This window comes from Petaurus breviceps, unplaced genomic scaffold, assembly GCF_028583685.1.
Source record: "Petaurus breviceps papuanus isolate PSGF00001 unplaced genomic scaffold, PetGlider_PUasm1.0 90696, whole genome shotgun sequence".
NCBI classification, from domain to species: Eukaryota; Metazoa; Chordata; class Mammalia; order Diprotodontia; family Petauridae; genus Petaurus; species Petaurus breviceps.
The window spans coordinates 7,138,357-7,210,445 of NW_027187314.1; positions in this window are offsets into that span (position 1 = coordinate 7,138,357).

Below are 72,089 nucleotides of genomic sequence, written 5' to 3' on the forward strand. Positions count from 1 at the left end.
GTAGGATTTATTCCAGGAATGCAAGGCTTAATACCAGGAAAACCATTAGTATAATTGATCATATCAACAATAAAACTAGCAGAAAACACATGATTATCTCCATAGATGCAGAAAGGCTTTTGAGAAAATACAAGATACATTCCTATTAAAAACACTAGAAAGTATAGGAAAAAAGGGAGTCTTCCTTAAAATAATTAGTAGTATCTATTTAAAGCCATCAGCAAGTATTATATGTAATGGGCATAAACTAGAAGGATTTACAATAAGATCAGGGGTGAAACAAGGGTGTCCACTATCACCCCTCTAATTCAATCTGGTTCTAGAAATATTAGCAGTAACAATTAGAGAAGAAAAAGAAATCAAAGGAAGCAAATGAGGCAAAGAAGATATGAAGCTATCACTCTTTCAGATGATTTTATGATATACTTAGAGAATCCTAGAGAATCAAGTAAACAACTACTTGAGACAATAAAAATATTTGACAAATTTGCAGGATATAAAATAAATCCACTTCAATTCTTCACATTCCTGTATATCTCTAATGAAATTCAACAGCAAGAGATAGAAAGAGAAATGCCATTTAAAGTTGTCATAGACATCATAAAATATTTGGGAATCTACCTGCCAAAACAAATCCAGGACCTATACGAACACAATTACAAAACACTTTTCACACAAATAAAGTCAGATCTAAGTGGAAAAATATCAATTGTTCATGGTTGGGTTGAACTAATATAATAAAAATAATAATTTTACCTAAATTAAATTTAAATATTTATAAATTTAGTGCCATACCATTCAATTTACCAAAAATCTACTTTATAGAACTAGAAAAAATAGTAGCAAAATTCATTTGGATGAATAAATGGTCCAGAATATCAAGGGAATTGATGAAAAGAAATACTAGGGAAGATGGACTAGCTATACCAGATTTTGATCTGTATTATAAAGCCTCAGTCATGAAAATTATTTGGTACTGGCTGAGGAATAGACAAGTGGCTCAAAGGAATAGATTGAGTACACAAGACTCAACAGTCAATGAATATAGTAATCTACTGTTTGATAAACCCAAAGAACCCAGTTTTTGGAATAAGAACTCACTATTTGAGAAAAACTGCTGGGAAAACTGGAATATAATATGATAGAAATTGGACATAGATCACTATCTAACACCATATAACAAAATCAAGTCAAAATGGGTGCATGATCTAGGTATAAAGGCTGATACCGTAAGCAATCTGGGAAAGTAAGGAATACTTTACCTGTCAGATTTATGGAGAGGGGAAGATATTATGACCAAACAACTATTAGAAAGCATTATAGAATGAATAATGGATAATTTTGATTAAATAAAATTCTAAAGCTTCTGTACAAACAAAGCCAATATAACCAAGATTAAGAGGGAGGTGTAAAATTGTAAAATAATTTTTACAAGCAATGTCCCTGATAAAGGCCTCATTTCTAAAATATACAGAGAATTTAGTCAAATCTACAAGAATACAAGTCATTCCCCAATTGATAAATAGTCAAAGGACATGAACAGGCAGTTTTCAGAGGAAGAAATTAAAGATATCTGTAAGCATATGAAAAATGCTTTAGATCACTATTGATTAGAAAAATGCAAATCAAAACAACTCTGAGGTACCACATCTCACCAGTCAGATTGGTTAAGATGACAAAACAGGAAAATGACAAATGCTGGAGAGGATGTGGAATAATTGGAACACTAATGCATTGCTGGTGGAGTTATGAACTGATTCAACCATTCTGGAGAGCCATCTGGACCTATGCCAAAGGGTTATAAATAATTTCATTCATTTTACCCAGCAATACCACATTTAGGGTTGTATCCCAAAGAGATCATAAAAGTGGGAGGAAGATCCATATGTACAAAAATATTTATAGCAGCTCTTTTTGTGGTGGCAAAGAATTGGAAATTAAGGGGGTGCCCATCAACTGAGGAATGGTTAAACATGTTGTGGTATATGAATGTAATGGAATACTATTGTGCTATGAGAAACGAGGAGCAAATGGATTGCATTTTTATCTGGAGAGCCTTATACAAACTAATGCTGAGTGAGAAGAGCAGAACCAGGAGAAATTTGTACACAATCACAGACACAATGTATGTGTGATGACCAGCTTTGATAGACTGGACTCTTCTCAACAATGTAGGGTTATAAGTCAATTCCAAAAGACTAATTATGGAGAGAGATTTCTACATTGAGAGAAAGAACTAGAAAGAACGGAATTTTAATGCAGTTTGAAGCAAACTACCTGCTCTCTTTCTTTTTCTTGTTTGGTTTTGTTTCCTCTTTCCAATTGTTCATTCTATCTGTTATAATCCTTCTTTAAAACCTGACTAGTGTCTAACGTGAAAGTATTTGCAGAACCTGTACTTGATTGTATGCCACTATGTGGGGTGGGGGTGGGGGTCTGTGGGGAGGACAGGAAGGGAGAGAAAATTTGAAACTCAAGGAATTATAGAACTGAGTCTTGTAAATTAAAAGTAAACAAAAAAAATTAATAAAGACAAAACATTTAAAAAAAAGAAAATGAAGTCAAGATAAACAGTTGTTGCGAATTAGCATACACAATTATTCAAGATTGCGTATGAAAATTATATAAGAATTAGCCAATCCAAGAGAATAAGCTATACAGTAGAGAATATGCTCAGATTGGTTTCAGGAAACATGGGTTAAAATCTATCTGTGGAAAAAAATGAACATTAATTTCTTCATTTGTAAATACAGAAAATAGTGCCTCACTGATGACTACACAAAGTTATCATGAGAAAAGTCTTCTGTAAATATTACTCAGCTATACTGAGTTATTGTTAGTATTCTAAGAAAACTGTTATATCAAAAGGTAGAGGGAATCTCAGAGGCCATAAGATATGGCAATACTGATATTACAGATGAAGAAACTAAGGCAAAGGGAAATGAAATAGAAGCAGGATTTGAACTCGCACACTTTAATTTTAGATCCAGACTCTTTTGTACTATATCACGTTATAAGCTGGGGAAAACTGGTAAAGCTTCATGGAACAGGGGGCATTTGTTCTGGTTCTATAGGTAGGGAAAAATTTCAATAGGGAAAAAAAGATGGGGTAGAGGAAGTAGGGTAGGCAGAGGTAAGTTGGAGACAGCTGTAACTGGTTTGCAATTGTTAAATTTTCACTTTGGGCATTAATACCTAGAAATAGGCAATCACTTCAAATAAGACCTTTATTAGTATTTTGTTGAATGTCTCTACTCAAAAGCGTTAGTGATGAAGATTAGACTTAGAAGTATATGTGTTTACATTTTCTTCTGGAGAGCCTCCTTGTAAATTTGAACCACCATACCCCTATATAACTCTATAAACATTGTTTGACCTAAGCGAAAGTGCAGGAGAAGGATATAGAAATGAAGTCATCAACAGACTGCAGGTTTAGTAACTTCAGGCTAATGGTAAAAATAGTAAAAACTTTTTATATAGCACTTTTAGATTTGCTCCCTTTTCCCTCCAATTCTCTTGTATTTATTTAGTTGTGTACATATTGAACCTTTCTACCAGTTCCACAATAGAACATAAAGTTTTGTAGAAGAAAAACTTTATTTTATGTATCCTCAGTGCTTAACACAATTTAACTTGCACATTTCATTAAACTGGACCTGTGATTTTTAAAATATAACTGGGGACTCCTCATAGAAAACTTCCTCTACCAATGTAAATGAATAATTTCTTTGCAAATTAAAGTCTTAGAAAGTCATCTCCAGCTTTGAAAAGTTATTTGTATGTTGAGCCACATGAACATTAGAGTAAGTGTCAGAGGGAGAAGGTAAACTCATGATTACCTATGTTTGTTTCACTGAAGTACCCTACACCACCGTGTGTTAGCCCCCTTTACATGTGTATAAGTCTTATCTTTCCCACTTTATTAAGCCTGGATACATTATACCTTAGCACAATGATTCCAGAAGAGTAGGCACTCCAAACTATTTAGATTTCATTAACTGGGAATCACGGGACCTGGGCTATTAACTCTCCCACTAATTAGCTGTGAACTTGGAATGCACATAATATTTATGAGCCTTAATTTCTTCATCTGTAACTCAAGGACTTTACTAGAGTAGCTCCATGTTACATATCTGCTCTAAGGAGCAGCATTGTAGGGTGCTAACAATAACATCCTTGAAGTCAAACTCATCGTCCATGCTATAGGAGTAGGGAATGAACAATAATAGCTAAGTAAGGAAATACCATCCAGAGTCATGCATGATGGGAATGTTATATGCCCTGAGACCACTATGATAGCAAAGAAGGCCCAGCAAGAATCCTGAAATGATGGCACATTGGTCTCTGGATGAATACTCTACAAAGTATAATTCAGGTATTCCTAAAAGTCACAAAAATGTGGTAACATACGATAACCCAAATCAGAAACACCATGACATGCATGGAGGACTGCAGAGAGCAGGGCTTTCTTCCTGTTCCAATATCACAAGAAGCAAAGACAAACACAATCAAAAATATCAATATCCTAACGACGAGAAAAGCTGCAAGGTAGCAAGGCACACCTTGGGGTTATATGAAATGAGCTGAAGATATGAATGCTTTCATTATGAGTCAGTATTCTATCATAACAAAGTAGAAACAGATATTACTAGTTATAGACAATGACTTCATACTGCATTTATTCAACATGACCCCAAGCTCAAAGTCTCACAGCAACATAGAACAGCCAATTATTGATTCAGTGATTATTAAACAAGTTGTTCAAAAGTGCAATAATATGTATACTGACGTTATTGAATATCACTAGTCATTGTTCATTTCCGTACTCATCGCTTATTCACTATATAAACAAACCCAAATACTCTAAAAATAAAATTGGTGTCCCCATAGAACATTGCTTGTTTACTTAAGAAATTTTACCAGGCATTTGGTTAAGGTAGAGACATGAAAGGTTATAGAGAAATTCAATTCTGTAATGTAAACCCTAGTAAATATCTAAAAAGGTTTCAAGAGAAATCAATGATAAAAGATTCCGAAAGAGAAATAGAAGTGCTTTTGTATGATCCAGAGTTGCATAAAAAGACTGGAGGAGTTAGAGAAGGTGCTTCCCATGGGAAACCAGAGTCAAGCTTATTCTGGAAGAAGGGAGTCTATAACTACAGAATCAGAGAGCAGAGTGAAAATGGGGGAAACATCTGCTGGTGATATCCCCAAAAAAACTCCAAAATGAACACTTCCAAGCATTTGATATCCAAAATTAATATTTTAAAAGTCAAAGAAAAACATTTGAACAGTCAGAAAGAAATAAAAGCACGAAGGAACTATGGTCATGATAGTATGAGACTTAACAGCAATTATAAATGGGGGGAATTGTTACAAAACAATATTCCTAAAGGCAAAAGACAAAGTCTTACATTCAAGAATATCCAACCCTTAAAAACTGAACATTATCCCAAAGTAAGGATTGAATTTTAATAAAAATAAACAATAAAAAGCCACTAGGACTTTTAAGCATTAATGATGAGTAGAAATTTTGAAATTCAAAAACGGGAATCAAGAGAAACTTTGAGAGATATATACAGTTGTGTAACACAAAGGTGCTAAATGATGAAGTTCTATTATTGCAATAGTGGAGAAAAGTCCAAATATCTCTAGAGAATTCTAATGTCTTCTGGGGTCAGAGAGAGCATTAAAGAAGACAGAGAAAATAAGTATGATTTTATTTCTTTTCTTAGTTTTAAGAGAAAAAATAAAATAAACTTTAAAATCTTGGGAAAATGCATAAGGGGAAGGAATTTACTATTTCATATAAACAGCTTAGGTTAAACATGAATATGAGGGGGAAAATGCTATGTAGAAATTAATTTAAGTTTGAGCCTAGTCTCCTTGGGGACACAGGTGGAATAAAGTAGAGGGTTCCCTTCATGTATTGGTAGAAAATGTTTGTACTTCTGCTCTTGCCGTATAAATCTGTGAAAGATATCGTTCTTTGTAAAAGCTAATTGATGTTGATTTGTTAAATGGAAATGGAACACTAATCATGAATAGTTAACAGTGGGAATGACATAGAATGGAAGTTCAAGCCAAGAGCATTAGAGAAAGACATTTCCAACTCCTCAGGGTACCCCCAATATCATGAAGAGGAAAATGTATCTGGCCTCATTCTGAGAAAAGGGAGGCTAAAGTACTTCTGCACATAAACAAAATAGAGAAATTGGAGGAAATACCTTTTACAACTATGGGCAGAGAAAAAGTTCTTAAGAGACAAATGGAAGACATAACTATATAAAGGCACTTTAAATTGACAATTGTGATTACATAAAATTAAAAAGATTTTCACAAAAGAAGCAATGAAGTTAGAATTAAGAAAAAAAGTTAACTGGGAAAATTTTTCAATAATTTTCTTCCATAAAGTTATATGGGAAAATTTTGTATGTGCATATATTTTATAAAATACAATTTTTCACTAACAATAGATTCACAAGATTGGCAAAAATTACTAAAAAGGAAAATAACAATTATTGAAGGAACTATAAGAAACCGAGAACATTAATACACATGTGGTGAAGTTGTCCAACCATTCTCTAAAACAACTTGGAAGTATAACAGAAAAGGAATATTATTGTGCAATCAGAAATGACAAAAGGGATAGATTCAGTGAAACCATAGAAAGATATATATGAACTGATACAGAGTGAAAGGAGCAACCAGGACTATTTAAATAATGGAGGTAATATTGTGAGACAAGACAAATTTAAAAGACTTAAGAATTCTGGTCAGTATAATGAACAATCATAAATCCTGAACACTGATAAATCATATCTCTCATCTTTCCATGTAATTTCATGGCCTATATGTGTAGAATGGAATATACATGTTCAGATACAACCAATTTTTTTTAAATTTTGTGCTTTATGATACTTATTTGTTATATGTATTCTTTTATTTTGAGAAGAAGAGAATGAGGGAGGGGGAAGAAGGAGGAGGAGGATAATATGATGATGATGATGAAGGAGAATAAGGAGGACAAGGAGGAGGAGCATGATGAGGAGGAGGATAAGGTGGATGACAACAAGGAAGAGAAGAACAAGGAAGGAAGGAAGGAAGGAAGGAAGGAAGGAAGGAAGGAAGGAAGGAAGGGAGGAAGGAAGGAAGGGAGGGAGGGAGGAAGGAAGGGAGGGAGGAAGGAAGGGAGGGAGGAAGGAAGGAAGGAAGGAAGGAAGGAAGGAAGGGAGGGAGGGAAGGAAGGAGGAAGGAAGGAAGGAAGGAAGGAAGGAAGGAAGGAAGGAAGGAAGGAAGGAAGGAAGGAAGGAAGGAAAGGTGTCAATTAGATAATTTTTTAAATTGCTTTTCTTTGCATCTCCTGAAGAGCCTGGTACATAGTAAGTGCTTAATAAATACTTGGAGACTGAATAGTACAAAATACATGAAAGCTGAAAGAAGTTCATGAAAATAGATAGATAAGCACTGTGATGTTGGTACTACCATGTTAAATTTAATATACATTTTAAAGGCTGTGTGAAATAAATGCAAAGCTACACATACAGCCTGATTTTTTTCTGGCAATTGTAAAGGAAAAAAAAAATATATATATATATATATATATATATATATATGTTTGTTGATGATCTTCACTTTAGATGATGACGAAAATGGGATCAATAATAATTAGCTGCATATGAGCCTACAGCATATTAACTCACATGTCATTTTTAAAAATTCAATTGGAAAAAGTAATTATTTTATTTACTACTATAATGGTCTACATACCATTAAATATAAAATAATAATAGCAGGATAGTAGCTTGTCCCTGGGTTATTTCCATTTAAACTCCATCAAAAAAGATGAGAATATTAAGATTGTTAATGTTGTTAATATTAAAGTAATCAGCTGAAATTTATGTAGCACTTAATATGCATTAATTAGATACACATACGCACAAGCCTATTAAGTAAGTATTATCATTATGCCATGTTGATCATTCTGTCTAATGTGTTGTCTCCTAGGACCTATAGCCAGGAGCCCTAGATTGATGTTCTACCTCCAAAATTACTTGCTTTGTAATTTTAGGCAAGTTAATTAAACTCTCTGAGCCTCAGTTTCTTCATTTGCAAAACCAGACATTGATCTTTGCACAGTTATCTCCCATGAAAATTAAAGTGTTTATAAACTTTCTTTTGATAAATTGCAATTTTGTTCTATTGTTGATGTGAATACTACATAGCTTATCCAGTGTAAAGAGCATTGGTACTAGAATCAAAGGACCTCAATTCAAAGGATGTCTCTGACACAGGTTTATTTCCTGTATGACCCTAAAAGTGAATCATTTAATGCCCATGACTTTGTATATCGTCATCTTTAAAATGGGGTAAGGGAGGGGTTGAACTAGAGAGCTCTAAGGTCCCTTCTGACTCTAAATACACTATCCTGTGCCTATGCTGAGGCATTAAAAATGGTTGGTCAAAGCTCTTTACCTTTAGGAAGGTCTATGGTACAGTCTGTGAAAAAGCACTTAAACTATCTTTATATGAATAATTCAAAGTGTTTATGGGATAGTGCAAAGGCAGAGGCCTGAGTTCAAGTTCTGGCATTGTTCTTTACTAGCCCCATGACCTTAATCTTTCTTGTCCTCACCTTGCTCGTCTGTCAAATGAGAATAATAACTTATTCTCTTCCTCTCTAAATAGTATCTAAAATCACTTGCAATTTTAAATCCCCTTAGGCAAAATATGAAAGATTTCACAAAAAAAAAATGACACAGTAACTTGCCTATGAACTGCTAAGACGTGGCTAAATCCACAGAGATTGTTTTCTCCACATTCATACACACACACACACACACACACACACACACACACACACACACCCATCTTTGAATTGTTATCAAGTGAACAAACTCACTTTCCAAACTTTGGAGATCGCTGAAATCCCTTTCATGGTGGTTGGGTGTCCCAGTGTTATTTCCAGATCCTGCTGGATCCTGGATATGTAAGTACAAAAGAAATAACAATAGCTCACAATTATAAAATACCTTCACATTTACAAGTCACATTATATTCATTAGCTCATTTGATTCTTGCAACAAGCCTGTGATGGAAGCACTATTTTTGTGCTCATTTTACAGTGGAAACTAAGATGCAGTGAGGTTAAAGAACTTCCCCAGGGTCATATACCTCATGAGTGTTTTTGGCAAGACTGAATTCATCTTCCTAACTTTAAATCTAGCATTCTAGTACATTAAACCAGATTTCCCCTCAGGAGTATCTTCATACTTCCATGATTAATTTCTCCCCCACCACACAATGTGATTATTTATTGGTCCTACTATAAATTGACTGTATTAGTTTACCTCTATTACATTATTGGCTTTGGACAGCAGGATTGTAATGTAAGACTAAATGTGGAGTTATTTAATATAAGGCCTGACAGATGGTTATTTCCTGGATGCATATCATTTCTCCCATGCTTCCATTTTTGTGAAGATTGATCCTCACTTCCAGTTAGCAACAAATTAATACAGTGCCTCTGCCCTCAACGATATCTCCTACTCTTTTAGACTCCATGAGTTCTTAGTGTGATTCTTTAATTCAATCAGTTTACATTAAATAAGACTGCCAAGTTCACCAGTAATGCTATTTCAAGGAAGCCGTTCTGTCAGTCACTACAATCTTTGGGGAATGGTAAATAAGCCAAAAAAAAAAAATCCACCCAAAAAAATCTCAGGAAAATGCCTAGTCAAAGCAATTGTATCTCTACTCTTCTATTTGTTAAGCAATTAGTTTCCAGCATCATCAGCCTGTTAGAGGACACGTAGCTCAAAATATTGATCACTCAAGTTCAGATGTGAAAGCTAAGTAAGATAATCTCTCAGACAGTTCCCCACACAAGAAAGGGATTTCTCAAATACCAAGGAGCTAATGAGAATATTGAGAAAGATCATTGCCATAAGAAGAGAGCTATTTCAGAAAACCAAGAGTGGAGTTTCCATTCTGCCTCTGCGTTTAAATGTAATCTCAGGAAAAAAGGTGGGGGGGGGGATGAGAGTGAAACAAGTATTCTCTGATAAAAGATAAAAACTGTTGCCTTAGAGACAGATTCCTAATTGAAAAAAATAACTACAGCATTTCTGTGCATAGGAATTCAGTTTGGGAATATAGCTATTTATATTAAAGTAGGTTTTGTTGTTTTAATTATGCTTTTATTCAGCAAAAGCTTTGCAAGTAATAGGGGAAAATGGTATCCCCTTTTCTGTTACATAACTATGGCATCTGATATAACAGCATTTTTCAAAGGAAAATTGGCACAGGACCTGAAAAACATGTAGGCTGCAGCTTAAAGATAGACTGAGGTCAAATAAGCCTTTTTAGGTCCGAGACCCTGTTTTCAATTTCCACCATAGAGAATCTTTGACGACGGGGACTCCTGCATTTTTGTCTTTATATCACTAGTAACTCACACAGTTCCTGGAACATAAAAGTCCTTCAAAAATGTTGAAAGATTGATTGACTGATTGATTCATTGGTGTATGTACTCCCTCCACTGGTACAGATTGAGAAGTCTCCATGTCTTAATCGACCATCTTCATGAGTTAGCATGGCTGAAAAATTTCCCTTCTCATGGTCAGATTTATAGTTATTGATTTTTAAATTTTATTCATAGGGGGCAGAGCCAAGATGGTGGAGTAGAAGTACAACCTCTCTGCAGCTCCGGCTTCCACCTTCCCCAATCCATTTAAAAAGGGGACTCTAAACAAACTTTGGAGCTGCAGAACCCATGAAATGACATGGAGAAGCTAACCTCCCACTGAGTACAGCCCAGCAGTCCGGCAGGAATCCAGCGCAGCACTCTGGGAGCCTAGCCCAGCCCCACTCCAAGGTTTTAGCCCTAGGGTGGGCCTGACTAGCCGCCAGCCTGAGGGACTCCAGATCAGCAGCAGCTGCTGACATTTCCAGATTTATCAACACATAGATGCAAAGTACAAAGTGAGAGGTCAGTGCAGTCTGGACTTTGGGACCCAGTAAGTGGAAGTGCATGGCTTTTGCCCCCCTGGACAAGAAGCCTTTGAGACACCTGCACAGCCAGCCAGCATCATGTGGCAGCTTCAGCTCCTGGCCTGCAGAGGGTAGGGAGACTAAGCACCATTGTGAGGCGTAATTGCTCTTGTTTTAACCTGCTTGGATCTGGATTGCAGTCTAGGGTGGAAGTCCTGGGGTGTGTGTCCAGCTTGCCAGAGCATGTGGAGACCTCAGAGAGGACACCCATTTAATACCTCCGGCAGCTGAGAAAACTCCAGCATATGGGACGAAAGCTCCCCTGTCTGGTGGCAGAGTACTACTGTGGCAAAAAGCCCAGGAGTCAAGTGACTGAGGGGCAACATGACCAGGCAAAGGAAACAAAGCAGACAGAAGATTCCAACATAACACTCTTATTTTGGGGACAAAAAGGAGCAAATCATGAAACAGGAGGAAGACAGTGAAGGTAGAACTCCTGCACCAAAAGCTTCAAAGGAAAATACAAGCTGGTTACAGGCCATAGAGGACCTTAAGAAGCAGATAAGAGAACTGGAGGAAAAATTGGGAAGAGAAATGAGAATGATGCAGGAAAATTATGAAATGAGAGTGAACAGCCTGACTGAGGAAAATAATACCTTAAAAAACAGACTGACTCAAATGGCAAAAGAGGCTCAAAACGGCAATGAGGAGAAGAATGCCTTAAAAAGCCAAATTTGCCAAATGGAAAAAGAATCTCAAAAGCTCAATGAGGAGAATCATTGATTCAGAATTAGATTGGAGCAAATGGAAGCTAATGACTTTATGAAGAATCAAGATGCTGTTAAACAGATCCAAACAAATGAAAGAATAGAAGGCAATGTGAAATATCTCATGGGAAAAACCACTGACCTGGAAAATAGATCCCGGAGAGATAATTTAAAAATTATTGGACTACCTGAAAGCCATGATCAAAGTAAGAACCTAGAAATCATCTTCCAGGAAGTTCTCAAAGAAAACTGCGCTGATGTTTTAGAAGCAGAGGGCAAAAAAGAGGTTGAAAGAATCCGCCGATTACCTCCTGAAAAAGATCCCCAAAAGAAAACTCCTAGGAATATTACAGGCAGGTTCTGGAATTCCCAGATTAAGGAGAGAATATTACAAGCAGCCAGGAAGAAGCAATTTGAATATTGTGGAAACAAAATCAGGTTAACCCAGGATCTGGCAGCTTCTACACTGAGTAATCAAAGGGCTTGGAATATGATATTCCAGGGGTCAAAGGAGCTGGGATTAAAGCCAAGAGTCACCTACCCAGCAAAACTGAGTATCATGTTTCAGGGGTAAATATGGTCATTGAGTGGAATAGAGGACTTTCAAGCATTCTTGTTGAAAAAACCAGAATTGAATAGAAAATTTGATATTCAGATACAAGAAGCAAGAGAAGCATGAGAAGGTAAACAGGGAAAAGAAATCATAATGAACTTATCAAAGTTGAACTATTAACATTCCTACATGGAAAACAATAATTGTAACTTATGGAACTTTACTCAGTCTTTGAAGAGAATACACACATATATATATATATATATATATATATATATATATATATATGTCTATATATGAGGGTATATGGGCATATGAATACATATGTGAATGTGTATATATGTTTACAGGTATATATAGATAGAGGGCACAGGACCAATTTAACAGGAAGGGATGATACTTAAAAGGTGAAATTAAGAGGTGAGAGAGGAATATAATGAGAGGAGATGGGGATAGACAGATTGGGTAAACTATCTCATACAGAAGAGGCAAGGGAAAATGGTTACAGTGGAGGGGAAGAATAGGAAGGCAAAAGGGAATGGGTCAACCTTATTCCCATTGAATTTGGCTTGAGGAGGGAATGAAATGCACACTAAATAGGGTATCTCACCCTCAAGGAGAGTAGGGGGGAAGAGGATGAGAGGGGGGATGATGGAAGGGAGGGCAGGCTGGGGGGGGGAGGGAAGTTGGAAGCACCCACTTCTGAAAAGGGACAGAATCAAAGTAGAGAACAGAACAAGTGGGAAGTGAGATAGGAGGGAGGGAAATATAGTCAGTCTTTTTACAATATATCTACTCTGTTATTGTTTTGCATTAGCCACATATGGCAACCTATACTGAACTGCTTATCTTCCCAGTAAGGGTGGGTGACAAGGAAGGAAGGAAATGAATCTAGAATTCAAAATTGTAAAATCAAATATTCAAATATATGTATATATACATACATACTTATATATGTATACATACATACATACATATGTATGTATATATACATACATACATATATATGTGTATATATATACTATTATTAATCTATTTGACATGTAATTGGGAAATAAGATATACAGGCACTGAGGCATAGAGATGTACTGGAAAAGTCGAAAGGGGTGTGGGAGAAAATATGAGAGAGAGCAGATTGGGAGGAGGGGATATTCTGTGAGACTGCTATTTGGCGGCAGAGGGTAGGGGCAAAATGCGGAGAAAATTTGTAACTCAAAATCTGGTGAAAACGAATGATGTAAATCAGAAGTTAATAAAGAATTAAAAATTTATTCATAAAAATAATAATATGTCAACAAACACAAACATTTTAATATACAATTAAGAAATTAAAGATTGCATATGAGCACATAAACTTCTGTAACATATACATCCCAGCTCCCAACCAAGCTAGAGGATTGGGGAGGGTCGGTCTTGTGCTGTGCCATTGGAATATGATAGTGAAGAGAATGCAGAAGCAATGGTAACGGGATGAGGAGAGAAGCTGGTCAAGAGTTTTGGAGAGAAGAGACTTCATTTCCACTGTAATAGATGATGACACATGGTTCCTAACTTTCTCGGGGGCCAGCTAGACACCTATGAAGAGAGAGATCGACTTTGAAAGGCCAACACCTAGCGGGAATCTCGGTTCTCAATGCGCACGTAACATCCAGCTTGCTTTCCTAAGAGTTTCAGGTAATTTTCCCTCGGATGAGACTAAAATCTCTTTTGGATGAACTTAGGTATCTCACTACCAGTGGAAAAAGCTCATTGACCAAGGGTATTCCCTGCTATCAAATGAATTTACCATTTCCTTAGACAGCATATTTGCTCATGATTAATTATTTGTGATATAGATTTTTGTGTATTAGCATTTGGTGGCAAGTGGTTTATAAACTTAGGGCTCCTTCCTCCTTTAAGAGATACCAACTGGGGCGGCTAGGTGGCGCAGTGAGTAGAGCACCTGCCCTGGAGTCAGGAGGACCTGGGTTCGGATCCTGCCTCAGACACTTGACACAAAAAATAAACTAGCTGTGTGACCTTGGGCAAGTCACTTAACCCCAATTGCCCTCCCCCCTCCAGAAAAAAAGAGCAAAAATAAAAATAAAATAAAAAATATTTAAAAAAAAGAGATACCAACCATTGAAGTTAATGTATCATTTGGCCTTTCAACCTAAAATCATGTCACTAGTACAATATCATTTATTTTATACATATATACATATGCATATGCATATACATATACACACACATATGTACATATACATCTGTATATAGATATACACACATATACATATATGTATGTGTGTATGTATATATGCGTAAGTATATGTGGATGTGTGTTTCTGGTATACCTCTGAAAAGAGAACAGAATTGTAATTTGAGTCCAATGAGGGGAACTACATAAAAAAAATCACTCTATCACTGTTCATTCAGTCACTCACCCATTCTCCAATAAAGATTTCCCTCCACTTTATAACAAATAAGCATAATCAAACAAATCAATGAGAGAGGTACTGTTAAAAAAAAAAGTCTCTCTTGGTATCCTTATTGATAAAATGAAGAAAATATGATAAGAAATGATAACATGAGAGGAAGTTAGGTTGAACAGTAGATAGAGCACTGGCCCCAGAGTCAGGAGGACCTGACTTAAAATCTGGTCTCAGACACTTACTGGCCATGTTACTGTGGACAAATCATTTAACCCCGATTGCCGAGAGAGAGACAAAGAGAGAGAGACAGAGAAAGAGACAGAGAAAGAGAGAGACAGAGAGAGAGAGACAGAGAGAGACAGAGACAGAGGCACAGAGAGACAGAAGAGAGAGACAGAGAGAGATACTAAAAACTGGGTGAACAGGCAGGGAGGGCTTTAAATGAGATATGGCTCTTGAGCTGAATTCTGAAGGAAACAAAAGATTCAAGAGATATAAGATTTCAAAATTATGGATTCTTTTCCACATTTGGGTTCAAATCAGAACTTAATATGTTTGTTCATTTTGTGGGAAAATTGTCCCTATCATCTCTTAGAGCCCATAGATATCAGTGTAGTTAATGTGCTGTGACTCACCTACACTGCACGAACGAGTGTCTCTTTTTTTACATACATCCCCTAGATGATATATCACTCCTTGTGTACATCCCTCATAATATGATTACCATAACTCTTAAACGGCTTCCAAAATGCTGTTTTCCTCAAGATGCCACAAAAAATAGCATCATTGAAATAACATTGATATTAAAATTTGAGATTTTCCATCTATGAAAAAATACACATTCACTAAATTCCTACTATGTTTATTCCAGGTACTGTTTTAAGTGTACTGTTTCTACTTTGACATGTAGGACACAAGGCTGTGATTTTAGAGTAAAAATGTGGTAGTTTCACTGACATTAATGGAAAAATTAATTTGTTACATTAATCATTCCAGATTCTCCCTCCACCCCGCCATTTTTATGTGTTAACTGTCTTCCTGTTTCATACAGGTATGACATGATTGGACCTACTCTTTAGGAAAATTGTCTTAGTGGCTGAATGGAGGATGGATTGGAGTGGGGAGAGACTTAAGGTAGGCAAACTCAGCAGTGAGCTATTGCTATAGCCTAGGAGTGAGGTGATGAGGCCCTAGGCTAGAGTAGTGGCAGCACCACAGGAGAGAAGGGTTCATATCTGAGAGATGTTGCAAAGGTAAAATGGACAGGCCTTTGTGACAGATTGGACATGGGGAATGAGAGAGATAATGAACAATCAAGGATAATTCCTAGGTTATGAGCCTAAGGGACAGACAGGCTAGTGTTGACCTCTACAATAATAGGGAAGGTAAGGGGCAGGGGAGTGAGGGGATGCAGTTCAGGGAGAAAGAGAATGAGTTATCTTTTGGACATGTTTACTTTAATATGTCTACTGGACATCTAGTTTGAGATGTCTGAAAGGCAGTTCAAGGTTGGAGTACAAGTAGTTTTTAAGTCACTTTCTGTAAATATGTTGTTGAGGGGATTTTTTTTTCTTTAGGCCTGCACTTCACCCAACCTGGCTTTGTACAAAGTAGAAGATTGGAGATCAACAGAGAGGTTGAGGCAGGATAATTAGACTTGAAATTTTGTTCCTTTGTTCTCTGAAAACAATCTGAGTTTATTTAAAACATTACACAGCTTTTCAGATGAAATATTGAATGGTTCTTGGCTCCTCCTATCCAATTCTAGATCAGCTCATAGTGACAAAGAATCCTGGAATCTTGGAACTGAAGTAGGAAAAGATCTTAGAGATAATTGTAATGGTAATGTAATTTGAATTTGAAGACCCTCTTTTGTATTGACAAGTAAGCAGGTACTTAGCACTTAGCAACTAATCAGACCTCTGTGAAAGAAACAGAGAGTACGAATCTCAGTTCCTGACATGACAGTAAGGGGTTGGCTAAAACAGAAAGCAGCTAATGCTATGTATACGTAAGGGAAAGCTCCAAAGAGGAAGGGTAAGAATTTCTTGGGACCAGCATCTGGAGGCAGAGCAGCTGCTGAAGAGAAATGAGAATTGGGAACTGAGTCAGAATTTCCTGAGAACTTGTGGTGGTGGAGCTTCTTCTGAAGAGGAGCCCAGGAGTCCAGGAGCCCAGCAGTCCCGCCTCACATAAACCCCAGGCTGGATAAGGTGATTCTGACTTTTTGAACGAAATGCAGAAGACTGAGGAAGCATGACCAAGATGCTAAGACTTTTGTCTTTTTGTGCCTTGGTTGAGGCTTGAATTCTTGAGAACAGAAAGTGTTAAGGATGTGAGACGGACTGGACCCTGTGAACTTCCATGTGGAGCAGGACTTACATGAAGAGTTGGACAAGGAACTGGGAGCTGTCTGCCATTGAATGCAGGTGTCTGTTTGGTGGATTCAAGTAGGTGTTGCCTGCCTCCAGTCAAGATGAAGAGACCTCTCTGTGGGTACTGAGTAGTGATGAAATTGTAGTTTACTGGTGACCCAGGCATGGAGGGTCTGTGTATTTTCTAATGATTTATTTAGTGATTAATGATACTTAGTAACTGATTGCTGAATAAGTGACTGATTGAGTTAACTTAATGTGCCCCATGAGTGGAAGACTTTTACTATTGCACTTTGAGGTGATTGTTATTTGTTCAAAACTTTGTGGCCACTATAGTGGAAAATATGTGGACATTTAATGATAAGCTGCTGTGAATACTATATTGTGATTTTCTGTGATAAGTTGTAATATTATGAATGCTGCACCTTGATTTTCTGTAAGTGTTTTGCTTTGAGTTTTTATGGAATAAATAGGGTATTCACTATGCTGTGTAATCCAAAACTTAAAAGGTATTCACAGTAGCATTCTTCTGGAAAGGGGATTGTGTATGGCATTAAAATAATTGAATCCAAAGTTCTCATTTTATAGATCAGAAAACTGAGGCCCAGGAAAGCTATATGGTTTCTTTTTGGGATTTTTTTCAAGAGGTTATCAGTGGATTTTTTCAAACTATATTCTGCCATCTGGTTCTAAAACATCAGAGCAATTTTCCTTGAGAATTTCTTTTTCTTTTTTAAATTTCCTCTTTTTTATTTTTTAGTTTAAATCATTCATTTCCATAAGATTTTGAGTTACATATTTTCTCCCCATTTTTCCCTTCCCACCACCCCAAAACAGTGATCCTACTGAATAACTCTGCCCCAATTTGCTCTCTCCCATAACTTCACCCATCCCACCATTGACTTTCGAGTAGGGCACAGTGGATCTCTATGCCCCAGTGCCTGTATATCTCATTTACCAGTAACATGTAAAATAATAATAATAACTTATATATATATATATGTATGTATATACAAACATTTGATTTTAAAACTTTGAATTCCAGATTCTTTGCCTTCCTCCCTTGTCACCCACCCTCACTAGAAAGAGAAGCAACTCAATAAAGGTTGTACACGTGTAGTTATGCAAAACATTTCCATAGTGGATATATTGTGAAAGACTGACTATATTTGCTTCCCTCCTATCCCAACTTCCACTTATTCTGTTCTCTACTTTGATTCTGTCCCTTTTCAGAAGTGAGTGCTTCCAACTTCCCTCCCCCCACCCCAGGCTGCCCTCCTTTCCATTATCCTACATCCCTTCCCCCTCCACTCTACTCTCCTGCAGGGTGAGATACCCTATTTAGTGTGTATGTCATTTCCCCCCTAAGCCAAATTCAATGAGAATAAGATTGACTCATTCCCTTTTGATTTCCTGTTCTTCCCCTCCATTGTAACAGTTTTCCCTTACCTCTTCTATATGAGATAATTTACCCCATTCTGTCTCTCCCCATCCCCTCTCATCTCTTAATTTTACCTTTTAAATATCATCCCTTCCTATTGAATTAGTCCTGTGCCCTCTGTCTATGTATAATTGTAGACCTATATACACACACTCGCATATGTATTCATACGCCCATATACCCGCCTATATAGACATACGGTATGTATGTATGTATACATATGTGTATACATATATATAAATCCACACACATATATACACATATACATATATATGCACGTTTCTATTCCCTTCAACTATTTTCATACTGAGAAAAGTTTCATAAGTTACAATTACCATTTTTCCATGTAGGAATATAAGTAGTCCAACTTTGATAAATTCCTTATGATTTCTTTTCCCTGTTTACCTTCTCATGCTTCTCTTGTTTCTTGTATCTGAATGTCAAATTTTCTATTCAACTCTGTTTTTTTATCAAGAATGCTTGAAAGTCCTCTATTCCACTGAAGAACCATGATTTCCCCTGAAACACGATACTCAGTTTTGCTGGGTAGGTGATTCTTGGTTTTAATCAGCTCCTTTGACCTCTAGAATGTCATATTCCAAGTCCTTCGATCCCTCAGTGTGGAAGCTGCAAGTCCAGTGTTATCCACATTGTGTTTCCACAATATTCAAATTATTTCTTCCTGGCTTCTTGTAATATTTTCTCCTTGATTTGGGAACTCTGGAACTTGGCTATAATATTCCTAGAAGTTTTCTTTTTGGGATCTTTTTCAAGAGGTTATCAGGGGATTCTTTCAACCTCTATTTTGCCCTCTGGTTCTAAAACATCAGGGCAATTTTCCTTGAGAATTTTTTGAAGGATGATTTCTAGGTTCTTTTTTTGATCATGGCTTTTAGGTAGTCCAATAATTTTTAAATTATCTCTCCTGGATCTATTTTCCTGTCCAGTGTTTTTTCTTCCAATGAGATATTTCATGTTGCCTTCTATTTTTTTTTTTTAAATTTGTTTGGATCTGTTTAATAGTACTTGATTTCTCTTAAAGTCACTAGCTTCCTTTTGCTCCAATTTAATTCTGGAGGAATAATTCTCTTCAGTGAGCTTTTGGGATTCATTTTCCATCTGGCAAATTCAGCTTTTTAAGGCACTCTTCTCCTCATTGCCTTTTTTAGCCTCTTTTGCCATCTGAGTTAGTCTATTTTTAAGGTGGTATTTTCTTCAGTCAGGTTGTTGACTCTCATTTCATAATTTTCTTGCATTGTTCTCATTTCTCTTTCCAATTTTTCCTCAGCTTCTCTTATGTGGTTTTCAAAATTCTTTTTAAGCTCCTCTATGGCCCATAACCAGTTCATATTTTTCTTGGAAGGTCTTGGTGCAGGAGTTAAGACTCCTCTGTCTTCTTCCTTTTCCATACTTTGATCCTTTTTGTCCCCAAAATAGGAGTGTAAAATTGGATTGCTCTGTTTGCTTTGCTTCCTTTGCGTCCTCATGTTGCCACTCAATTTCTTGACTTTTAAGCTATTTGCCACAGTAGAACTCTGCTACTAGAGAGGGGAGCTTTGTCCCAATTAATGATGTTTTCTCAACTGCTGGAGAAAGAAAGAAAGAAAGGAAGAAAGAAAGAAAGAAAGAAAGAAAGAAAGAAAGAAAGAAAGAAAGAAAGAAAGAAAGAAAGAAAGAAAGAAAGAAAGAAAGAAAGAAAAAAGGAAGGAAGGAAGGAAGGAAAAAGAAAAGAAAAAATCCTCATGGTAAGTTTAAATTTATCTCTCATGAAACATCTACTTCTGTCATATAAGCCCTAGTGGAACAAATTTAATTCCTTTTCTAATACTTCAAATATCACATGAGACAAAAATCTTCTCTCCATGTTAAACACTGTTATTTTCTTTATGTGAAAGAATCATATGGCATTAACGTAGATCTTTCGGCAGCCTAGTTGCTCTCCTGTAGATGTTCTTCAACTTCTCAATATCCTTCCTAAACTGGAAAAAAAAATCCTGATGCAGACTTATAAGGCCAGAGACCAGGGAAACTATTATTTCCCTGGTCATTTTCTGGCAAATAGATCTTGTATTTGATGACTATGTGGCTTCTGGGCTGCTTCAGTTTCATCATTGTGGTGATTATATTAAATCATGCAAAAATTTTTTTTAGAAATATGATAATCCAACTCAAGGACTATTCCTTGACTCCCTTGCATTTTGTTCTGTTCCAATATCTTATTCAACTAGGTCAAGTAAGGCTATAATCGTACCCTTAATCTTCTTTTCTAATTAGGGATTGATTATTATATTTAATAAATTTGTGATCTGACAGACCACATAGTTTATTTGGAAATATCTTCCATGTGATTTCCTGTCAGTCATTTCCTTTCTGGTAAAATATAAGTAATTTCATTTTTTAAATGTTATTTAGTCCTGCAGTACAACCACCACATGTACCCTAACATCACAGCTCCAGATGTTAAGAAAGAAGGGATAAAAATGTCATTAAAAATAACAAAGATGAGAAAAACAATTAGATTGGAATAAGTGTGTATGAGGGAGATTTGTACTGGGGAGGGACAGAATACAATTGTGAGAGTTTTAAGAAATTGATATCTAAAGTATACATACATAGTATATAAAAATACTAAAGTCATGGGAAAAACTCAGACAATTAACCCCCCCCCAAAAAAAAAAAAAGCAAAGGAAGAAAAATCAGCAAATGCCATTCTAAATGCCTACTCACATAACTTTACAAAATCTTTATGCATGTCATCTATTTGTGAATTTAAGCTGCAGTTAATGAGAGTATCATAAGGAAACAATTAGTCATTCATATGTGACATTAAACAATGCCTACATCTCAACCATTTTGTAACTGACCAAAAGGTGGAAAGAATTTGAGATCCTGTTATGCTTATTGTTTGCTGATTGATTAAGTAACAGTATTTGATTGGGTAGAGCAAAAATGCTGCCTTAAAAGTTCTTTTCTAACAAGGTTCATCAACTTTCCTTGAAAGACATCACAAGAATCAGTGGTGTTCATCTGCCTTTTGATGGGAGAAGAGGCATAATAAGAAGAGGCATAAAATGGAGACATGGTCAGCAAAGGTTTTTATCATTGAGACAGAGTAGATATAGTGCCAAATGCAAGCTGAAGGGGATTTCTCTATGGATAATGAAGTTCTATGGATGCTCTTTTCTGTGGAAGATAGTGCCTGGTTCCATTAATCTCTGAAATATTGGAGAAAATATATGATCAAATCCACATTGTATATAGCCGTGCACATAGAAAAAACAAAACAAATGCAGAACATAAAACAGCACAAATTATGACATTATCCAGTTAGATGGATTTGTCTACCAGTAAATATGTATATATATATATGTGTGTGTGTGTGTGTGTGTGTGTGTGTGTGAGACAGACATATAGATGGCTAACTAAATGAGTGCAATTTTTAAAAGGAATAGGAACATGGGAAAATTACCTTTGAGAAAATGGAGATCTTTTGTAATGATCCCAAGCTTCCCATGGAAGGAAATTTTCAATGCCAACAGCTGATGAATGACAGTGAGAATAAAGCAATCTCCAAACAAATGGAGAGGAGTGTAGCAGCAAGCACCCCAAGCGTCCTCAGGGTTTGCAGCTACCACAGGTTCTTGGATCTGCTTTGTTAAAGGAAAGCAACTCAAAATGGGTTAACAAGCTTACTTTAATCAGTCAGACATATATCGTTTACCTTGTTCAGGAGAAAAGGTCAGCACCCTGAACCTCAAAGTATACAGGCATAATTATCAAGACAGAAACATCAAGTAGACAGATTTCTAAACTGTCCAACCATTACATCCATACCCAGTCAACATCTGGGTTTCCACATTCTGGGTTTTTCAAAGCCGGGGGACTCTCAACAACGGCTTCCCAGAATTCAGATCAAATCACAGAACACTTCTCAAAGTGAGTCCCAAAACAAAGCTACACATCAGTGCTTATATAGCCTTCTCCTGGCTCAGAGAATGTAACAACCTTTTTGACCCACTGGCCAATCAAAAAGTATCTTCTGAAAAACAAGCCTCCCTCCCCAGGCTTCTGGTGCACTTTAGCCTAGGGGCAGGGAAGATCTTTAAAATTTACATTCGCATTACAAGGAGGTACATCACAAAGAGATACAGGCTGCAACATATAACCAAAGAGGAAACAATAACAACAAAACAGCTGGCATTGATAGAGCATTTTAAAGTTTGCAAAGCGCTTCACATTAATAGTATCATTTAACCTTCATAACAACCTTGAGAAATAGGTACTATTATCTCTATTTTACAGATGAGGAAACTGAAGATGAGATTTTAAGTGAATGACAAGGGTTCACATAGCTAGTAAATGTCTAAATCAACATTTGAACTTGACTTTCTGATGAAAAAGTAGAGGAGTTATTCACATGGAAGAGAATTAGAAGATAGGTGTTTTACTGGAACCCTCACAATGCCAGGAGGAAACAAGGAGTTTGGGGCATACCTCCCTATGATGAACTCAGGATTCTTCATGGAAGAAAGTCACACAAGATGGGTAAACATGGAAGAGTTACAATATGTATCTTGAACTCTCAAATTATTATAATTATTTCAGCATTCAAGTATTCCGTTCTCACCATAAATAGCACTCTCACCATAAATGGCATTCGCCATTTAAATCTTCCTGAGTTTGAATTCAGTCTCATACACTTACTAGTTATGTGACCTTGGGCAAGTCACTTAACCCTGTTTGCCTCAGTTTCCTCATCAATAAAAGGAGTTGGAGAAGGAAATGACAGACCACTCAAGCATCTTTGCCACGAAAATGCCAAAAAGGGTCACAGTTGGACACAACTGAAAAACTGAACAACAATAAGTATTCATGATAAATAAATTGGCTTATATTTTCTTTTTTAATAGTGTTTTATTCTTTTTTCCCAATTACATGTCAGGACAATTTTTAGCATTTATTTTATGAGATTTTGAGTTCCAAATTTTTTCTTCCTCCATCCTCTTCCCTCTTAAAAAAATGTTAGGCAGTTTGCTATAGCTTGTACATGCACTATCAAGTACCTTCCCTAGTGCCTAGCACAGAGTAAGTATTTAGCAAATGCTTATTCCCATTCCTTTATTTCCCTCAGTTGACATAAACTTAAAGAATTCAGGCTTACCTTCATACTGTAATGAGGCATCAAAACAGGACTTTTATGGAAACTTTTAATTAAAATGCAAAGGGATAGTATTACTGGTGCTGAATTTCAGGTTAAATGTTCTCACTACTTCCAGATTCATGGAATCAATAAATGAGTAGGGTTTGAGAAGGAGCTGTCTATATGGTATATGGAAAAGATTCCAGGAGTTAAAGAAAAACATCTCAGGTTTGAATCCCAGATCTGTCATAAACTAACTGTGTGACCTTAGCCTAGTTTGTTTTCCTCTGGGTATTAATTTGCTCCTTTTTTTAAAATAGAGAAGTGGTACAAGATAACCTATATGATTCCTCTCAGCTCTAATACTCTTTGACCCTATTTTTAACTGGTTTTTTTCATCTGCTTATATGTAGGTTTGGGGAATATACCTGAGACCTGAAATGCAAGTTTCAATATTCAAGTATTCAATATTCAAATTCAAGTTTCAAATGCAAGTAAAATCAATAAGTATTAACTTGCATGTAGTTCATTCTAGGTAAAATTTTTGTCAGACCTCCTTCAAAATCAAGTTGCTAGTAAAGAACCCATATATGTTGGTAATACATGGTGCAAAAAAATTGTCATTGCTAATATTTTTGCTGAAAATCCCTAAGAACATCAAAACAATTCATTTTTTTCCTCTTACCTTTCAAACATTTTAAACTCCTATAAGAGTTGATATGGTAGAACCTAGGGGAAAAATGTGTAGAGTTGTCTAAAAATAGCCTTAGTTTCTGTGAACAAAAAAGAAAAAAAGAGAGAGAAAGAGGCAGAACTAGACCGAAGTCCAGTCGTATTAAGAAATAGGCATATTTTCTTTGAAAGAGATGAAAAAGGGCAGTAAGAACTGCACTGAAAATGGTATCAGTGGAGATTAAATGAGAAAAAAAGTTTGTGCTAGAAAATTATGGAAAGCTGCAAACTTAAACATCACATTCAATCATGATTTTTTTTTTAATTTTTTCTTTAACAGGACCACCCCACCAGCTCCACCGTACATATCCTCATTAAACATAGATGTTTCGAAGAATTTTATGTATCAGTTTCTCTCAGAACAACATAGGAATCACTGTTTATTAGCTAATCCTATATACTTAGATGTTAAAAAGGACTCAATATATATTTAATTCAGACCCTATGTGGAACACGAATATTCTTCTAAATATGAGCCCGTATATGGTAGTGGAAAGATCACTGAATTTAGAGGCAGATGCCCTGGGTTTGAAACTTGACTACAATTTATTTACAGTGTAACCTTGGGCACATCACCGAACTTCTCGAGATCTCTCTGGGTATCAGTTAGTTCATTTATAAAATAAAGGGGTTGGATTGGATGATCTCTGAGGTCCTCATAGTTCTGAGCCCTATGACCCCAAACAAGCAATCATTTGAACTATGCTGAAAGAGTTACCTATAGCAATGTGAAATTCATTACCTACCAGGACAACCTAATCTATTTTGGAATAACTCTAATTCTTAGAAAGTTAAAAAAAAAAACTTAAAAGTAATGTTTTATTGAGCTGTTGTCTATAAATTCTAAGCAGTTATCCTGGTTTTGTTCTCTGGAGTCAAGAAGAGTAAAACTAATTCCCTTTCAACATATTTATCATTCAAAGATTTGAATCAGACAATTATCCTTTAGTTCCTCCATTCAATTAAACAAGCATTTATTAAGTGCTCTTCTATGCAGCAGGTACTGGGGATTAATAATAAAAATGAAAAGAGCCACTGTCCTCAAATAGCTTACATTCTCCTGACTAATTATAAGAAACTTCTACAGATAATAGTTAGCATTTGTAACTTTGGGAAGTAGATGTTATTATTTGTTAGCATTTTACAGATGGGGAAACTGAAGCACACTGCAGTTAAGTGACTTGCCCAGGGTCAGACAGCTAATAAGTACCTGAAGTCAAATTTGAACTCAGGTTTTCCTGACTCCATGTTCATTGCTCTGTTCACTGCACCACCAAGGTGCCTCATTAACGAATAAGTCACATTCAATTTCTTTCACCATTATGCTACCCTACCTGTAGGGACCTCAACTTGTCCATCTCCTTCCTATAATTTGCCATCCAGAACTGAAAGTGTAATGATTCATTTACATTTAAGAAAGAGAAACATAGTACACCTTGTTGCTCTAATGGTATTAAAACAAGAGTTTAAGTAAACATGTGTACCAGTCTGTGACATTGACATCTGGGTACCTTTTGTCACGATTCTGAATATGTCACAACATCAGAAGCTAGTCAGCTCTACCAGGACCAGCAACTGACCTGATTGGTTCCTGTACATTGGGACTTGTTCCGATTTATTCTTAGCAATAAACCACAGAATCTAGTGACTTTTATAAATATATGAATAGAGGGTAAGCAGATGTTTGACATCTTTGAATAAAAGAGTCATGACTAAGCTATATATGCAGGCATACTGGGCTGGGTAAATTTCCTTTATGGTAAAATTCCTTTAGTGTTCCATGGATTTATCAGTCTTGTAGCTATTTCTGTCTGCCCATTTCCTTTCTGCCCTTGTGGAAAAAATACCTAACTAGACTGCCTCAGAACTCAGGCCTCCAGATGTGATCTAGCCAGGGTAAAGTGCAGCAGGCCTATCACCTCCCTAGATATTTATTAAGAGTATCTAAGACTGTATTAGCTTTTTTAACTGACATATCATACTGTTAGATATTAGACAGAGCAGCATAAAGGTGCCTGATGTGTGTTTTCTACTGTTCTCAGAGTCACTTGGCAATAACAAATACCATGGTGTTGATGTAGAATTGTAAGAACCCAGCATATTTTACTATTCTTGTCTGAAAATAAGAGCAGGAAGAACCCGGATACATAGAGCTGACTAGCAATGAAGCAGACTCTTACTGTCCTCTCAACTTTTTTCATCAATGAATCTTAATGAGCTTGCTTTAGAGGGACATGAAAACAAAAACTGAAAGGTGGATTATCAGTTTTGCTCTTTCTCAATTTTTAACCACAGAAACTTTTCCAGAAGCAAGTTCTCATATTGTAGAACCTCCTAAATGAGATCCATGATCACTTGAAAAAATTGGTCTAACTATCCTCACAAGAAAACTAAGCGGACAAAGAATGACTACTCCAGAGAAAAATTTGATTTGATGGACTATTTCAGAGGTCATTCCATCAATGTGTCTGTGTGTGTACACACAGACACACACACACATTATATCTACATATACATATATGTAGATATAGATATAATGGATATATATAACTGTCATACTGCATAATATACATGCATTCCCACATGCATGGTGTTGCAATTTTACATGTGTGCACATACAAATATATATATAACACGTGTTGTGCACATGCATACATAACAATATGACAATGTATTATGTAGCAGTTGAAAGAGTTAACATGACTTTATACACTATAGCAATGGAAGTTTGGTAGACAACACTGGCAAACTTCCAGTGTCAGGTGAAAGAGAGGGAGGCCATCAACAATGTAAAGGAAGACATGAAAGAGTGGCACAGGTAGTCAGCCATGGGTGGACTGTCATCTTGTAACAGCAAGCACCCTAGCACACCCAGGATGGTCTGCTAGCACAGATTCTTGGATCTGTTTTTCTAGGAAAGACTGATCAAAAAGGGGTTAACAATTCTACTTTTAATTATATTCACTACTTCAGGGGAAAGGTCAACACCCTGAATAGCAGGGAAAGTACAGAGAAAATACAAACAGAGTAATTAGTATAAAGACCAACAGACAGGGCTATGAGTGCATGAATCAAAGTAATATTACTAGACACTTTACTTACACCACTGGATCAAGAAAGCCTTTCCATCTGAGCAGTCAAGAGGCTCTAAACATACAGTTACTTATAGTCTTGGCCAGGAAATCAAAACTTCCTTCTCATGAGCTAACCTTCAAAAGAAAATATTAACTCAGATTATATAAATACTTCTCAGAGTCAGAAGGCATCAGAACCCTTGTGACTCAGTGCCTAATCAGGTTAGTACCAAGAGTTGTGAAAGTCTTCCTACAAGCAAGCCTCCCCCTAAGCAAGCTTTTCTTTAAGCAAGTTCCTCCCCCAATGAACTCTATGTGTGATTCAGAATGTATCACAGCTGTGTACATAGGTCTATTAATGGACGGGGAAGATGTTAATACTCCATTAAAATTGCTAATCTACATCTTTTTTTTTTTTGGTGCAAAATTGAAATTTCATTGGTATAGAGAATTCTCAGTAAAAAAAAAAAACTCTATTAGCAATGCAGATCAGCAACTATTTTACAACTTGTAGTTTTAGAATTTCTTGTGACATTGAGAAGTTGACCAACTTGCCCAGGATCGCACAGCTACTATACATACAGGTTGTGATATAAACTCAAGTTTTTCTTGCTTCTATGTTGGTGCTCTAGCCATTATACATGCAGTCTCTCATAAGTGACATTATTGGATTGCCCAAATTAATAATATCTCACAACCATTGCATTTTTGGAGTGTACACCATTTGAATTTTCAAAATGTCTTAAAATATTATTGTACTTACATATGCAACTTCCACTTTTAAGCATTTTAAAAATTGTAACATATCAATGTAAATGTGTGTATACATATATACCATGTACTTGTATGTCATATGTATGCTTGTATGTATTTATATATGTGTGTTTAAAAGAAAAACACAATATATTGTCTAGAACCAGTGAGCAATGATTTTTTCTCCCCAGTGAAGAGTATAGAGTGTATGTTGCTAGCACTCATCTTTTACATACCTCTCCAAAGATTTCTTCCACCCTTATTCATCCCTTGTCAATTCCAAAACCTTTTTTTTAGTTTATTGCAGTACAAAAATATCAAACTTCTTTTGTTTCCATGTTCTAGAATAGAATGGTACAGTGGCCCATGGAAGGGGTTGCTGATTTATTTTTTTTTCTGTTTGTAAAACTTAGTAGTACTGGCTTATTGTTGAGGTAGAGAGTTTTCCTTTTCCTTTTATTTTCTTCTTTTCTTTCCTCTTGTTTTTTTAATTGCTTTTTTTTATCTGTGATAACAATGTAGAGAAGTCTTAATTTCTCCATAAGGGCATCACTGATGATTTTCGAAAAAAAAAATATCATCTAATCATGGAGAGGAATTTATGCTTGTAATAAAAAAAGGCTTGTGCAAGTAGTCCTTAAACACCAGAACTGAGTCACTGAACTCGAGTTTTTCTAGGAACCTAATAAGACAGACTGAAAAAACACTCTGCTGAGGGAAAATTGTGAGAAAAGAAAAGAGATATGCTCAGTGAGAGCAGACAAGGGCAGTGAGGAAGCAAAAGAACAGAGAAAGATAGAGAAGCAATATAGATAGGAGCAAAGTGATAGTGAGCTTGGGAGATGAGGGCAAAAAAGTTTCTATTTTATTTGAGAGGCAATGAGAAGAGGTTAAGTGATTTGCCAAAGGTCACACACTGAGTCAGTGGCAGTACTTCTTTCAACTTTCTTATTTTGGGTTTCTTCTCTAATTCCTTGTATCTACACAGAAATAGACATTCTATGTGATTTTCTCTATTGTGAATCTTTTATACTTTAAGTCAGGAAGCCGTGTTTAGAGTGTTGTGTAGGTGTTTTTTTTAATGCTGGATTTTTTTTTTCTTTTTCGGAAAACTGCTGGTATAGAAGGCTTCCTTGACTCAGAAGCGAGACAAATAAAAGACAAATGTGCAATTCTACTGAGGCTGTTGAAATAAAAGTTTGCTTTGAAGTAGGATACTAGAATACATATGAGATAGTGCTGTTCTTGTCATAAGAGCTGGCACCTGAGCTTTCTGTACTCCAGCAGAAAGAATGACAAGCTAACAGAGACAAAGTCAGAATAAGGAAGAGGAAGATTAAAGAAGAAGAAAAAAAATTCACTGACTCCACCTGTGACCGGCAAAGGACAAATAATAATGGTGCAAAGTAAATTCCCACTCTGGGAAGCATTGACATAAATATCAATTAGTATGGCTGAATTTTGGGACATAATTTTGGTAAAAAATATGTATCTGTATGTAGTTATCAGTTCACTTGGGAAACAAATTAAGCAGTGCAATCACATACATTTTAATATATAAGGACCAGGTAAAATCTTTTTTGTCATTTTACTATTGTGTGTGAATGACTTAATAGTAAGATGGTTTAAAATGCTTATTTTAAAAATTCTCTGAGGATAGGAAAAAGTGGGGGGAGATCTGGAAAAAGATATGCCTAACAACTACAACAATGGAAATGGAAATAACAACAAAGGAAATTGAAAACGAAAAAGAAAAAGAATAAGCCCAGAAAGAAGTGTGAAATGGTGCCTTCTTCTGTCCATTGAGAGGTGGGTAACTATAGTACTGTCAGACTGATATGTTGGTTAATTTTGCTCAGTTTATTTTTTTTTTTAAATGATGCAAGGACTGACTTCCTTATTAGAGAAGGGAGAAGGGATGTTTTCAGAAAAGGATGTGATGGCAAAAAAAGATAAAAAAAGCAAAATTACTTTTTTTTTAAAGCAATCGGAGTTAAGCAACTTGCTCAAGGTTACACGGCCAGTTATTTCTGGGTGTGGTGCTGAGCGTCTGAGCCCGGGATTCGATCTCCAGGTCGTCCCAACACTGGAGCCGGTACTCTTACTCGCTGAGCCACCTGGCCTCCCCTAGCAAAATTACTTTTAAAGAATTCTAGATTTTTCTCACACTTGATTAGATTCTAGGTTTGTATCTAATTGACATGGGTTTCAAGACTTAAATCAGGAAACTTTCAAAGATAAATGAATGAGAAATAAAATTTTGAGAAGAGAAAAAAAGTGCAACAAAGCTAAAATGAAGAAAGTTTACAACAAAGAATTTATGATTATTCCTATTTAATCAATGTTCCTACATCTTTCTTCTTGGTATCTATTAGAAGTCAAATTCTTTTAAGTGAAATTCCACAATTAGTAAAATAGCATTTAGGAGAAAATCTACTACCAGATTCTTTAGATACTGTGGGGGACTGGCCATAGGTCACTGATCGCCAGACAAGCTCATTACAGTTGTCCTTCAAACTAGGAAGCTTAGAGACAGAGCAAAGATAAGAACCATGATTTCTTTTGACCCTCACATACAACAAATCCAAAGTTAAGACAAATGTTTAAAGAGTTTAAAAAGGTGAGAACCTGTGATCAGTAAAGAACAAATTCTTTAGTTATAAAGTAAATCCTGAATTTGGAAAACAATATTTACAACCCTGGAGAATTTCAACTTAAGCCCCTAACCCACAAGACCAGAGTTCCATGCATTCTATGGTAAATTATGACAGGTTGTAGATTTCCTCCTATTTCAGGGTTTGCAGGAATATCACAGATACTAGTCTAGGCACAGGCAACATCAAAATATACACATTATAAAGGGAGTGGAGAAAAGAACCAGAAATCAACTTTTCAAACCTGCCTTTCCCCTTTTTCCCACTGTAAGTATGAGCACCAGCAAGGCATGTCATTCTGTACCCCAATTTCCTACCTCCAAAATGAAGAGTTTCACCTACATGATTCTTATTGTGTTGGAGAGTGATCAAAGAAGCCCCTGATCAGTTTGGTGAGTGTCTCCCTAATCAGCTTGATGACATTACAACTCAGGCTATTCTCAGGTATCATCACAGCATCACAGAGTCACAGATTTAGAACTGGAAAGATTCTTAGAGTTCATGGAGTCTAACTTAATTTTACAAATGAAGAGACTGAGGCCTAGAAATGTTCAGGGACTTGCTCAGTCACACAGCCAGTAAGTAGTCAAGAAAGGAATTGAACCCTCTGTCTTAACTCCAATCCAGTGTCTAACTACTGCGTCATAATGCCTTGATTATTAGGCCCATGGAAAGAATTTCTTACAGAGTTGAACTTGCATGGTCACATTTTACTGAATGGACTTCAGAGATTTGCGGAAGCCTCTGATGATTGTTTGATGGAGGTTCAATAGGACAGTCTTTTTGAAAGAACTTCCCCTTCCATTGTCTGGAAGAACATATCCCTTTTAAACCTTTCTCTCCCTCTCCCACCCCTTCTCACTTTTGATTTCCAGATTATAGAGCATCAAAGAATTGAAAGGGATTTTTTCATTCTCCCTCTCCTTCCCTCATGTAGGAACCAGAAAGTGATGACTTGCAAGGTAATCACATAGCAAGCCACTTATATTTACCCACCCAAGCCAGAATGGGGATTTCCTTTGAATACATTGAATCTGAACCTCTGAATCCTGGTGGCCACCTTCTGCCTTTCTATTATTCCCTTTTCTGAGCACAGGTGAGAAACTATTGATTTTGAAAATGCATATTCTGCTGCTGGATGTTATCTTATGTTTAATGGTAACTTGAAAAGTTCCCAAGATCATGAGTTTCTTAATCTGGGAGAAATTCTAGCTTGCAAATGGAGATTGTCTTAATTTTGAATTTGTCAGTTGAGAAAAGATACTGTAAGCTAAAAATTAAATCTATATCAAGTGGAGCCAAGAGACCTGGACCTTAACACCATTTCATGACATTGTTATGAGCTGCTCAGGCAGGGAAGGTCTCAGATGTAGAGGAAATATTTGCTGAGCAGTTCTACAGAGTTCTACCTTCTGGGGAAATTTAATGAGTCTAATGGGTTATTTGAGTCTTTCCTATTTCTGCATTTGTTCACAGACTTAAAAAGTTACTCCAAACTTAATATCTATATTTAGAACCTTTGCTTTAGGGTACCTTGTTATTCAAATTTGGGGCAACTTATACTCACACCAGGCTTAATCATTCTTTCAGAGATTACCCTGCAGTGCTTCTCTGGGATGGAAGCATAATGAAATAGAAAAACTGACCACCTAGGGGTTTAAACCCCAAGAATTGAATCAAAGTTGTTGTGAAGCCAGTCCTTGGATAGACCTAGGCCACAATTGGTTTTATTATCTATTTCAGATCTCAAATTCTACCATTCTGTAATTCTAAGTTATCCTAAAGATTTATGACCAAATAATTGTACCATCTAGACACCTTAGGGATGAATGCTACTTTTAGGGCATATTTAGGCATTAGCGGGTCACATACTGGTTCTACTTTTGCCTCAGGTACTAATTTACTCCTTGTATTGAGCACATCAATTATCCTTTCTGTATCTACATTGTTTTTACACACACACACACACACACACACACACACACACGTCTGCAAAACAACCAAGCAAAGCAGTGCTCTCACTAGTTCACCAAGATGGACAACATAAAAAAAAAAATATGAGAAAGCTTGAAAGTTACATTGAAAATGAAATGATTGTTTTTTTTTTCTGTCAGGTAAGCACAAAACAATGACTTCAGAGCTTGGGAGGTCACGGAAATATTCTGGAGAACTGGACTTGAGGAAAAAAAAGAAAAACTCAAAATTTGCGGTATTTCTATTCTTGTACCCTAAGAGATGAGCAAGTATGTGATAGCAATGATTGATAAAGTATCCATTTTTTCCATCCTCACCAAATAGCCTTTTTTTACAGAAAGATACTAAAGTCTCTAAAAGTCCCTAAACGTTAAAAAAGAGGCCAAAAAAGGGTAAGGAAAAGATTAATAAAGGTTATTTACTGACTTAGTGAAGCTGATTAATCTGAAAAAGATTATTTAGATTATTATTTAACAAATCATAGAATAAATCATAGATCTAGAAATGACTTCAGAGTGAAACTTGAGGCAGTTAGATCACTAAGTGGACAGGATGCTGTACCTGGAGTTAGCAAGGCCAGGGTTCAAATATTGTATCATATGCTTCCTAGCTGTGAGATCCTGGGCAACTCACTTAACATCTTTCAGCCTCAGTTCTCTCAAGTGTAAAATAAGAATAGCAATAGTACCTAGACCCCAGGGTTATAGTGAGGATAAAATAGATTATTCTAAAGTACTTTATAAAACTTTAAACTCTTTATGAATGTTAGTTATTATCTGCACCAGACACCTAATTTTAATTATTTTACATACATACAGCATTTTAGGAAAGCAATGAGACTTGTCCAAGGATATAAGATAACTTACTACTATTAGTACTTATAGCTATTAATAGCAAATTTGCAACCTAGGCTTCCTAATTCCAGAGTCAAGACTCTTTCAACTGAAACCCACTGCTTTCTAGATTTCCCTACTGATAGTAAGGTGCTTTAACTGCTACTATTAAAAATGATGTGGGGTGGCTAGGTGGCACAGTGAATAGAGCACTGGCCCTGGAGTCAGGAGGACCTGACTTCAAATGCGGCCACAAACAGTTAACACAAAAAACTAGCCATGTGATCTTGGGCAAGTCGCTTAACCCCATTTGCCCTACCTTCCTCCCTCAAAAGAAAAAAAAAGATGATGTAATGACAGCAAGCCACAAAATACTACATGGTCTCCTCTGTCATGTGGTATAAAGAACCACACAGCACATGAAACTCTTAAAGGTTAATGATGGGTAATTATAGGGTAATGACCCTGTTGGGTTAAACCATGTATCCATGTTATCAGATTTTTTCATATTTCTTTATCAATAGATACACACATATTTTATATTTATATACATACACACACACACACACACACACACACACACACACATATATATATAATATATATACACACAGAGAAAAGGAGGGGGAGTGAGAGAACCATATATAAAGTCTTGAAAATTATAATTTAGAGTAAAGGTAACAATCTGCATTTGTAGAGGAAGTTCATCACTAGGTGCTTTCTACAGAAATGAAATCACACGTCTGGTTTAATATGCACACATAATATATAAACATGTGTAATATGAAGAATATAAATGTATGCTAATGTAATGTATATTATATAATGATGTACTTAATAATGTGTTGTATAATATACATTTGATGTATTAATATATACAGATAATGACAAACTGGTCATTGTTTGGGCCCTGATATCTCAGAGTGAATATGAATAGCAACTGTTTCTGTATTGGCCAGAAAATCTGAGGGAATTCCACTCCAAGATTGGGTTTTTTTTGACTAATTAAAAGAGGCCATTCTTTGCTTCATTTCTTACCTAGCCTCAAACTGAGAGCTGGGAAAGACCTTAGGTAAAAAAGACCAAGGTATTCCACTGCATTCATGGACATGTGCACTCATCTGACCTGTATCTTGCCACTGGGCCCAGATGGCTCCAGAAGTGAAAGTAAGTCTAATGACTTTGCATAGCTCTCCCACACTGAAATCTAATTCACTTGCAAATAATTATGATTATTACCTTCCTGATGTCATGGTCCTCTTCAAGAAAGAAAAACAAACAACCTGTGAGTAACATGAGTTGCCCCACTGGGGGTATCTTATCCCAGTTCCATGTGGGCATCTCAGTTCCAATTGGGCAACACAGTTCCTTCCTTCCTTCCCCTTCTCTCCCCTCCCATTCCTTTCCTCTGTCCACATAGAGTATCATACCCTTACCTTGCAAGTGCTCTGCCCAAAGAAATGTCCAAAGATATACTATGGTTTAAAGGACCATGCCTTAAACCTAAATCACTCTGACTTTCATTAACTGGTCAACAGTAAGTCCCAGCATAAGCCTAGGGAGTCATTGTTTGGCCCTTGATTGCTTAGAGTGAATGTAAATAACATTTATTTCTGTTTTGGCTAGAAACCCTGAGGGTCTTCACCTCCCAGGTTGATTTTTTTTTTGACTAGGTAAGAGGTTGTTCTTGCTTCATTTATTACCTATCCTTAATCATGGAATGGGTGTTGCCTCAGTCAAAATGAAAACTGAAAAACTTCAGCTTAAAAAAAACCAAGTGCGTCCTGGGCCATCTGTAGTCATCCGAATCTGTATCTTGCTACTGGAGCCAGATGACTCCAGAGGAGAAAGTGAGATGGGGGACTTTGCACAGCCCTTCCATAATCAAATCCAATTCACTCTCAAGTCATGGAATCACCATCCTGATGTCTTGGCCCTCTTCAAGAACAAAGGACATATAACAACAACCAGGAAAAAAAAGATACAAATAATATATTAATATATAATACAATATGATATATGCTATATGTATGTGTATGCTTATCAAAATAAACCAATGATTTCATTGGTAGAGAAAGCACCTAGTAATGAATTCCCAAAAAATTCAAAATGGCACTCTTGCTGTAAAATATAATTTTGGAGAGTTGTCTAGGGTGACACTGAGAGTCCAAGAGATCCATCCAAGGATGCAAGTCAGAAATATATATATATATATATATATATATATATATATATATATATATATGTGTGTGTGTGTGTGTGTGTGTGTGTGTTTATGTATTACATGCATGCATATGTGTATGCACATACATTTGTATACATATTATTCTATATGTGTACTATATAAGTGTAAGATATATGGGGTATTCCAAGAGGACTAGCACCTCTTGTGGGAGGGCTGCCCTTTGCAGGGCTGCTCATCCACGTTTGGTGTCTACCTGGTACTCAATTCTCACCTGTATCTCCAAGAAACTCTAGTATGTGCACAAGCTGGAGACAGCATCTCAAGAGACAGTGTAAACCAGTTTAAGGGAAATTGACAGACCTCAAACCTGTCAGTGAATCAAAATCATATCTACCCCAAGCATGTGAGGTCTTCCTGAGGTGAAATGGGCAGATAAGAACAATTTGTTCTAATAGCTATAAAAGCAAATGAAGCAGGTGCTGTGGAATGCTTCAAAACCCAATCAGACATCAAAGATAAGGTCATCTACTGCATCATGGGTTATCGCCAGTCATTCTGATTTTTGTCTTGCCCTCTGGACCTTGATGACTCTGGAAGGGGGAGTGAAGTTGACAATTTTGTGCACCTCTGCCTCACTTAAAACCAATTCTCACACTAGTCAACTTATCACCCTGTCATTTCATTGGTCCTTTTCAAATAGGAATAAAAAAACAACAGCAATATATAGGTTTATCTATCTATCTAATATCTGTGTATATGCATATATATGCATATATGAATGTGCATATGCATAGGTTTATGTATATGTGTTGTTTAGCCATATAAGTCATGTCTGACTGCTCATGATATAATTTGAGGTGTTCTTGGCAAAGATACTAGAGTGGTTTGTCATTTCCTTCTTTAGTTCATTTTGAGGAAACTGAGACAAACAAGTTTAAGTGACTTGCTCAAGGTCACACAGCTAATAAGTGTCTGAGAACAGATTTGAACTCAAGATGATAACTCTCCCTGATTCCAGCCCTTGCACTCTCTCTGATGCATCTATTTATACATGCATATATGGGGAGGGGGTAGAACATGGGGAGTGGTAAAGGATTCTTATGCTTGCCAAAGGCTTATAGAATCAAGTAATATCAGGGATGGAAGGGAATTATGATATCCAACTAATTTCTGTGACTGACTGACTGAAAAAAAAAACAACTAAAACAAAACAATATACTGAGATTCAGAAAGGTCAAAGTAATGCATGTAGATAGGCTCAGGACCAAAACTAGAACTAAGATCACCTGATATCTGTTTCCTTATTTTCTACTCTACTACCCTATCCTTAAGAATATTAAATTCTAAAACAGATTAAAGAAGAATTCCTGGTTCTTTGTCTATTACCCCAATTGCAAAAGAGATATGACTATCACCAAGTTGGCATTCCAACAAATAGGACTCTCATTGGTAGCGTATATAAATGAATTATATCAATTAAGAGGCATAGTTTGTTTTTGTTTTGGGGAAGCAACAGTATTGATGGAAGTATTTTAAAAGGTCTGGAAGAGGGGGGACTTCTGGAAGGTAAGATAGCAGAATAAGCAGTAAATCTCTGTAACACTGTCATATTCACCTCTAAACAACCATAAAATAATGCCTAAAAAAATCCTGAAACAGTAAAACCAACAAACAATAGGGTGAAAAAATCTTCTAGCTCTAGAAACTTAGAAGATGTCTTACTTGGGTAAAAGAAGAACATAGTACAGTACAGGAAGCATCCCAGAAAGCCAGCAGCAAGCCTCACCTTAGAAAACCAGTGGAAGAACTGAGCCTTAGTGTAGTGGAACAGGGTATTGGCAACACCAGCCTCCTCTGACCGCTACCCCCTTGCTTAAGCATATCCAGACAAACAGGCAGACTCCAGCTTTGGGATCCATCATGAGCTTTACCATAGCCCCAGGTAAACAGACATCATCCAGCAAGCAGACCTCCATTTACTTCAGCATAGCCCTGGGCAAACTGGTAACCTTCAATGGTGAGATCATTATATGCTTCAGAGTAGCTCCTGGGAAATGCAGAAACCACCAGCTTCAGCACATGCCATACACCAGCACTAGGACTCTGGCTCAGCACCAGGTAAGCTGCCAGATCCCTATTGCCTCCAGCAGAGCCAGTACTCCCTCATCACAGCACCAGACACAAACATGGGCCTCAAGGTAACATCAATGCAGCACGAGGAAAATAGACAGGACCTGTAGTCATTGGGAGAAGAAGCTTGATAGAGTGTTCCTTCCATTCTGGGATCAGAGCTCAAACTTAAAAGAAAGGGAAAAAGACCAAAAAAGGCAAGCAAAAAAGCAATGAAAAAAAAAAGAATTTCAACATAGAAAGTTATTAGGGTGACAAAGAAGATCAAGACACAAACTCAGAATAGGACAACAATGTCAAATCACTTATAAAAAACCTCAAAGAAAAATGAGAAGTGACCCGAAGCACAGAAAGGACTTGAAAAAGCTCAAAAAAGAGCTTAAAAATCATGGAAGAGAGGTTGAAGAAAAATTTGGAAAAGAAATGAGAGTGATGCAAGATAATTATGAAAAAAGAGTCAACAGCTTAGAAAAAGAAAACAACTGCTTAAAAAGTAGAAATGGAAAAATAGAAAAGGAGATGGAAAAATTCACTGAATACAGGTACTCTATAAACAAGCACAATTGCCCAAATAGAAAAGAAAATGCAAAAACTAACAGAAGAAAACAACTCCTTAAAAGTTAGAATTGAGCAAGTGGATGCTAATGACTCTATCAGACATCAAGAATCAATCAAATTTTTAAAAAATGAAAAAATAGAAGAAAATGTAAAATAACTCATTAGAAAAACAACTGACTTAGAAAATAGATCAAGGAGGGACAATGTCAGAGTCACTGGATGACCTGAAAGCCATAATCAAAAGAAGGACCTGGACAGGATCATTCAAAAAATTATCAAGAAAAATTACCTACTATACTGGAACTGGAGGGCAAAATCGGTATTGAAAGAATCCGCCAATCAACTAAGGAAAGAGATTCCAAAATAAAAATTCCAAGGAACATTTTAGCCAAATTACAGAAGTATCAAATAAAGGAGAAAATTTTGTGAGTGGCCAGAAAAAAAATTAAATATTGAGGAGTCACAATCAGGATTACATAGGATTTAGCAGCTGCAACATTAAAGGATCAGAGATTATGGAACTTGATATTCCAGAATGCATCAGAAATAAGACTACAACCAAGATTCACCTACCTGATTAAATTAAACATAATATTTCAAGGGGAAAACGATCATTCAATAAAACAGAAAGATTTCAAGCTTTCATAAGGAGACCATAATTGAACAAAATATTTTGTATGCAAAATCAAGACCCAAGAGAAGCCTAAAGCATTAAAAGGGAAAGAAATGTAAGGGATTCAATAGAACTGAACTGTTTATATACTTGTATGAGAAGACAGTACCTGCAATTCCTAAAAATTGTACTAGTAATAATACAGATAGATTGAATATATGTACAGGGTACTGTTATAAGAGGAATCTGAGGGAATGAAATAAAAAAGAGAACTAAGGAATGAAAAAGCACACTAAGTACAGAAAGAAGAGGTAGAATGGGCATTTTTTTTTATCCAACATGAAGAGGCATGGAAAAATCTATCAAAGTGGAGGGAAAGATGGGAGGGTGGATAACGGATATCACTTGAAACTTACTCTCATCAATATTGGTTCAAAGAGGGAATAATATACACAGTCACTTGAATACAAAAATTATAACTTACTCAACATGGAAGTAGGAGGAGAGGAGATTACGTAAACATTGTGGGGTGGAGGGATGAACAGAAGAGAAGGAAGTCGGAGGGAGGTGATAGACAGAAGCAAAACACTGTTGAGAAGGAAAAAGATGAAAGAATAAATTGGAGAAAAAATATGTAGTTAGTAGTCATAACTGAATTCAAATTGTATGAACTCTCCCATAAAATGGAAGCAGATAGCGTGGATTAAAAATCAGAATACTGTAATATGTTGTTAAATAGAAACACACTTGAAGGAGACAGAGAGAGAGAGATGAAGAGAGAGAGAGAGAAAGAGAGAGAGAGAGGGAGGGAGAGAGAGAGAAAGAAAAAGGGAGAGAGAGAGAGGGAGAGAGAGAGAGGAGAGTCTATTCCTTTGCAGTGAAAATAAACAGAAAGTAGCAATCCTGATCTCAGACAAAGAAAGAGCAAAAATACATCTAATTAAAAGATATATGAAGGGAAACTACATATTGCTAAAAGTTACCATAGACAATGAAGTGATATCAATACTAAATTTATATACATTAAGGGCATAGCAACCACATTATTCACATTATTAATTAATTTATTTTTATTTATCAAAATTTAGTTTTATAAGAATTTGAGTTGTAAAATCCCCCCTTCCTTCCATACTCCTCTCCCCAATATAGCATACAATCTAACATATGCAATAAATACTAAACATATTTCCACATTAGACATGTTATGAAAGAAAAATCAGAAGAAAAAGGGAAAAGCATGAGAAAGAAAAAAAAAACAACAACTAAAGAGAGAGGAAACAGTATGCTTCAATCTGCATTCCGACTCCATAGTTCCTTCTCTGGGTGTGTGTAGTGTTTTCCATGTTTTGGAATCCTCTTAAATCACTGCATTGCTCAGAAGAGCTAAGTCAAACAAAATAGGTCATCCCACAATGTTTCTGTTACTGTGTACAGTGTTTTCCTGGTTCTGCTCACTTCACTCAGCACTGCTTTTTGAAAGGCTTTCCAGGTTTTTCTGAAGTCCACCTGCTCATCATTTCTTATGGAACAATGGTATTCTATTACATTCATATACCACAACTTGTACAGCCATTCCCCAATTGATAGCCATCCCCTCAATTTACAATTCTTTGTCACCACAAAAAGAGCTTTATAGCATATTTATGGCATAAATAGATTTGCACACATGAGTTCTTTTCCCTTTTTTATGATCTCTTTGGGATACAGACTTAGTAGTAGTAATGCTATATTAAAGGATATGGTTGCCCTTTGGGAATAGTTATGAATTCTTCTTCAGAATGGTTGGATCAGTTCACTACTCCATGAACAATGCATTAGTGTTCCAATTTTTCCATATATTCTAACAAAATTCATTTTTTTCCTATTTTTTGATGTTAGTCAAACTGATATGTGTTATGTGGTACATCAGGGTTAGCATCCACATTCTTAAAGGAGAAGTTAATTCACATATTCATGACCAAACAAGAGAAATAGAGCATTACAAAATATAAAATAAATCATTCATATTTTATAAAATAAAACTGATACTATCATGATTAGAAGGAAAGCAAACAAAACAAAACTGGAGAACAACCTTTACAGGAAGTGTCTCTGATAAAGGCTTCACTTCTCAAATATATAGAGAATTGAATCATATTTATAAGAATACAAGTCAATCCTCAATTGATAAATGGTCAAATGACATGAAGAGCCATTTGTCAGAGGAAGAAATTAAAGCTATCTATAGTCACATAAAAATGTTCTAAATCACTATTGATTAGAGAAATATAACTCAAAACAGCTCTTAGGTACCACATCACACTTATCAGATTGACTAACATGACAAAAACAGGAAAATTATAAATGCTGGAAAAGATTTGGAAAAACTGGAATACTAATTTCTTGTTGGTGGAGTTGTGAACTGATCCAACCATTCTCGAGAGCAATTTGGAACTATGCCCAGAGGGGTCTAAAAATGTGTATACCTTTTGACCCAGCAATACTATTTCTAGGGCTGTATTCTGAATAGATAATAAAGAAGGGAAAAGGACCTCCATGTGCAAAAATATTCACCACAGCCCTTTGTGTGGTGTCAAAATTTTGGAAACAGAGGGGATGCCCATCAATTGGGAAATGGCTAAACAAACTGTAGTATACAAATGTAATGAAATACTATATTTCCACAAGAAATGATGAACAGGTATGTTTCAGAGAAACTTGGAGAGACTTATACAAATGAAAAGTAAGAATAGCAGAACCAGGAAAACATTGTACACAGTCTCAGAATAATGTGTGAAGATCAACTATGAATGACTCAGCTCTTCTCAACAACAAGACAAGTACAAAGGACACACAATGGAAAATGTTATCCACATCTAGATAAAGAGCTGATGAACTGAACACCAATCGAAGCATACATTTTTCACTTAATTTAGTCTTTTTATGTTTTTTTTAAGCAATCAGGGTTAAGTAACTTGCTCAAGGTTACACAGCCAGTTATTTCTGGGTGTGGTGCTGAGTATCTGAGCCCGGATTTGATCCAGGTCATCTCAACACTGGAGCCGGTGCTCTTACTCGCTGAGCCACCTGGCCGCCCCTAAGCAATTGGGGTTAAGTAACTTGCTCAAGGTTACATGGCCAGGTGTTTCTGGGTGGGTGCTAAGTGTCTGAGCCTGGGATTCGATCTCCAGGTCTTCTCAACACTGGAGCCGGTGCTCTTACTCGCTGTGCTACCTGGCCGCCCCCCCCTTTTTATGTTTTTTTATCAGTTTCTTCTTTCACAAAACTGTGACTGATACAGGAATATGCTTTAAATGATAGCACATGTGTAGCCTATATCGAATTGCCTACCATTTTATAAAGAGGAGAGAGGAGGAGAGCAAGGGAGGGAGGGAGGGAGAGAGAAAAATTTGGAAATCAAAATCTTGTTTAAATGAATACTAAAAATGTTCTTTGCATGTAATTAGGAAAAAATACTATTTTAAAAAAAAGTCTGGAAGGGGAAAAACTAAAAAGAATGACTTAATATGGTTTGCTATGACTGATTTATTATAGTATCCTAAAATTGAGTATACCCCAATTTAATCACTCTTTATAAGTCAGGACTGATGAGATGATCTTGATATTAGAAAGAATATTTGGAGTTTGCTAGGTGAGAGGAAACTTTAAACCTCATGTATCTGAGAGTAGTCTAAGAATCATGGTACTATGAGGAATGGGAGCAGATCATTGACTGACCATCTTACTGATTGGCAGTGCTGGGTTCAGCATTACCTGCTCTTCTGGTGTGGTACATCATACATTAAAAGAAAAAGATATTAATGTTAACAGTGCCTTTTGCAAGATATATTTTTTCTGGTATTTTTAAAATAGAGAAGCAATTAATATATATCACCAAAATTAGATAACATGGAATTATATACATAACAAAATCAGTTACCATACATGGAAAATCCATTGCAATGATTTAATTCTTTGCTAGCTTATCCTTCTACCAAAAATACTTATAACTCAGCCCCTTGTTTCCATCTATATAGACTCAAGAAATACTAAATAATTGTAATATGTAAGGCAGGATAAAAATTGTAAGTCTACTCTCCAGCAAGAGAAATTTATTTCAGTCTAATGTAGTCCAAAATCAATATATACATTGTATTTAATTATCTGGGTTTTATATTATTTATACCGCTATTACTTCTTAATTAGCAGTATAATTTTAAAATGGACTCCTATATATTTCATTGGGTACTATAATAAACCAGTGCTATAGATCCCATATTTCTGGTGAATCATATGCTTATTTTTTACATTTTCCTTCCAGGAATAGAATTTTAAAAGGAGAAATACTCCATCTCTCCATAAAAAAATATCAAATTAATTATAAACATTTTCCAGCATCTGAAACAAATACCTTTATTTTATATCTTCATGATTTTCCTTGTTCCTTAAGGACACCACAATTAAAAGTTAAAAAATGTTTATCATCTCTATATTATAGCTCAGGTATGTAGGTGGTCTACTGGGCTGGGAATCACTCATGAGTACAGACCAAACCTCAGAAGCTGTCTGAAAGATATATCTATATCTATCGCAAATCATCTATTCTGCAGGCTACTCATTCCCAGGTAGCTTAATTCTATCCTCTTCTGACATATTCTTTAGTCTTCTTACCATTCTTATTGCATTCTTATGAACACCTTCTATCTTGCCTATATCCTTAAAATTTGGTGTAAAGAAATGAGCATAGAATCTGGGAAATAACTGATTAGGGCAGCTTGTAGATAAACCATTGTTCTGGAAACTATGCCTATCTCAAAACAATCAGTTTAACATTATCTTTTGAGACTACCATGTCCTACTTTAAACTCCCCAATTTTTTCAGGATGTATATAGGCTAGGTTTGAAAAACAAATCCTGTATCTTTTCACTTGATATTTTTGAACTTAATGGTTAAATTTTTGCATTTATCTTTATCCAATTTTATCTTACACAAAGCAGCCCGCTGTTTCTATTTGTTCAGAATTTTATTTTTAAATCTGACTTCATCAACTGTAATGGAAATGCAAATTTTTAAGATCTTCCCTGCCCCTAGGCTAAAGTGCACCTGGAGCCTGGGGTGGGAGGTTTGTTTTTCAGTAGATACTTTTTGATTGGCCAGTGGGTCCAGAAGGTTGTTACATTCTCTGAGCCAGGAGAAGGCTATATAAACCCTGGTTTGAGGTTTTGTTTTGGGGCTCATTTTGAGAAGTGTTCTGTAATTTGATCAGATGAGACTCTGGGAAGCCATTGTTGAGAGCCCCCTGGCTTTGAAAAACCCAGATGTTGATTTGGTATGGATGTAATGGTTGGACAGTTTGGAAATCTGTGTACTTGATCTGTTTCTCTGTCTTGATAATTCTGTCTATATACTCTGAATTTCGGGGTGCTGACCTTTTTTCCCCTGAACTAGGTAAATGATACATATTTGACTGATTAAAGTAAGCTTGTTAACCCATTTTGAGTTGCTTTCCTTTAACAAAGCAGATCTAAGAACCTGTGTTGGCAGCCACCCTAGAGATGCTGGGGTGCTTGCTGCTACATCAACTCACATAATTCCTTTTTTTGAAGTTTCATGTCAGTTACAGTTCTGATAAGCATGCTATGTGTGTCTTTCTTGAAATCATGCAGCTAGGTGGACACTGGCTACAGCTTTAGTCCTGGTATCAGGAAGTCCTGCATTCAAATCTAATTTCAGATACTTCTAATATGTGACCCTGGGCAAGTCACTTAACCTCTCTCAGCCTCAGTTTCTTCATCTGTAAAAGGAGAATAATAATAGCATCTACCTCCCAGAATGGGTGTGAGGATCAAATGGTACAATATTTGTAAATCACTATACATATGTTAGCTATTATTATCATTATTATTATTGTTAATCATGGTAAAAAAAATGTTTACCATAATAAGATCAAGAACATGGGCATAGGACACATCGCTAGAGCTCTTCCTCTAAGTAGTCTTCAACCCATTCATGAGAACATAATGTAATATAGTAAAAAAACATTGGATTTAGAGTCAGAGGATGTGATTTTAAATTCTATCTCTGTCACTAACCACCTGTGTGACTTTGGGTAAGTAATTTCAAACTCTCTGTTTCTATTTCTGTACTTATTAAATGAGTCATTTGAGCTAGATGGTCTCAAAGCTCATTTCTAGCTCTAAAGCTATGATCCTATAATACTAATAAAGTTCCTTTGTGCTTGATACAACCACAAAGGCAAAAAATCCCCTTGGAACATTCCTTTATTCTATGTCATGAAATAAACAAATATCTTCGTAAAGTTGTCACTTGCTTGGCAATATTCCTAAACCATTTTAAAGAGGTTCCCATCCTATAGAATATAAGATGTTTTGTCAAGGCCATAAGACCTAGGCTTTATACAAAATGCTGATGCCATAAAAAAGGCAATGGTAAATTACAGGGCAAAATATCTGAAATCAAATCAATTAACCAATAAGCATTTATTAAGCACCTATGAAGCAGTAGGTTTAGTTATAAGAACAAAATGAAGTAAGGGAGAGTACAAACTTATAGGCCCTCCCTTGGAGTGTAAGGAGCAGTAAACAGGCCAGTTTAACTAAAGTTTTTGAAAGGGAGTCATCTATAATAAGACTGGAAAATTAGAATGGAGTCAGGTTGTGAAGGATTTTAAATGTTAAACAGAGGAGTCCATATTTTATCTTAGAGTTACTATCAGAGATGATTGAGCTGGGAAAGAGTCATAGTAAGACTTATAGTATAGGAATATTCCATAAGCAACTGTATTCAGAAGAAATAAGAAAGGGAAGACGCCTGAGGAAGGGAAGTGAATTGGGAAGCTATTGCAGAGTCCAGGCAAGAGGGGCTATGGGCATGAACTAGGATGGTTGCTGTGTGGGTGTAAAAGGGGGAGAGTTGTGAACAAAGCTGTGATTCAGGGGAAGTATAATTCAAATATTCTCAGAGAAGCATTTAAATTATTATGCACAGGGAAGCAATACAGAATGCAATTTCAAAGGATATTTGGTCATCTCATGGTATTTATGCTAAGCACAAGGAAACAGATCAGATGAGGATTATATACATATATACATGCATGTGTGTTTGTGTAGGTACACATGTGTGTATACATGTATATACCCACACATGTACATAAATCATACACATATATATTGGGAAATTAATTTCAAAGCTGAATAGTTGACTCATGAAGGACACATTAGTCTGGATGTCCAGAGAATACAGCCACAGAATCAGAAGGTGCTAGATGTGGTAAGCACAACATAGCAAAAAATGAAATAGATATCTTAAAAAACATGAAATGGTTGATTGTTAATGTAAGACTCATTTCTGAATCAGCCCTATGTGTGCAATTTGTCCATCAACTAGTTAGAACAAAGAGCAAAATCAACAGCTAAAATAAAGAGAGATAAAAAGAAAACTGCATGAATTACACATGATTTAACCTCATTTATTCAAATTATAATTGATGAAAAATTAATAAAGGAAGAAATCCTGACTCTGATTATGATCAGTTTTTGTAATGGCTTAATTGATATAAAGGAACCACTACATTAGGGGCAAAAAAAAGTTTATTACTCAATTCATACCAAATATTTAATCACCTTCCCAAGTGCAGGGACATGAAAAACAAGGACTTCGCTAGTTAAAAACATAAATTTGTTGTAGAGAATGAGAATAGATGATTATTAGCAATGAACTGAGACAGATGTATCTGGGTCCAGACACAGAAGAGAGTAAGCTGAGTTGAAATTCGAAAAATGAACAGTGTTGGCAGTGCCCTCAATCTGTTTCCTGAAACAAAAATCCATCCTAAAATAGCTTCTTCCAATGTTTCTACTTCATTGTAAATACCACAATATGTGAAGAATCAAATTTGCAGGTGATCCAAAGATCAGGGGACAACAACCCCACAGTGGGAAGTAGTTGGCTGCAGCATTGCTAGTGTTGACATGGTCTAAAATAGTATGAAAAATATCATCCAAGAAATGTAGGATTGGAAAAAGAAGTCATTTAGTGAGATTTGAATTATTAGCAATACAGCCCACAAGCTATAATTGTTCATGTGAAAATTTAAAGACCTGGGGAAGACCTCCAGAGAATAGCATACATCTTCTATAGGAAAAGAAGTGAATAAGACATGCACAATGAGAAATATGTATATGGGTTATGATAAAACTCTACTCTGGTATAAAAAGTAGTCATGGCTTGGGTCACATTTATGGGCCTTCAACTGTCTTTACTGATCAAAGCAGCTATTTTCTGACATACGTGGAAAGTTAGAGAAAAGTCTCTGCTCATTGGTACGTCAAAGGGAGAGTCAATATGTCAGAGCATTAAATCAATTGAACGTAGCATCAGAAAGAATTGGCTTTCTATATTCCCTCTGATACTTAATAGCTTTCTTAACCTGAGTGAGTTATTAGCTCCTCTTAACCTTAGTTTCCTCAGTTATAACATGTATATAATTGTTACTATTAATTACCTAAAGCAGATATTTTATGAAGATCAAATGAGATAATGTAAATATTCCTTGCAAACTTAAGATATATAAAATCTGGTGTACTATTCATATCACAGGTCTTATGGTACTCTTCCTATCTAGAAAGGAGGTACTATAGGTAGGTCCTAGATATCATCAAATAGTTTGAATTAGAATACATTAGGCTGACCACTTTAGGGGATTCACTATTTGCTCTAATTAGGGCCTAGCTATAGTAATAATTGGCCTACATCCCTGTGGATATAGTATTAGGTTTTGTTTTTTTTTCCCTCTCCCATCTATCCACTTTCTACCCTCAAAATAGGTGATTTCTTTTACTAGAAATATATTTAGAAGTAGAAAATATTGGAGTTTTTTTTTTTTACCTTACTTCCACCTATTGCATTCCAGCATTCTTTTTTTGCTTGTTACTGTATCTTTCTACCTATCGTCCTCCAATTAGAACATTGTTTTCCCCATCTCCTTTGCCTTTCATGTAAAGTCCTCTCCTTGAGAATCCTAATCAAAACTCATTTAATCCAGGAAATATTCTCTGATTGATCTCAATGTTTCTTTTGAGTCTTGTATTTGAAAGTAAGGTTTTTTATTCAGTTCTGGTCTTTTCATTAAGAATGCTTAAAAGTACTCCATTTCATTAAATATCTGTTTCTCTCCTGAATGATTAATACTTGGTTTTGCTGGGTAGGTGATTTTTGATTGTAATCTTAACTCTTTGGCCTTCCAGAATATAATAGTCTAAGCCCTCCAATACTGTAATGTAGAAGCTGCTAAATTTTATGTTATCCTGACTGTGTCTCCATGCTATTTGAATTGTTTCTTTCTGATTGCTTGAAGTATTTTGTCCTTGACCTGGGAGCTTTGGATTTGGCTATAATATCCCTAGAGCTTTTAATTTGGGGATCTCTTTCAGGAGGTGATTAGTGGATATCTCAAGTATTCATTTTTCCATCTGGTTCTAGAATATCAGGAATTTTTTTTTTATAATTTCTTGAAATATGATGCCTAAGATATATTTTTGATAATGTCTCTGAGAGAGTCTAATAGTTCCTAAATTATCTCTCCTAAATTTATTTTCCAGGTGAATGTTTTCCCACAATGAGATATTTCACATTTTCTTCAATATTTTCATTCCTAAAATCTTGTGTTATCATTTCTTAATACTTAATGGAGTCATCGTTTTCCTCTTGCCCAATTCTATTTTTAAGGAATTATTTTCTTCAGCGAGTTCATGTACTTCCATTTCCATTTGGCCAAATCTTCTAAGTTCTTCTTTCAGTGAATTTTTGTACATCCTGTTCCAATTGACCAATTCTTCTTTTTATGGAATTCTTCTCTTAAGTGAACTTCTGTGTCTCTTGCCATTTGAATTATTCTGATTTTTGAAAGGTTTTATTTTCTTCAGTATTTTTTGTGTCACCTATATCAAGTGGTTAACTCTTTTTTCTTGATGTTCTTGTATCACTCTCATTTATTTTCCCATTTTCCCCCTCTATAGCTCTTATTTGATTTTAAATTCCTCTTTGAGTTCTTATAAGAATTATATTTTGGACATCAGAAAAAATCATATTTTACTTTGAAATTTTGAATCATGTTGTCCTCTTATGAGTTTGTGTTTTCATCTTCCCTGTCACCATAGTGACTTTATATGGTCAAGTTCTTTTGTTGTTGTGGTTTGCTCATTTTTGCAGCCTATTTCTTGACTTTTGACTTTATGTTAAAGTTGGATTCTGCTCCTAAAGAGGAGGAGGCAATGTCCCAAGGTTCAAGTTTTTGTACTGTTGTTTTCATTGATAGTTCTGGAGGTCTGTAAGTTTTCAATTCCTTGGAGGTGGTATGATCTAAAAAGAGGTGTGATCATTCTTAGAGATTATATGATCTAAAAAGAAGTGTGATCATGCTCTCCTTCCCTTATTTTTCTGGTCTGTGAGCAACCAAAAGCAGTCATTTCTGCCCTGGAACTATGGCCAGGCTGCCCACTCCCCTGTGACCCCAATGTTCTAGCATGCTAGTGCTCCTTCTTACTCTAGGACTGTGACCACATATGGGCTGTGCAACAGAGTATTGCATGAACTGCCAGCAAAAGATACCCTGCAATCTCCTTCTGGCTAGTTGTCTGAACCCTTTTCTATCTGTTGACTGACAGCTCTGGAAGCTAAGGTTGTAGATGATTCATTCACGCACAAGGCCTGCTGCTGGCTTGTTGGGGAGTGGCCTGTGTTGAACTTTCACCCCAGTGAGACAGAACTTTTCTGCCAACCTTATTAGTTTTCTGAGGCTGGAAATTTGTTTCACTCTGTTTTTTTTGTTGGTTCTGCCTCTCCATATATTATTTTGGGGATTTATTTCAAAGTTTTTTACAAAGGAATATGGAAGAGGTTGGGGAAGTCCATACCTTTTACTCTACCATCTTGGCTTCAATTATTTATTCTTTCAGTATTTTCAGTGTTTAGCATATTGTAGACACATAATAAATGCTTACTAATTGATTGACATGCCTGGGGTCCCTTGGACTCAGATTTTCTGTTTTCAGGCACAGCTCTCTATACATTGAACCACTCAGCTACCTAAAAGCATTACTTTATCATCATTTACATACTAATGTGGAGTAGTGGAAATAAATTGGATCTGTACTTAGAGTATGTCATTAAAATTTCATTTTGGGTATTTATTACTTATCATATTATTGTGGACACTTCTCAGGACCTCAGTTTCCTTATCTATAAAATGGGAAAGTTTATTTGGTGACCTCTGAGGTTCCTTCCATTTCTGGATCCTATGATAATATGTAATATATAAATTACCATTTTTAAATAATAATGATAATAAATATAGCATTCATTTAGAACTTTAATGTTTGCAAAACATTTTGGAAATATTGTCTTGCTGTACCCTCACAACAACCCTTAGAAATAGATACTATTAATATCCCCTCTTTACAGATGAGAAAACAGAGGAGTGGGAAGTTTCTGAGGTAGGATTTGATCTCATCTTCCTATCTCCAGAACTAGGAGGTATGAATATATCATAGGTGAAGTCTTATTATTTGATATATATCTAGAACAGAATAGGAACTCAGATACTATCTACCCCAACCCCCTTATTTTATGTATAAGGAAATTGAGTCTCAGAAAGGTTGGGACTTAATAAGGGCAAAAGAGTGGTATGCATCAGAGGCAAGATTTGAAGTCGGGTCTTATGACTCCACAGGAAGCACTCTTTTGCATAACATCAACAAAATATCATGGTAGGTGAATAGGAAGATAAAACCTCAAACATGTTTTGTGTTCTTGTAAGAAAGATTCATTATAGAAGGAAGTACTAGGGTTAACTAAATACCAACTATAATGTCCAGAATGTCCTGTTAATGGTACTCTGAACCTTCTGGGAACATTATTTTTTCGTTACCTAGAATTTATGGACACATTAGCATTTCCATCTATAAGAAGTTGTGATTAGCCATAGAAACACTAAATAAGAACAGAGAACATGAAATTAAAGGAGTGTATTATAGCTAAATTTATTCTTGAAACTACTGTAGTGTGTAGGGAAATTAGATTATATTCTATTATATTTAACCTTTAATGCAACAACTTCCAAACTCAGTATGACACAATAGTGACTCATTAAAAAGGTTCAGTTGTCAGGTTCCTATACCTACACACTGTTCAGTATCTAACATTTCTCACTGTTAGAGATGCAATACTTAATTCTCATAATAACTAGTGAAGTTCCCTAGGTATCCATAGCTTGACATCAGAATATCTTTGCTATATAAATTATCTTTGAGATTCATGACATTGGACTGCCTTATAACAAAGGGTTTTTAAAGCAATTTTAATAGATTATTATGATATGAAGGATAAAGACCTGTCTTCATATGCAGAAAGACCTGCATTCAAGAATGGCCCTTGACACATTGCATGACCCTAATTAAGTCACTTCATTTCAGTGCTGCAAGCAAGTCTCTCAGACTATGTTATAAACTACTTATCATTCTGAACTAGTAGAGGTAGTTTCTCCATTGGTGGTTCCCTATGCCAATGAAATTACAGACCAGAAAAAATTACAGATCGAGAAAAGAAGAAAAAAGAAGAAAAGAAACAAGGAAAAAATAAAGAAAAAAAGAAAAAGAAAGGAAAAGAAAAAATTAAGACCGTTTACTAAACTTACCATGGGGATGCCAACAGATCTACCTTCTCTTGAATTTGACTCCTTAATGATGAATTTACTTATGATAAGAATCTCAATCTCTCTCTCTCTCTCTCTCTCTCTCTCTCTCTCTCTCTCTCTCTCTCACACACACACACACACACACACACACACACACACACACACACATTAAATATGGACATTTCTCTATATCTGACAGGTAGATATAGGGTCTTGTGCCTAATTCAGAGTAGTTGCCACCAGAGAGTGACATTTTATTGGGAAGTCAAGACCTATGACTACTTTCATGTCCTAGAGACCAATAATAGAATGCCCAAAAATTTGCATTTTTATACTACCAAAATATTTGGGGAAAGTTCAGTAAATGAAACAAACAAACAAAAAAAGCAAATTTAAAAAAAATTTTCAAAAGACATTAAATAGCACCTATTAAGAATGTAAAGAAATACTATGTCTTTTGAAAAGATGCATTTATGAAGATAACATTTATTATGTGCAAATGTCTGTGCTAAGCACTGAGGATAAAAATAGAGAAGACATTGTTCTCAAGGAGCTCACTCTCTAATGGGAAATACAATACATATGGAAAGTGTTAGCTGTGATTCAGGTAGAAAGGTCTCATATTTCTTAGGTGGTAGTAAGGCTTCATTTTTCATTTCATTTCCATTGATGAAATCATATTATTTTCTGATGAACTATTTAACAGTGTCAATGATGTTGGTGGGAAGAACTTTCTTTTCTAGATCTTTAGTATCATTGACTGAGCACCTACATCATCCACCTGGCTTCATCCCCATAGGTTTTGTTTCCCAAGATGATGGCTTGAGGCACTGGGCTGGAAGTGATGTTATTCCTATGGCTCTTGGATTAAGGTTCCTGGTTCAGGTTCACTATCAGTATTTGAGGTGAGATGGTGACAAAGGTGGTTGTGGTTTGATTTGCCTAACACAAGCTACCTCCTCTCTTTCCCTCAAGGTTCTTCTTACTTTGACTATGCTCCATTCCTTCCCTTTATAAGAATTTCTTATTTGCCTTGACATAGGATTCCATACCTTCCTTACATATCTTTATCTTCCTAGAGGCTCTTCCTAGTTTGAGAATTTATAGCCAGCTACCAGCCAGGACACATTTATTACCATTAGTTTTGAAGTGTCAGAAGCAAGTACAAAGTTAACACCAAATTAGCTGCTTTTCTTAACCACACATTGACTCATAGAGAGGCTGTTCATGCCCAAAGAAGTTCAGGTATTTAATTATAGTTAAAATGAACTAAATTCCAAGGTAAAAATAAGTAGGTTGCCCCATTTCTTTCCTATCCCAGAAACATTCCTGCAACTATATTCTTCCCAATAAAAAGTGGATTGAACAATTTATTTTTTTAATGTGGGTCACTGTAATTTCCGTGGTATTTAGAAAGTATTGGATTCTTTGCTTTTTTTTTTCTTTGCGTATTACTGTATTTTTCTTTCTGTTAGCTCCTCCTTTCAACTAAGAACCTCAAGTCAGTGTTACCATAACAAAGACTGTTTTTTTTAATTATTAGAAGATTTCATTTAAGAAGTGTCACAAAGTTCTGAGTCTCAATACGATGAGGACAACATACCATTCACATATTGTTGGTGCTCATCCTTTCTTTTTGAAGAAGTTTAGTGACATCACAGACTTTCCTGTGAATGAGATTTAAGTAAGGCAGTGTTGCTCAAAGTCATCAGCCTCACTTTCTCTTCCAGAATCAATGAAATTAAAACTCAGGACACCTGGATATGGTCCAGGATGCAATGGATAAACTTGGCATTTTTGATATCTGACCAGGCTTTAAGCTAAGTCCACGGTGTCTGCTTCAGCCACCTTCATGGCCATTGGAACAAATTGTTCTCATTCACATGTTGTAGTAGTTAATCCTCCTAACTCATTAATAGGTTTGAGGCCTGTCAGTTAACCTTAGCCTGCTTTAGTACATCTACCAAGACTGTTTTACTGTAGTGTGGTTGCTGCCCTGTTACAGTTTTTTGGAGCCACAGGTGAGAGTGAGGTGAAAGGTAGGTAATAAAGTTGTATAAAATGGCGCAGTAAGCCCTCATACCAGAGGTATGAGTTCTGCCTGAATATGCCATACAAATATAGCATCACACTATGCATAGGAAATCTCTATTGCACTTGTATTCTGTGTTGGATGTACTTCATGAGAGTGATAACCGTATTTGATGAACATTATGTCTTTCTGTTTTCTTTCTCAATGTTTTTTAATGATCAGTGAGATGTCAAATAAGATTTTGTCTGTCTTTATTCCTTTTGTGTAATCTTGTTTAATTTTGAAATATACATAGAAGACACTTTGTTGGAAAAGGTGACAGGCAGCTAGGTGATACAGTGGATAGAATATTGAACCTTAATTGAGGAAGACCTGTGATCAAATCCCACCTCAGAAACTTGTTAGACTAGCTATGTGTCCTTAGACAAGTAATTTAAGATCTGTCTCAGTTTCATCATCTGTAAAATGGAGATAATCGTGCCTAGCCTAGGTTGCTGAGAAAATCAAGTGAGATCACATTAAAGTGTTATTATTCCAGAAGAGATGTTGAGACAGTATTCTGCTAGACTGAGTAAAATATTTTAATAGTAAATAAAAAGTTAACACATCTTATGTTTTCTACATCTTTTCAGTTTGGCTTAACTTTCCACACTGGAAAAATCAAATGGAGAAGAATGTTCATTAACCAACCTATGATACTCATAGGTTTAGAGGACAGCTTTTAGAACTTTTCTATCCTGTCATTAAGTCAGGTAGAGATTTTGGAAAACAGCAGAGTTCTTTTCAGGACTCTAAGTTTCTTCCTGAAAGCTTCTTCCTGAAACAAAGGATCATCTTTTGGAGACCAATGTACTTCTAGTGATATGATATTGTAGGGTTATGCCTCATAGAATAGTACTGAGTCCAAAAGCACTGAAATTGAAGATAATTCAAAGGGCAATGGAGAAGCACTTGATGTATATGAATAGATTTTAAATCTCTATGCTTAGCACACAGTGCTCTTTTAATGGATGTTCATTGAATTGACTTGAAACTCTTCTCTGCCCTCTTCTATTCAAAATTTGTTGTTGTTGCTGAAAGCTTGAAACAAATTTCCAGATGACACACAGAATCAAGATTCAAAAAGATCCTCAGACTGGAATGAAAGATTGAATCTAGTTTTTAAAAACATATGACAATTAACTAAAGTATCTTTGTACCTGTAGCTCTGAATGTATCAACACAGCTCTCCATTTATTTGGTGTCCATGAAAATTGCTTTAATCTTGCATTTTTCTAGTTTGTAATAAATAAAAGATACTTTTCTATCTCTTTACAAAATTAAACTGTTCTCACAGAAGTAAACCATCCATCTTTGTGGACAAAAGAGGTCCAAGTTCCCACACTTACACTACAGATTCTATTCTCTCCCCTGTAAAGGTAAGCATGAGCAGCTCTCCAGAGGACTGCTGCTGTGAACAGCTTCAAGGTTCTGATTATACAATTTAGTGAATGCTCTATTTATTCAGTAATAAAGCAAAACATTCACAGAAACCAAAGTACAGCATTCACAATGTTATAACTTAACAACTTATCACTAAAACGGCCACATAGTTTTCACCAAAGTGGTCACGTAATTTTAAGCAAAAGATATCATTCAGTAAGAACTTAGCCATCCTTAAGGATCAAGCCTCCTTAATGGACACAAAGTACAAAGTAAGAGTCCCCCCCGCCCCTTGGTTACATTGTCTTAATCTCTCAGTCAAAAAGTCTTCTTTCTTCTTAATTGAAGATTAGTTTCCAATCATCCTTGATTCGATCATCCTGAAGAGGTACAGTGTCCTCCCATCCCTAATCCACAGCAAATTATGACCTCAGTTTGCATTAAATACCCAAGGAAAGGTCTTTTCATCTTGACTTGAGGCTGGATCTCACATGCCATTGTTCCTTTTCCATGGTCCCAGCTCCTATCTGAATCCACTCAACTATAATCTGAGTTAAGAGGCAGGCAGCTCCCAACTCCTCATCCAGTTCCTCGTCCAGTTCCTGTTCCATATTGAAGCTCACAGTGTCTAGTTCATCTCCAGTCCTTCACAGTTTCTGTTCCTGGGAAGACAAAGCTTAACGAAGCCACAATAAAATTCATACACATTGCTGGCATCCTCATCAATTCACTTTCTGCCTGTGAAATCAACACAAACCCAAAAACAAGGTCTGAGAAATCAACACCAATTATCAGTATAGTCTCAGGATCTCTGAAGACATCAGTATGACCCTCTTTCAGGACATCTGTAAACATACAACAAGAAAATCCTCTTTCAGGGCTTCTGAAGCAGCAGTAAGGTCCCAGGGCTTCTGTAACAAAAGCAATGTCCTCTATCAACAGATGAATCTGACAAAGTAACATCAAAAAAGACAAAGTACCAGTACCACAGTCATGCTTCCTCCCAGTTTCTGCTCTCTCTCAGCCTGGGCTTCTTCTTAAATATGGTCATTAGGTTCCTCCCTGTTCTGCCCCTTCAGGTTGGTTCACAAGTTCAGTTTCTTAACAAAAGACTTGATATAATCATGGCATGAAACAAGGTGCTAAATAATTAAATAGCTGAAACAAAGTGTTAACTACTTCTTTGTATGCCATTACATCCCCAGAATCCAAATCCCATCTGAAAGCTGTGTTCCTGCAAATGCATGTATCAGCAGTGCATGCTAAAGCAAATATTAGTTAGTACCATTTAAATTTCAATGCCTTGGGATAAAGGGTCAATTGCCTTTCCTTTTCCATTTGTCACTCCCTCCTATTATTTCAGTCTCTGCCAATGGTGAAACTTCCAATGTTAAGTTAGGCCAATCCTTGGATGACCCTTGGATGGCTAACTCATTCTTAAACTTATGAGAACTTTTACTACATTTGTACAGTCTCAGATCAATGATATTTCCATACTAATATGAAGTATCAGGACTTTAGTGAAGGATTCCACATAACTTAATATTTATGTGTGTATATGTGTGTTATTGAATAAATGGATAAATTTCCCATCCATTTCTCCAAGGCAGTTACATAGGCACTGGACAATTATGATGATTCTTTTGGCCTACTTAGCTCAAATGACATAAATCTATTTATAGCACTGTCATGCTATAAATGAGACTTGATAATAGCTAGTTGTGCCAAGATAAAGTCCAGTCCTTTATGCTAAAGGGTCTTTTGCCAGACATTACCCTGAGAAATCCTTACTGCATACCCTTAGAGAACTGACCTTTGACTCAATATTCTAGAATCTGTTTGGGTACTTTTTTAGGCTAATTCCCCTTTTCACATCAACTCCTTCACTTGAAAGGAATTTCAAAACTTTACTTGGCTTTTGTTCCTGGTGTCAGTCACATTCACAAGGCAAGAGGAACCAGACATTAGATTCTATTTCTCCTCTATTTGGTAGCAATGAGATATAATCATTTTCTATAAGGTCGTACTGAATGCATAGTTTTCTATTAACCTGATGAATTAGAAATGTGAATGAAATGCTGAATGACCTAGTTTATTCTATGTGTTTTTGTTGGGAGGAGGCAGCATGTTCAACTACAAGAGTTCTTAATCAGGAGTATATTAAATTTCAAAATATAGATAGGTAGACAGCTAGCTTTATTTCAATATAATTAATTCCCTTGGTAATTCGATGTATTCTATCTGATGTATTTAAAACATTCTTTTGAGAAGGGATTTATAGTTTTCACCAGAGGGCCATAGGAATCCATGTCTCAATTTGGAAAAGAATTGAAAGTTCATATCCGGGCACTGCTATTTACTGTGTGACTTTGAACTAATCATTCACCTTTCTGGGGCTTGGTATTCTTATCTGTTAAATGACAGGGTTGAATTAGACTTGTAAGGTTCCTTCCAGTTTGAAGTTTTTGTCGAATTATTTTCTAGTACTTTTTCTGGATCGGATTCAAGTACTTTCAGTGACAAGATTCCCTTCTTTTTCCTTCAGTCAGTGTTCCATTGTATAAGGAAAGTGACTTCATGTAGCATATATTGGTAAAAAAAAATTCAATAATCTGTAAAGAAGTGATTTTTCAATATATCATTTTGCCAATGTGAAATCATGCTATTGCTTTGGTTATTCATGACACAAAGCATCCTCTAGATCAGGACAGTGAAAAATCATTAATTTTCAGATTTAAAAGATCTTGTGATCTTTGGACACTACAATCAGGGAATGATATAATTTGAAAGGATTTTAAGAGCCCCAGTCTTTCTACCTTTTGCAGTGTTGTGTTTTGCTGAATTCGACCAGAACTGAAACCAAGGATTGTAGGATTGTGAAAACAGTATTATGGCATCTAGAGCTGGAAGGGATCTGAAAAGTCATTTAATCCTACTTTCTCATTTTACATGTTGGGAGACAGAAGTCCTTCTTAGGGTCAAAATATAGCTCTAAAGAAATAAGACTGATCTCTGTTATAAAAGACTGATGTCTGCTCAGACTTAGAGATGGCAAACGAAAGTCCTTCTCTTAGCTGGAAGTCATTTTTCCTGGCATTTTTTTAGTTGCATATTATGGCTTTACTGATGAAATATATGCATAATAAAAATGGGAATCCTGAGCTAGGTGAGTGAGAATAATGATCTTGCCCCCATAGCTTACCTTTTATTATAGATCAGATTAATTTGTACTATATAGCAAAGAAGATATAAAGAGTATCTAACTCAAAGAGAGAGGGACAACAAAAGACTGGTCTCTGCTCAGTTTGGGGCGATTACAAAGGAAAGTCTTTCCATTATCTGGAAGCTGTCCTGCCTGGCATTTTTGAGTTGGGTATAATCACTTTCTTGTTTTATTTTGGCCTGCAGAAAACTTCAGTCTCTCTATATAGGTGAAGATACTAAGGTCTAGAAAAGTAAAAGAATTTTCCCAAGGTCACACAACTAGAAAGTAGGATAAACAGGATTGGAAGCCACATTTTCTGATTAAAAATTCAAAGTATTATTTTTTCTTCTTCCTATTACATTGTGCTTATGGTTATTCTACAAAGATAATGATTTGATGTTTTATATTAAGCAAGGAATTAACATGCATTATAGTTATACTTCAAAAATGTAATGAAAAATAATTTAAAGCAGGATGGGATGAATGGGTTATGTAGGAAAGAAATGATGAAAGAAAGAAAGGGAGAGAGGGGTGGCTAAGTGGCACAATGAATAGAACATGGGCCCTGGAGTCAGAAGAGCCTAAATTCAAATCTGGCCTCAGACACTTAACACTTACTAGCCATGTGATCTTGGGCAAATCACTTAACTTCAATTGCCCTACCCCCCTGCAAAGAGAGAGAGAGAGAGAGAGAGAGAGAGAGAGAGAGAGAGAGAGAGAGAGAGAGGAAGAAGGAAGGAAGGAAGGAAGGAAGGAGAGAAGGGAGAGAAGAAGAGATAGAAGGAGAGAGAGGAGAAAGAAAGAAACCTTTCAGTCAGAAGTCCTTGGCTTGAGTTTTGCTTTGGAAAGATCATTTCAACTCTCAGAACCTCAGTTTCCTATCTATAAATTGGGCAGGAGCGGCTAAATTGGAGTGATCCTAAGGTCAATTTCAGCTCTAAATTTTTGTGATTCTAAGATTCTATGGAAATCCTTATAGACCAGTGGAAAGAATCAGAGTGGGGGATACTTCCCAGAATTGGAATCCCTGTTGTTACCAGGGATAAATGAGTTAAAATGGAACATAATCTAAAAGCTGTCACTAATGTCTTACAGCAGAGAATCATACAGCCACAAGCCTTAGGTGGAGAAATAGGACTTGCTCAGAGGAGAAAAAAGAATATGTAAATCAATCAGCTCTTACAAAAACATTTTATGGAGTCTTTCTGGTTTTAGTGCTGTAGCTTTAATATCTTTGTGAGGTTCTCTGTTGGCAGTGCAACACTTGTCACCCAATTGATATCTGGCCTCTAAAGTCTCCCAAGAGTATTTGGTGTAATGCTGTCAGAAACTCTTTAAAGAAAAGGCCTTAGGCTATTCATCATTTCACAGATTTCTGAGATTTATTCTGACATGAAACTTAAAAAGTCATTTTGTTATATTTCTCCAGGAATTATTCCAGTTTAATATCGTACCTACATTAGTACCACTTCTGCCTTGCCTCTATCAACCTCACTCAGAGAGCAAAGTTTCAATGCCAGAAAATATTACTTCTAAGGTCATGTTTTACATTTAAAAATAACTAGGCACATACTGTCTAGAACAAATGAATTTGGAAATAAAATGTGAGTGGCAGTCTATTCTCCCTGGTTGTACCACTAATTAATTACACCTCCAATTCTGAAAATGTTGAATTCTCTCATCTAGATTACATTAAAATATAAAATATTATGTGATTAACAAGAAGGTGTTTTGTGGAAAAATTCATATCTTTGCTTATGACTATTCAGTTACAAATCTGTGTGACACAGATAACAGTGATGGCAGATGTGTATGTGATACTCCTCTTCCCCAACTCCAACCAGTAAATCCTATCTTTAGAAGCAAAGGTAACTCTCTTGGACAGTGGTATTCCATTTAGTGCACATTTCATTTATAAAAATATAAAACAATAGTTGAGACAATGTGGCCTAATGGATAGAGAACTGGCTTCAAAATCAAGAGGACTAGAATTCAGATCCCACATGTGACATACTGAAGGGTGACCCTGGGGAAGTCAAATCACTTCATTCCCTGAGCAGCTCTCTTGCAGAGAAAGTGCTCATCTGTACTGGTAGAGTGAGTTTCTTCATTGGCACTTCCCTAAACCAATAAAATCACAATTTCGATTAGATAGATAGATAGATGATAGATAGATGATAGATGATAGATGATAGATAGATAGATAGATAGATAGATAGATAGATAGATAGATAGATAGATATAGATATGTATATATAGTGTATATATATACATACATATATGGACATTGAAATATATGTGTGTGTATATATGTACAAAAATGAAACTTAAGTATTCCAAAACACATTTATTTATATTATTATACTATGCTTAAAACTCTTAAAAGTCTATAACTGGTAAAGTGTAGAGATCAAAAGTTTGTCATTAATTAACTATGTCCATGAAGAGATAGAAAGTTCAATTAAAAAAGAGGTGCTTCTCTGTGATAGATTTAAATAACTGTAGGATTTCATTAATGTCTTTCTTCTGTATATGGCATATCAATAAAAAACGAGAAAGAGCAGATCAATGAATTGGGCATATAACTGAAAAAAAAATCCCAGAAAGAAATTAAAAAATTAAATAAAAATCTCCAGTTAAACAAAAAATTAGAGTTCCTGAAAACAAAAGGAAAGAAAGATGAATAAAACTGGAAGTAAATTTTGAAATAATGAGTAAACCTTGGAGCCAATTTTATAAAATATACAAAACAATAGAAAAGCTATGATCAATATGATTTTTTTATATGAAATCGGGGTTAAGTAACTTGCTCAAGATTACATGGCCAGTTATTTCTGGGTGTGGTGCTAAGTATCTGAGCCCGGATTTGATCTCCAGGTCATCACGACACTGGAGCCGGTGCTCTTACTCACTGAGCCACCTGGCCACCCCTTATCAATTGGGGTTAAGTAACTTGCTCAAGGTTATTTCTGGGTGGGTAATAAGTGTCTGAACCCCTATTAGATCCACATGTCATCCCAACACTGGAGCTGGTGCTCCTACTTGCTGTGCTATCTGGCCACCCCAAAATCTCCTTTCTTTTCTTTCTTTTTTTTTATTAATATGATTTTAAAAACAAAAGAAGAAAATGTATCAAAAATGAAAATGGTGAACATACCAAAGACAAAGATGAAATTAAAGTAATTATTAGGAACTATTTTGCATAATTATATACCAATAACAAAGCCAATCTAAATAAAAGGGATAAATGTATACAAAAAAATTAATTTGCTTATATTAGCAAAAGAGAAAATAGAATAAAATTGTATCAGCCATGACTGGGACCCCCTAAAGAAGGGGGGGGGAGGATTAGATTTATTTACAAGTAACTGATACTATACAAACTTTTGAAAAAAGTATAAAAAAGGAGGACTTTTTTTTAAGCAGTTGGGGTTAAGTAACTTGCTCAAGGTTACATGGTGAGTTTTGTGTGTGGGGGAGGGTGTGTGTGGGGGGGGGTGGGGGGGGGTGTGAAGTGTCTGAGGCTGGAACTCATCCCAGGTCTCGCGACTCCAGGACTGGCACTCTTATTCACTGTGCCACCTTAATTCAATCATCATGAAGAGGTACAGGGTACAGAGTACAGAGATCTCCCACCTCTAGGCCACAGGAAATCATGATCTGATCAGTTGGCATTAAATAGCCAAGGAAAGTTCTTTTCATCTTGACCAGATGCAGGCTCTCAGCTCCCATGGTTCTCTTTAATGGTCGCAGCTCCTGCCCAAATCTCTCCAACTGTCACCTGAATTCAAAGGCAGACAGCTCTCAGTTCCTTGTTCAATTCCTGTTCCATATTGAAGCTCACAGTGTCCAGTCCACCTCAAGCCCTTCACGGTTTCTGTTTCTGGGAAGACAAAGCTTAACGAAGCCGCAATAAGATCAGTGCACATTGTTGGCATCCTCATCAATTCACTCTAGGCTTATGAATCAACATGGACCCAACAACAAAGTCTGAGGAATCAACACAAATCATCAGTATAGTCCCAGGACCTCTGAAAACACCAGTAAGACCCTCCTCCGGAATTTCTGTAAACACAGAACAAGAAAATCCTTTTTCAGGGCTTATGAACCAGCAGTAAGGTCCCAGGGCTTCTATAACAATAGCAATGTCCTCTATCAACAGATGAATCTGACAAAGTAACATCAAAACAGACAAAGTACTAGCACCACAGCCATGCTTCCTCCCAGTTCTCATATCTTTTCATTTCTCATTTCTGAATTCTCTTCTCAGGTCTTCTCAGTTCTCAGTTCTTAGTTCTGCCACCACAAGTTCTGCTATCAATTTGTAGCAGTTCTCAGAAGTTCTCTCTCTCTCTCTCTCTCTCTCTCTCTCTCTCTCTCTCTCTCTCTCTCTCTCTCTCTCTGTCTCTCTGTCTCTGTCTCTGTCTCTCTCTCTGTCTCTGTCTCTCTCTCTGTCTCTGTCTCTCTCTCTCTCTCTCTCTCTCTCTCTCTCTCTCTCTCTCTCTCTCTCTGTCTCTCTCTCTCTCTCTTTCTCTCTCTCTGTAATTCTGACTCTCTAGCTTGGGCTTTCCCTTATATATGATATTAGTTCCTCCCTGTTCTGCCCATTCCTATTATATCAGCAACTTCCTCCCACTTTGGGATCCACAAGCTATGGATCTTAATACTTGACTTCATATGTGTAATAGGTATATATTATACACCTTCTTAAAGGGGGAGAGGAGCTAGAGGGAATAAGAAAATGTACTACTAACATTTTTATAAATGAATGTTATTTTTAGTTTTTTTTTTCTAAAAAAGAATAATACTTTCTATCTCTTGGCATTGACATGATGGTCCCAAGATGCGATATGAGAAATGGATTTTTTTTTGAGAATGAACAATATGGGAATTTGCTTTGTTTGACTATATTTTTTACAGGAGTTTGTTACAATTTTGATAAAAGCATCTTTAATATGAGTTTTGTTTCCCTTTTTATTTTAAATTATGTATGTGAAGAGGGGTGGAATAGAGATGAAAAAATGTTTATTAGAATAAATAAGAAATGATTTTTTTTAAGTATTTGAGTTTGTTTTTCCAGTCACCAACAATATAGTAGTGGAATTTATCTTAAATAATATGTAATCCTGAATAATTTGCTAAAAATTGAGATACACAAGAGTTTTCACTGATTCATTTTTTCCCTCTCTCCTAGCAGGTGGGGCCCTACCTCCCTCAGATCTAGAGCAGCTCACACACATCCTTATCTTATAATGTAATGTGTGCAATTACAATGCAATGTATGTGTATTCTATATAACTGCACATTACTCTCCTTAATGCAATATAATTTCTAGTCAAACTGAACTAGTTTCTGTTTTTCTTTAGGATATTTCAGGTCCTGCCTCTATGTCCTTTCATGTTTGCAGTGTCTGGATTGCTATCCCTCTCTGTCTCTTGAGCTCTCTGCAAACCTCAGTGGAGGGGGCTAGGGGGGTGGGACGGCCTTTACTTATTCTTTAGTTGTTACTGCTGCCTCCCAATACTTCAAATTATTTTGTATTCATGTATATTTTTTTTATCTGTGTACATGTTGTCCCCCTACATACATACACCCCTAGTAGAAAGCAAGTTTTTTGAGAACAGGGACTTTTTTTCTTCCTTTATCCCCATGATTGAGCAAAGGGCCTGTCACATAGTAGGCAGTTGTTACAATTGGTGAATTGAATCAAATCTGAGAGGGAAGAAGAGAATAAAAACTTCTTGAGTAGTGGAACTGTTTGATTTTTTTTTTGTACTTGTACTCCCAAGGCTTAAAGCTTTCAGTGTTTGGCACATAGCAGGATTTTTTTTTAAATGCTTAGTAAATTGAATTGTATTATTTTATTGAGAACAAGGAAAGTATTAAAAATAATTCTCCAAAAATGCTAAGCCATGAGTACATTAGATGTTAAAGTCAGGGACAATCTTGCTGAGACAAACTTGTTATCACTACTGGGACTTAAGTGGCAAAATTAAATACTAAAGTTGGATTCGAATTGCTGATCATGTTAGTCATCGAAGGGCACAAGTTCCAAGTCCTTCTCATATTCACTAATCAAATAAGCAAGGAAGAAAAGACCCCTCAGCAGCAGATCTGAGATCCTGTAAGATGCTACCCTATTTAAGCCCAATTACCACTGAGACATGATAATATCAAGTAAAGAGGATACTTCTGAAAGGAGGGAAAATAACATTGAGGCAATGAATAAGAGAGGCTTTAATTTTGGAGAGAACAGGGGAACGTTGCTAATACAAACTATTTTAGGGGAATCTGTGAACTGCAACCAGTAAAGCTAATTTGATAGGATGCAGAGTATTGAATATTGAGAACTGCAAAAGGCTTAGCCTGACACCAGAGTTAAGTGCTAAGCAGAATAGAAAAGCTCAGAAGCTATTATTAGACAAGTGAAAAAGCAGATTAACCATAAGGGAAAAAATGAAAAGTAGCTTTACATGAAAGGTACTAGGTATGTGGCAAAAAGGAAACAACAGATCCAGATCACCACCTTCAGGGGCAAGAAAAACAAGACCACATAGAGTATGTGCAAGCCCTACTATATTTGTTCTGTAAAGGTCCATTTCATGGTTATTAGGATTGTGACAATTCAAAAGAGGTGGGAAGGAGGGAGAAATATTCTCAAGGACCTTATTAAAATGAGATCATCCATATTTTAAATATTTGGCTTTTTATAACAATTTTTCCTTGGTAGTCCAGAAAGAAGTGTTTCTATAACCTTGCCTCAGGGGGGAAAATCTTTTTTGGTGTAAGTGAACTCAGCAATTTTATGACAAAAAAAGAGTTCAACACAAATCACATCTCCCCATCTGTGCAAATCTGCTGTGTTGATGCAGATAGGGTTGGGATTTCTTGCAAATATATATATAAATAAAACATTGAATATATTTCACATTGAACATTTTGTGAACATGCATTTGTTAAGATAAAGATGGGTGCTATTTGCCCCATGAAGTGATCCACTCACAAACCTTAAATGTGACCTGCAGCCCTAGGAAGACAGCAGTTTTGCTCTTATGGTCTAGTTGAAGAAGTAAATTCTCTCTCAGCTTTCAGGCTTGTATTTTATTCCCCAAGGGTACAATAATACATTCAGAATATTTATTCCAATTTAACAGAAGTGATAGAGAGGACAACATGTCTTCATCCAAAAGTTATTTTTACCTTTTCCCCCCTTGTTTCCTTCTCTCCCTTGCCAATTCTCCACTAAGTCCTGCTTGGTTAGAGACAGAAAGTCTCAAACAGGCCAGAATATTTGTAGCAGCTCTTTTAGAGTTAGGGGAAAATTACAACAGGAAATAAAGTCAACGTTCACCAAATTGGAACAGCTGAACAAATTGTGATATGTGAAAATAATGTAATATTATTTTATCATAAAAATAGTAACCATAGCAATTCAGCAAGGTATACTGATATAGGGGTATAGACCCTATATGGATCAGGAGAACATGGGTTGGAGGCAAAGTTCATCTCTGTCACATACTAGCATTGTGACCATAGACAAATGTCATAGGAAACTTTCTAAGAGTTGAAGAACAATTGCTGAGTTGCAAGGATAGAAATTCCTTGGTATGGCTCTACCTCTGCCTCTAGCATCACAGAGAAAAAGGAAGGAAGGAAAGAAGGAAGAAAGGAAGGAAGGAAGGAAGGAAGGAAGGAAGGAAGGAAGGAAGGAAGGAAGGAAGGAAGGAAGGAAGGAAGGAAGGAAGGGACAGAGGAAGAAAGTTCAGTTCATAGTGCCCGTGTTGTGTGTGAACTGGACATTCACCCTCTATGACAGAAGCAAGAGTAAGTATCCAAGACTGGTCATTTCAAAGATCAAATGTGATCAGTCTATGCAGAGCATGACTGACAGAGGATATTCCTATCCATATACATGGTAGAGAAATATAGAATGTTTTCTCTTAAAAGCAGTTCCTTGACATCTCCCATGTGACTATCTCCATGTTAGGTGATTTAGACATGCCATAAAACCTTGTTACATATGTATTTTTTTTCAGACAAAGCAACTTGCAAACACCATCTACTAAGGAAAGTGTGATAGAATTCTGTTTGGGCAAACCAATGGAATCAAAAGTCCTTGCAAATATCAGTTTGCAGCAAAAGAAGTTAGGAATGCTCTCCAAAGTACTGTGTCTAGTTCTGTGGTGCTCTATTTTTATTTATTTGTAAATTATATTCATGTACTATCAAACGAATTATCTACATTATAAAACATATACAAAACGTAAATTAAATATGAAAGTCAAATAAAATAAACAATATTTTAGAATTAATTTGATTACATTCAATAATACAAACTCTTTATTCTCACTAAAGATTCTTAATTTTTCTTAGTAATTTGATTGAATATGCCTCATTTTTAATCTTTTTTTTTTTGCCATATGATACCACAATTTGAAGATCTGGTCCTAAGTTCAGTTTTTAAACAATATTTTGTTTTTATGGCTATCATAGTTAAAAAAGGTATCTCACAAAGATATAGATCCAAGAGGAAGAAATGCATTCTGATTTGTACTTACTAAATTTGTATATTCATCTTCTATTCTCATCTACCAATCATGCAAATTCGCAGCAGTGGATTAAGAACCAGACCAAGAGTAAGAAAGACTTGAGTTTCAATCTCAGACACTTCTTAGTTGTATAACCCTGGGCAAGTCATATAGCCTCTGTTTGCCTTGGTTTCCTTATCTTTAAAATGAGGATACTAACAGTAAATACTTCTCAGGGTTGTTTTGAGGATCAAACGAAATAATAATTTTAAAGCACTTAGCACAATGCTTGGCACATATTAAGCATTATATAAATATTAGCTATTTTATTATTAGTAGTAGTCATTGCAGTAGTACTAGTAGTTAATTTTTATCTCTCCTGATCACAGGGAGTGTGTTATGTTCTCTGGATGTCAGATTCCAGATGATGAAAATGGTTCAATAGACAGGTGAATAGGAAGATGCCAAGATTGGCCCTGGTTTCATAAGTTATATGCCCTTATTTTCTCCTTCAGGTTTTTACTGGGGATGGTCCTTCAGAGCTGGCTTGCTGTTCTGAGAGAGGTCTGCTTTTCACTCACAGAACATGGACAGTAATTTTACCATTTCACATTTTCATTTTTTTTTTGCTTCAAATGCTAGGCTCTCCATCGTGGAGCTTCTCCCTCATTCTCCTTGATGGACAGGGAAAGAAGGATCTCTAATTTTTTCATTTTTCATGGGAATAGTCTCTTTTCAAGAAAATGTAGATAGACTCTTGTAGTGGTGACCAAAAGAAGGAGGAGCTAGTAAAAGACTGGGGGCTGGATGTGAAATAACTGTCTGCATGACTTGCCAACTCAGCTTGCTGAGGAAAAATAATCACAGCTGATTATCCCTGGCTTTCACCTGCATCCCAGCCCTCACCCTTAGGTCCTAGCTCTTTGCCAGTGAAAGCTCTCCAAAACTACTCATACATATACCACCCCCTACCACCACAATTTCCATGCCTTATCATTGCCTTTTCACCTCTGGATTCTTGTAAGAAATGCCAAAAGAGTGATTACAAATATGACTAACTATGAAACTAATATTGGAGGAAAGGGATTCTGATTCAAATATTTTTTATGGGCTAGGTTTATTAAGGGTAGGGTCTAAATCTAAACCTCACTAGGTCCTCAGCCCCAACAATTATAAACTGACTTATACACTTCATAAGGGCAGGGAGTGGGGAAATATAGGAAGCACATCATAATTCAAGCCATGATCTAAAAGGGTAACCATAATGTCATGCTACAATCAAGCCAAACGGTTCCATGGAATAAAACAAATGTGGAGAGTAGGTGGGATTCAAGATTGGTTAGAATAAGAATCCAAATGAAGAATTCAATACTGACTAGCACAAGTAAAATGCAATGGAAAAAGCATCAGAAGTCAGTAATTATGTCTCATTATTGACCGCAAGAAAATATATTTTTGTGCCATTGTCATGCTAGACACATATTCTTACTTGTTTGACTGCATCCATTCTGGTATGGACACAGGCACAATAATCTAACCACGAGTCTAAAACAGCAATTACATCTTAGTAGCATGTGATAAAGATCACTAACGTAGAGTTAAAAGTCACCTTAAAGGCCATTGAGTTTAAGCCTCTCATTTTAAATGTAAAGAAATTGAGTGTCAGGGAGGTTAAGTGATTTGCTCAGTGTCACATAGCTAGTGACTATATGAGTCATATTATGCTATGATCTTCCTGATTCCCAATCCAGTGGTCTGCTCACTACCCCACCTAGGTGCCTCTTAGGTGTAGGTGAGATTAGGTTTCACTAAGGGAGGAAAAGTATTCTGACTGGAGGACCAGTAATCATGCTGTACTTCGCTCTTGTCAGGCAACTTCCACAGTATCATTTTCAGTCCTGGGTACCACGTTTTAGTAAGAATATCAATCATCTAGAGAACATCCAAAGGCAGCCAACCAAGTTTGTGAAACCTCAATACCACATCCTGTGAGGATAAGTTGAAAGAATGGGAGTATTGAGTTTAGAGAAGAGAATTATGAGGGACTGATCTGAAAGGCTGTCAAGGGCAAGATGGATCTGACATGTTTTGTTTGAGCTCATAGGATAGACCTGAGAATCTGTAAAGAATGTGTCAGTCAGTGAGAAGCAAATTTGGGTTTGAAGTTAGGAGAGGCTTCTTAATGATGGATTGATTGCAGAGGAAATTATTTTCCCTAACTAGTGATCTCTAAGCTAAGGGTAAAAGATCTTTGTATTTATTAGAGGTAATTCTCTTTAGGTAAGAATCAGAACTGATAGCTTCTGAGGTTCCTTCCAACTCTGAATCTATGTGATTCTGTAACATAATTAGAAACATTATTTGCATTAGAAAATTATTTTGGTGTAGACAATGGCTTGAGGAGACAAGAAGGCTTTGAAGCAGGAATCCAATTAATAGATTTAAACAGTTGTCCAGGAAAAAAGTGTTGAACTAGACAAATTTCTAGATGATTAGAGAGAAGTGAACTAATATAGGATGTTTAATAGAAGTAAAATTGGCAAAACTTTGCAATGATTTTGAAATGGGGAAAGGGGAAGGAAGAGTCAAGGGAGAAAGTAGATATAGGAGCAACAAAATTAGAATCATATGACAAAATAATGAAGCCAAAAGCCAAATGACATGGGGTCACCATCAGTGGATTATAATAGATGCTTGGCATATATTACTGTTATTGCTACTTATTTTCTAATTATAACAAAGGGTATATTTTTAAGCTTTCCCTAACCACTCAGAGAAATGCTTTTTAATGAGCCTTGGAGCAACAGTTAGTTAATATAAATGTAATGAAGCACTAGCCAATGGAAGCCCAGTCCTTATGAGTATGTACAACATGCTTGGCATGATTCAGTCTCTCATTAGGAATTTCTGAGCATATACAGGTGTTCTATCTTTGTTTTCACTTATTGCTAAGTAGTGAAGAAAGGGTCTCTTTAATTGGCTCTAAGCCAGAATTAATCATGTGTACAGAAGATTTAGGGATTTTCCCAATAGCAATCAATTAAAGTACTGCTGGGAAGTCTGCAGATGGAGCGAGATGATACAAGTAGGTGAAGTATAAGGAAGAACTGTGAGAAAATTGTAATGTTTTAAAGATTGTTGGATCTCCTTCTTGATGGGTCTATACTAAGTTGGTAAACCTTCATTTTCCTGAGATAATCTGGAAAATAATACCTAAAGACACAGGAAATAGAGGAAAAATAGAATGCCTCCATGTTAGGCAATCTGGGAACTTGTTTGCTAACTGGCTTTGATTTCTATTGTCTGAAAAACTTAGTTCCTCAATATAATGATAATTGATGTTTATATAGCCACCCTAAAATTGCATAGAAAATATGCAAGCTTTTTTCTCATTGACCCTTGACATAGCTAACAGTATTTCTTCTTTATAAGTTAGGTAACTGAGGTTCAAAGAGATTAAATGATTTGCACATGATCACACAGCTAATAAAAGAACCTTTCAAAACTTGGTGTCTCCTTGATATGTGCTATACTTTTTCCATCACCCCATGACATCTAGTACAATATAGCTACAAGAAGTGTTACTATGGAAAGAATACTATGGAAAGAACAAGGACACAAGAGTAGTAGGACCTGGGTTCAAATCCTTCTTTGTATATACTTACTGCTTGTGTGCCTTGGGAATCTGCTTACTCTCCTTAGACCTCAAATTCCTGTTATAAAATGAGAGGACTGGAATGGATGGCCTCAGAAATCAGTCAGAGGTCCACATAGAGGATTGCATGATTTACTGAAGAAATAAAGACTCTAGTCATAATCCAAACCACTTTAAGGTGTTTTGAAATATTCTTTGGTGAGTTTTTGGGGGGTCAATATAATAAATTTAAAGAATATTCTTTGGTTTAGGGGAGGGGGATGATTTTTTTTTATTTTGCTGGTTTTGCTGGTGACAAATTCAATAAGCAAAAGATAATCAATGCTCTCAGAGAGCTTAGCTTGTAACTGGGGAGAAAATGGGAAAATAACTATGAACAAACAAGATATTTTGGAGATAGTCTCAGAGGGAAAGCATTAAGAAGAACTATGAAAGTCATCTTGCAGTCAGTCAAGCACATATTAAAGGCCAACTATGTGTTAGGAACAGTCAAGCTCTGGAGCTACAATGCAAGCCAAAAGACAGTCTCTGCCCTAGAAGAAGGCATCTAGGTGGTGAAGTGGATAAGGCACGTAGCTTGGCTTCAGAAAGATCTGAGTTCAAATCCATAGTCAAACACATACTACTTACTGTGTGACTCTAGACATCACTTTTTGGATGACAAAGAGGATCAAAACATAGAACCAGAAGAAGACAACAAAGTCAAAGCCCTGTATCAGACATCTCCAAAAAAAAATATGAATTGGTCACAGACAATGGAAGAGCTCAAAAAGGATTTTGAAAATCAAGTAAGAGTAGAGGAAAAAATGGGAAAAGAAATGATAGTGATGCAAGAATATCATAAAACTTGAGTCAACAGCTTGCTGAAGGAGACTTCAAAAATGGTGAAGAAAATAATACCTTAAAAAAATAGACTAACCCAAATAGCAAAAGAGGTCCCAAAAGCCTATGAGGAGAAGAATGCCTTAAAAAGCAGATTGCTCAAATGGAAAAGTAGGTCCAAAAGTTCACTGAAGAAAATAATTCCTTCAGTATTAGAATGGAGCAAATGGAAGCTAATGACTTTTTGAGAAATCAGGAAATTATAAAACAAAGCCAAAAGAATGAAAAATAGAAGACAATGTGAAATATCTCATTGGAAAAACCACTGACCTGGAAAATAGATCCATGAGTGATTATTTTTAAATTATTTGACTACCTGAAAGACATGATAAAAAAAAATCCTAGGGATCTTTCAAGAAATTATCAAGGAAAACTGCCCTGATATTCTAGAACCAGAGGATAAAACAAAAATTGAAAGACTCCACCAATCACTTTTTGAAAGAGACCACTAAAGGAAAACTCCTAGGAATATTGTAGCCAAATTCCAG